This window comes from Megascapheus bottae, chromosome 26, assembly GCF_031878675.1.
Source record: "Megascapheus bottae isolate mThoBot1 chromosome 26, mThoBot2.hap1, whole genome shotgun sequence".
NCBI lineage: Eukaryota > Metazoa > Chordata > Mammalia > Rodentia > Geomyidae > Megascapheus > Megascapheus bottae.
The window spans coordinates 5,715,684-5,787,772 of NC_143534.1; positions in this window are offsets into that span (position 1 = coordinate 5,715,684).

The window sequence follows — 72,089 nt, forward strand, 5'->3', positions numbered from 1 at the left end:
AAGCCACATTGTATTCCTTAGCTGCTTGGTTGAATGGAAACCTCTTTGCACAACTAAAGATAATAAAATTATTAAAGTACAAAAATGGTGTAATCTTCACCAGAGTGACATGAACACAGTAAATTGTTACCCAGGCCAGACAGGTAACCAAAGGAAAAGAAGTGGGTGAGATCACACTTAGCTTAGAAGGAAAGGGAATCTAAGAAACCCAGCTGTGCAAATCTTCACTGTAAAGGACAGAGTGTGTTCATAGAAGAACGGAATGCCAAGAAGTACTTGAAAGACAGGCATTCTTGAGGAGGAGAGAAATATCTGGTGTCTCACCAAGATGTGGTGCGTTTGGCATGGATTGAGGATCCGGTGTCTATTGGGTACAGATGAGACCAGAGACAGCATCTTGGGCCTGGGGTTAGTTATCTCAACTTTGTCATTTGTTCATGCTGTCCAGTTCCTCTGTTCCCTGACATAACTGTATGGCACAGATAATTGATATGGCTCAATGAGTTAGCACATTAAGAACATTTGGAGAGTTAAAACATAAGGATAGACATCACAGATGATTCTAAGCTCTACTGTGCTGTAAAGGAGAGGAGAAATCCCCCGTTGTGGGATCATAACATACCATTCCAACATAGCTGAGAAAGTTACACTCAGAAAGGTAGATGAGATGAATGGAACACACTTCCCAGGGGGCCATAAGAGAGTGATGAATCCCAGACACCAGACTCAACAGCCGGGAAGAGCCCAGGGGGTGTCAGAAACAAGTAAATTTCACGAAGATTAAGTGTAGTACACAGTAAAAGGCATTGGCAGGGTCATGGTACATTTTAATGTCACTAGGTTCCAAGCAGGGAGGCCACATAGATAGGTTTAGGAAAGAACCAAACTTAGAACATTAGTGCACTGAGTTACCAGTGTGTGTGAGTTTGTATGTTTGTGTGTGTGTGTGTGTGTGTGTGTGTGTGTGTGTGTGTATACCCACACGCACACACATAGACTTGTGAGGATAACAAAGCATTAAAAGATACAAAGTTTTTAAACTGGAAATGCATACAAATGTGTTCACACAGATTTATGTTTAACCTTGACTTTTTTGAGACAACAAGATTTGTGGCTAGGCTACAGCATATGCATTTTCTCTCGGCAGGCACCCTCAAAAGGGGGATGGTAAATCCAAACACAGTCAGCTAGAAAGCTGTTGAGGGTTGTTGGTACTCGAGAAGATATTGAGGGGATGCAGCACTGATTAAAGAAAAGCCGAGATGAAAACATGCAGAAAGGTATGTGGCTGGACAGGCTCCAATATGTCTCTTCTTTGTAGGGTGGTCACAAGTCTACCAGGTATGATTACAATTTTAATTAAATATGCTTAAACATGTACTTTCACTCTTCTTTGAATACTTTGAAATCTCTGGTAAGATAATCAAATCTCGATTGCCCTGGGAATTTACTCAAAGAAATGTGATTATAAATGAATTTTTGTTAGCGAATCAAACTGGTTGTATGAATCGCTTGTCAATCAGGTCAACATTTGACTGAAAGAAGAAAACTGTCATGCATAGAGAGTCACTTTACCTCCAACCACTGTTCCTTGTATCTCAAATATGATTCGATTTTTTTCATGCAGGTTCTGAGACATGAACTCAGAGCCTGGGTGCTGTCCCTAAGCGTTGTTGTTGTTGTTGTTGTTATTGTTTTGCTCAAGGCTAGTGATCTACCATTTGAGCCATAGCTCCACTTTCAGCTGTTTTGATCATTACTTGGGATAATAGTCTCACAAACTTTCTTGCAGCAGCCGACTTCGAACCAGATCCTCAGATCTTAACTTCCTGGGTTTCTATGGTTATAGGACATGATCCACAGGCTCACTGCCAGCTAACAGGCAACAAAATTATAGGTGAAGGTTATCAGTCACTTTCCACTTGCAGAAACTATTGCACCGAGATAAAATGTTTTGTCCCAAATCACACAGCTGAGAAGCAAGAATAAAGAATAAGTGCATTGATCCAAAACCTTCAAATTCATCTGCATAATCTCTCTCTCCAACAATCCTGAAAGAAATGGGTGCTTTATTTTCCAGAGTGGAACTTTCCAAACTTAAACAGCCTACTTCTTGAAGTTTGGAAGGATTTGATGGAGCGCTAAAATCTTTAAAATATTCAAATGGACATTGGGAATATTAAACAAATTTGTTCAGTGTTTTCACTTTGTTCTAGAAATACTGGGAAATCTGACATCATCGATTGGCAATGTCTGTCCGTGAGGGTTCTGGCTTTGAAGGGGGTGTCAAGCGAAAGACACAGAGGAAACTCAATCTGTGTCCCTTTCTCTAGAAGTTTCCCCCATGTCTCCTGAAAGCTTCATGCTATGACATCATTCTATTCAGAACTGGAAGAACGCCTTGCCAAATTTAGAACATACTTGAACCTTGTGATTTCATACACTTGAAATAAATTCAAATCTTCAGAAGTCAGTTGGACTATATAATAAAAGAACATTGCTTCCCTTTTCCAAGAAAAGGGCCTCCCAACACCTCTTGGACATCACATTTCTTCCACAAAACCAGACTTCGATGAGCTAAGTGTGAGTAAATGAAAAGCATATGGACACTATCGTCTCTAGATTTAACTGTAATAAAGGAAATATTTTAATGCTTTAACAATAAATATGCCAGTCTGAGGATTTGGGTAGTCATGAAATTGGGCTAAAAATGAATCGTTTGACTCGTTTAACTTGTATCCACTCGTTCTAATGTTTATTATTCATGTTCCTAAGAACTTACACCACTTCTAAATGTAATTTAAGACAAAGCACTCCCTATGGAAGCCCTTTCAAGCAACAAAGCTACCTCAGGAAACAACAAACAAATGAGCAAAATGTTGAAGGGATGACACAGATCAAGATGTATTGGTATATAAGCTGCTTTGTTAAATGGCCAAGAAAATCAATACATAACCAAAAATTAAGAAAAGTAATGGAAAGGGGTAGGCAGAGTATGTGAAGATGTTGAAAGGGGTAATATATTCATAATGTTTTGTTGCATGACAACTACTTTGTATGACTACATAAAGATAGTAAAATATTTTATAAAAGAACAGCTCAAGCAGATTAATCTGATTTAAATATCTGAATTTATGTATTTGTACAAAAATGGGCAAAGGCCAGATAGCGGTAGGGGCTATACATAATAAAAAAATTACATCTCATTGTCAAAGCAAAACAATAAAACCACAAATATAACAGCAAAATGGTGAGAGGATAAACATTGTTTTATCCTAGAATTTCTGTCTCAGTTGATCTGAAAGTGAAGCATATAACTGGCATAATAATGACAATAATAATGATAATAATAATATATTGGAATTTGAGAAGATCTGCTCTGGAATGCAGGATATTCTGGCACTCATTATCTTCCCTCCACAGCCTCCTAAATCCTAGAGTTACTGCAGGTACCACCACACCTCGTTGGGATAATTTTTCTAATTAGGTATTTTTGCATGTGTCTTAGAGCAACTGAAATTGATTTACATTTGACAAATAGTGTGTAATATGATCCAATTACAATAAAAACCTACAGGGCTATTGTACTTACATGTCAACACCTTATCAACCTCTCAACACAACTCCCAAGGAGCTTCCAGATTGATTTATTTCCATGTTATTAGGATATGATTGGAACTGTTTTCATTTGTATTTGGGAATGCATTTGATCTCGGGGGACTGACTCTGGAATCTGAATCCTGAGAGGTTATGGAAGGACTGCGGCCCTGATTGTTTCGTTTTTATTTTAACTACAATTTGACCCATGCTCAAAAGATCTAAAAGCTAATGAAGTCTTGATGCTGATCATTTCATGCCTCGATTCCCATTCCATATGCCATTGTATCCGCATCCTCCATTGTGCCCTAACGTCTCTGACAAGCTCTGGTTCCTGTTCACCTCATCTGGCACCTATCTCTTTGGATAAGATGCAGCCAACTTGGCCTATTTCATGAAACTCTGAAGACTGGTACAATTCCAGCACAAAATGTGCTTTGGCCAGAAGCAATGGAACCTTGAGAGTATGTGGTGAATTTAAAATGAATTAAATCTCGCATTGAAGCGCCATCCACCATTTATTTTTTAAGTCTCCAAGAGATGAGATTTGAGGTTGAACTGAATCAACAACAGACAGTAAATTTCTTTTTACTATTCACTGCCTATCTCTCCCCCATCCCACTCTTTTCTTCTTCGTGTGATTACTGTTGTGTTTCTATTTGATTTGCACACCTTATCTCAATTGAGAGTAAGAAGGATGTGAGAGCTCTCTCTGGCTTGAATGAACTGTGCCCTCTTGCCTTTGTTGAGACAGGATCTCACTGCTGTGACTTTTAAATGGGGGGAGCAAGCTATTCTGAATTGTGTCGATCTCACTTGTAATCTATTTTTGAACAATGTACTATAAAGAAATTTCTGTTCATAGAGACCTAGCGATTTACCCTCTGGTGGATTCTACCCCTTCCAGCTGCTTGGCAATAAATAAAGCCAGAGCATTGAGAGAGGATAATTAAAAATTAACTGCACCCAATTGGCTCTGCACTGCTTTCATTTTTGCACGCTTGTTTGATGAGGTGCTTTTAAAGTCTTTTTAATTGCAATATAAAATAAGGTCTCGGGTGATCAAAAGCTCTGAGAAAGAGGAGGGGTTGATATCCACCTTGGCTGTCCTCTGCTCCTTACTTCCTGGCTCTTTTTTTTATTTAACTTCTCAACCTTGTTTGCAGTGTCAGTGACGCCTGTGGTGGGTTGTGTAGAAAAGCTCGGCTGCCACCACCAGACTGAGAATCCAGGGGCTGCAGACAAATCCTGCTGAATCCTAACTCCCTATGGAAATTCCTGTCTCTAGATCAGCCAAACTGGAGTTAGCTCTGAAGCGGAGAAAGTAGAAGCAGAAAGGAAGGAACAGAGAGAAATGGGACATAGAAAAGCTACCGAGCTCATGTGTCTAAAGCAGTTAGCCATAAATGTAAATGGTAGTCACGATTTCCTGGCTTTGTAGACATTTGCATATTGCTTTCCCTTGTCCTTGATAACTTCTGTCGCTACAATGTGGATCTTAAATGTTCCCCCAAACCCTTGCTGGAATGGAATGTGGTAAAGCTTTAAAAAATGGTTCTTGGGGACAGGGGAAGGGAAAGTAGGAGAAAAACATGGCAGAGGGTAACAATGTTCAACAAGAAATGTACTCACTACCTTATGTGTGTAACTGTAACCCTTCTGTACATCACCTTGACAATACACTTAAATTTTAAAAAAAAGAATGGCTCTTGAAGCCAGGTAATAATGTTCCCCTCCCACCTGTAATCCTAGCTACTCAGGTGACTGAAATCTGAGGATTACAATTTGAAGCCAGCATGGGCACAAACGTTCTTGAGATTTTTATCCCCAACTAACCACCAAAAGGCTGGAAGTAGAGTTCTGGATCTTTGGTAGAGTACTAGCATGAGCATGGGCACAGGGACATGCCAAAGAGAGCAAGCTGGAGGACCAGCACCGACAGGAAAAGCAAAACAAAGATAAAGAAGGATGACAAGGAAAGGGAGGAAGGAAAGAAGGAAGAAGAGAGAAATGTGTCTTCATGGAATGGCTTGAACCCTTTAAAGAACTGTGGGAATTCACCCCACTCTCTTCAACTCATTGTTCAGCAGCCTCCATGCCTGGTTTTTTTCTGCTGCATGCTCCCTACCTCATCTTCCTCTATCCATTCCACTGCTTACAAACAAATGCTAATAAGGACCGAAGAAATCAGAGCAACTAAGAATTCCATTATTAGCTTTGGACCAGTGGCTGTCGCTGTCACCTCATGAAACTCCCAATCTCAGCAAACGAACAAAGACATACTCCAGACAAGAATCTACAGGAGATCCTACCAGCAAGGGAACACAAATTCTCTCTACAGCTCCAATCTCAAGAAGCCTCGACAATAATGATGAGAAGGATCTGGTATGAAGCACAGATTTGTTCTGTGACTATGCATTTTGTCCTGAAATCTTGGTCTAACAGAACTGATATCTGGTCCAGCCACAGTCCATGGTTAGTTAATACAGTCACCGTTAAACTTGATCTAGGAGGAGCAGGCACAATGGTGACAAGGATATTTTGGGAAAGATTGCTTGATTGGCCCTTTCAAAGGGGGCAGAGGGTGGAAGGAAATCCATGCTTCATGTGTGTTGACCAGAAGGCATCCCCTTCAGAGATGTTCTTCCTCATGATGAGAAAAGCTGCACTCATCAGACACCCTGTGAATTGCTTCATGTCCACAGACAAAAGCTTTGCATGTTGACTCTAAGCTTTATATGGAATCCAATAAAATAGAACTCTACTCACTAAAACCCTTGTGCTATTGACCCTTCTTAGTGGATATTTGTTTAGAGACCAAGACTAAACTACCTTTACTATAACCTTTTGTGGTGATCCAGATGTTTCTGGAGCAAACTGTATCACATTGGGCTTCTTTGGTTATGAAAAATGAATGAATCCTTTTGTGTCTGCTAATATATTTCCTTTCCTTTTTGCAACACTTCTGCCAAAATCACAACTGATGGATCTTCAGAAAGTCTTGCTAGTAACTACCAACAAATGCCTCTTGTCTTAGCCAAGAAATAGAGCAAGGAGTCTCACTCAGAAGTGACTGCTAGTAATGGGTGCATTGATAGAATGAGAGGATGTGTTGTTCAAGGCTCAGTCGTAATACCAGCAGGAGAAATTCTGTGAGATTGGGTGATTGTCTTTAGGAGTTTGTTTGGAACTTCTGATCCACATCCACAGTTTGATGATGATGACACCTCAGTTAAGAACTGGGTATTATAGGACAGAGGTGACACAGCCCCTTTCATTGTTAGAAATAAAGGTTATGACAAAATGGCTGTACAGTCTTTGAGTCTTACAGGTTTGAAGGTTATAGAGAACAGAGAACAATGCTTCTCTCAGTGGACATAATTATAGTTTTAGCAAATTATATGTGAGAATGGGTCACGTGACCTATTTGGTTTCCTCATGTCCTTGGAAAGATAAACATTAATGAAATATGCACATGATGCTTTTTGTGAATATACAAAATACGTGTGCATCTGAGTTTAAATGTAAACCACATGCACATTGCATAGATGTGTATAGGCAAGTGCACATGTTAATTTTCCTTGAAAAGAAAAGGAAAGATATATTCAAATGAAATTATTTGATAAATACAAATTTTAAGAATGAAATCATGGCATTTCAAAACACATGGTCTGGTTAAGGGCTGGTGGGTCCTATCTGAAATCCCAGTTATTCTGGAGACTGAGCTCTGAGGATGGTTAGAAACTAGCCTGATCAGAATCTCTTATCTCCAATTAAACAGCAAAATGGCACGCATGAAAGCATGGCTTTCAGGTGGTAGAGAGCCAGCTTTGAGCAAACCAGTCAAGTTTCAAGTTCCAGTAGCAGCAATTGCATGTGTACGTGCACACACAAACACACACACACACCACACATTACACACTACATACTATATACCATACCGCACACACACCATACATCACGTACACATACACACAAACCATACTACACACACACACACACACACACACACACACACACACACACACACACACACCAAAAGCAAAAGTACTTTCCTCAGGTGATCTGGTGCTGGACACTGAATAATTTATTCACTTAGTGACTTGGTTTCTACAAATTGGGACAATGGCTATCCACAGTTCAAAGACTATTATAGAGCCTAAACAATATGATTTATATGCGGTCATAACTCACATGAAGTGCTTAGCACCTCTTTCCAAGGAAGTACTCAATAAAAATGATCTATTATGCTCACATATTTATAGAGATATATTTATGCACATATATGCAGATACATATCAGACATGGATGATAGATGTAGGCAGAGTGACCATTCATCATGTGTTTTTCTTTTTTCAACAATTTATTTCTATGAATATCGTGGTGGAATTGTAAACTACCCTTAATCCTTGTCAATTTAAAATTTATGGCATAAAAATGACAGTTGAAAGTAACAAATTCTTTGTATACATGAAATTTATGGCTCAAACAATGTCAAGAGAAACAAACAAATATATTGATGTTTATAGGATAACAACATTAAATCTTTCCTATATGGTTCACTGTTTTACATTCTCTTGCATTATCTGCAGAAGGATTTTTCATTCTGTCTCCAGATTCTTGCTATGAATTAGAAATGCCCCTAAAATTGTGCTTCCTAAATAGTTCCTGAGCTTCCACCATCTTTCAACCCCACTTTCCCCACTCCCTGCATTCCAGTACAGATTTCCAGTTTACACATTATATTTCAGAATCTGTTAGGAATATGTTTTGCACAACTTTTCTTACTACTGCCATGGCTTTTTCTGCAGTTGAGATGGAAATTGGTGCGGACTTGGCCTCAGTAAATCACTTGCCTTGAAACTTATCACTAGGATCTCAATCTCTCAGCCCAGGCTCTAACCCACAGCCTGCTTTGATGTGGAAATTACAAGCCTATAATTAATCCTGAAGCAAATTGAAACACCCGTGATCATTTCACGGGATGTTTTTTAACTGTATCATTCCTCCCACACTGATGCTCAATCTGTGCATTTTCCAAATGTGCTTGCCAAGGAAGAAAAACTGCTGAAAACAAGCCTGAAATAGACAAGGGGGAGGGAAAGGGAGTGAATTTAAAAGTTTAATGAGAGTCAAAGTAAGTTAATGGGATAAGGAGAAGATAGATAGATAGATAGATAGATAGATAGATAGATAGATAGATAGATATGGGAGCCACTTTTTTGCCAATAGTTGCCCAGTTGCAATTACTTAGTGTAGATATTATTTAAACAGGGAAAAAAGGAATTTTGGGTTTTACATCATTTAGGCCATAGAACACTTTGAAATATTCTAATACCTATAGGCATTAAATAGGTTAAATATTATAAAATAATCACTAAATAGAAGTACAAATATTGAAACTCAGGAATGTGATGTGATTTTCCTATTATTTCTTTCAGGCTAAATTAAGATTGAGTTTACCATCTCATAGCAGGCCAAAGAATATATTGTTTAACAGATATGTGTACTATCTTGTGATACATGCACTCCATATTTATAATGGCAATGTCAAGATGCAAAACTAAAGTAACTTCAAAATGAACTAGGGACAAGGTTTTATTTTCAGAGGCAATTAATAAATAGAAAGAATGATAATGGATTAAAGTATCCAGTGGTGAAAACTAATTCTCCCAAGAGTGATCAATAATTGTATTACAGCCTTTTGGTAAAATATTTTCTGGGAAAAGTGTGTTTGAATAGCCTCCAGGTATCTCACAAAAGAGTACTTATTCATTTCTAGTGCCTATAAAGTGAAGAAATGCAGTCCAAGGATGGAATATATCTGGTGATGTACACAACTGACAAAAGAAAATGCAGGTATGATTTCTACCAAGAAATAAACAAATACCAAGCATCTGTTGCTAGTCATGCAAATGTAATCAGAAACCACAAATCAAGGGACAATTTGCAATTGCAACTGGTGTACACTTCTCAAAAATTATTGCTGTCACACAGGCCTAGGTTGTAAAGTTCTTGCAGAGAAAGACTAAAGAAACCTAGCAGATAAATACAATGAGAGGGGAAAAAGTAAATTTGAATAGAAGATAATGAAGAAAAAGACCTTTAAGAGAGCAATAAATGGGTAGAATATGAGTACAGTTTCTAATATATAATGGTATCATCTAATTATGCTTTCTGACTTCGAGCATCTTATTCTAGACAGGTGATAGCATTGTTTTAGGAGATGATGTTATAGACATCATAAAGAAATGACACCCGAAACCAGGAGCCTGTAGTATGTGAACAAGGGAAAATGCTCTCATTTGAGAACATAACTACAGTTTTACCGAATTATATGTGAGAATAACTCAGTGACCTGTTTTTACTGTGTCAAAAAGGTAAATATTAATTGTGAATGTACACATGCCTTTTGAGATTGTATGACATATATTAAAATGTTTAGGAGATGCACACTGTATCGGTATGTATATATATGCACAATATGAGAAAGAAAGAGAATAGTTTTATTCATGCTATAAATGCCATGGGCAAATCTGTCATCTTAAAATATGGCAATGGAGTAATTGTTCCCAAGATCACCACCATCATCAGAAGAAGCCTGACACTCCAAGGAGTTTCACCTAGGAAGACACCTATTCTTAGCTTAACTTTTTGGATCATTGTGAAATAAAGGTAAAAGTCTACAATGGCTCGTGCTTTAGCATCTTCAGAAGGATGAAGAAAGGAAATGAATGTTATCAAAAATCAGAAAGGCTCTTTGCCTAGACCCACTAACCAGAAAAGAAATTAAAGCAATATTGAATAGTAAATTGTTACTGGACACCCAGTGAGAGGACCGAGGAGATGCCAAGACTGGTAATTCCCATCAAGATTTAAGCTGTTTTCATGCCCTATTGTTTCTGTCATGCTGCTATCATGGTGTGATTGACAGCACATTGTGCAGTTAATTCCTTGCTGTTGGAGTTCGTTAGGCAGAGAAATCAATGTTGTATGCGTACTGAGACTTCCAGGGTACCAAATATTTCCAAAATAGATTATGCTGACATTAGTTTTTATATTACACAAGTATTACTGTGGGAACTCTGGATAGACGTGTTTCATTCTCTTTTATGCCATTCTCTCCTGCTGTAACTATGAAGAATTACAGATTGGTCTTTACTTGCATTTGGAAGATTTATGAAGAAGACATAATCTCCCAATAAAAGAAAGCCAGTCACTTTAGTTATTTCTAGTCTGTTTCTTAGTTTTTGAAGGCCTGAATATCTCAGTTACTTTATCATTTTTAAAATTTTGAGCCAACAACCTTTTGTGATGTAAGAGAGTTTCAATATAACTCCGTGTGCTTTGAACAGATTAAACTTCTCTACTGTATTTTCCTTCTCCACTTCTTAAATGGTAATTGATAGGTTTCATTATTCTGTATTCACATCTATCTTTCTAGTTATCTATGTGTTTATCTGTCTATCACCTATTCATGTGACATTCATTGATCTTTTCTTAAGAAGTAAAAAGTAAACATATTTCTGCATTCAATAATGAATGAGTACATTGAGACATTATATTCACTACCTGTTGTATGAAATGGTTCCTCCTCTGTAACACTTCTTAATAAGAATTCTTTAAAAGAATCAATTCGGTTTAGTATGTTGATTACCTTTGGGCTTCTCAGATACAATGGCATACCCAACCAAACCATCATGACTAATTAGGATTTTCTTCAAAAACTAATTTCAAAGTAATTGTCATTTTATATATTTGTTTCATTATTTATTATCATTAAGTACTTGTACATAGGGGTTTCTGTTTGATTTTTAGTTTATGAATACAATGTATCTAAATCAATGTTACCCATTCTCTCTCAGCCCCAACCAGCCCTCAATTTTTCTAGTTCTATGTTCACAGATATACATCATCATTTTATTTTTAATTTAATGTTATTGTAAATATCACAGAGTTTTAAAAAACACTCAGTTATTTGTGCTGGTCACAAATCTATCATTTTGGTTCTCAAAGTCTCATCCTACAGTGAAATTTCTATTTGCAGTCCTAGATTATTATAATCTACAGCCATATTCATTCACTAATCACTTGGAGATAATTCATTTGCCTAAATGGATGTCCCTATACCTTAGAACAACCACCTGTGAGCTAAGCCATAGCCCCCATTCTGCTGTCCAAGAAGCGACACTGAACAGAATCTTTTTCTCCAGCAGGTTTCTGCACTGCTTCAATTTAGCCAAGACATGTGGGATTGGGCATTCTTATTTAGCAAGTCAATCAATTTTGCCTGCAGGAAGAATGTATGTGCCTTCTCTTTTGCAATAATAGATAGAGGAAGTGATTCTTAGAAGACACAATATTCTTACCCATAATGCATTCAGGTAAAAGAGACAAAATGTATTCACATTAAAGCTATTTAAATATTCCAATTTCCAGTCTAACTTCTTCCTTAATCTCATTAATATCACATCCCTATATCCTCTAGATTTACTTACGTCATTTTTTGTTGTTGTTGTTTTGGGGTTTTTTGCCAGTCCAGGGACTTGAATTCAAGGCCTGGGCACTGTCCCTCCCTGAGTTTCTTTTTCTCAAATCTAGCACTCTGCCAGTTGAACCACAGAACCAGTTGTGGCTTTTACTGTTTATGTGGTACTGAGAAATCAAACCCAAGGCTTCATGAAAGCACTCTACTACTGAACCACATTCCCAGCCCATGCCTTCTATTATGATTCACCTCTAGAAGTTGGAGGAAAGGCTCTTCTATTCTCTCTAATTGTTCATCCTCCTGTTAACATATATTATTTCAGATTCCCAGCTACCAGTCAAGCCTGTGGTGTGACTACTTTAATAGTTCTTATATAGATCAGTATGTGCCACTATCCCTCCAGGAAATATGAGTCAGACATGTTTTCTTTAAAGCTATTAAAATGTCTTTCAATTTTCAAGTTTGTTTGAGAGCATTTGGTATTAGAGATCAAGGAGGGAGTTCCAGCTTTCTACCCAAATGCCCAGAAATTATATTATGACCTATGTTTTGTCTCATTGGAAATAATAGACCAATAAAACTTCTGAACTACTAAAATTTCCTAGAAACTGAACTGACCCACACGAATGAAAGAAGTCCTTTGAGTTTCCTTCTATCTTTATTCTCTTTTTTTAGCATCACCAGTCTGAATTTATTTGTTTCCATATATTTTTATTGTAATTAATAGAAGGGTTATATTATATTCACCAGATAGAAGGTGCATTACTTCACATACATTGATACCCTTTCTCATGTCTTGGTCCCCATTTCCCTCCTCCCCACCCCCTCCCTCATCTTGTTTTCCCCCCTTCCCTATCCAATTTCAAATAACCAAATACGCATATATCCAATATATCAGATAACAAAGTGAGATATTGTAACAATATGAGATAACCAAGGGACAGCAAAAGAGATGAGAGATAACATAGTACATTAAGGACAACAATCACTCATTATATGGCTTTTGTTTCTATATCCTAGAGGTCATTTCCTTTAGTGTCATACCGTATGGCCTTATGTATCTAGGTTTTGCTCTATTGCAAATCTCTGCTGGAAGAGTCCAAGGTTTCTACTGATTATGGAAAATGAGGGAAACCATTGAGCCTATGTTCCTTTGAGTCTGGCTTACTTCACTTAATATGATTTTTTCTAAGTCTTTCCATTTCCTTACAAATGGGGCAATGTCATTCTTTCTGACAGCAGCATAGAGTTCCATTGTGTATAAATACCACATCTTGTTGATCCACTCATCAACTGAGGGGCATCTGGGTTGGTTCCATGTCTTTGCTATGGTAAATAGTGCTGCAATGAACATCGTTGTGCTAGTGGATTTAGTATGCCCTTGTTTCTGGACGATTGGGTAAATGCCAAGTAGTGGAATTGCTGGGTCATAGGGGAGCTCTATGTTTAGTCTTTTGAGGCACTGCCACACTGCTTTCCATAGTGGTTGAACAAGTTTGCACTCCCACCAGCAGTGTAGTAGTGATCCCTCCTGGCCACATCCCCGCCAGCATCTGTTGTTATTAGTTTTCTTGATCCTGGCCATTCTAACTGGAGTGAGGTGGAATCTTAGAGTTGTTTTGATTTGCATTTCTTTTATGACCAGAGATGTCAATCATTTCTCTGTCTTTATTCTCTTGAGAATCATTCTAGTTCCCAAAGAAAGACCTAATTTTTGCATGAGTTGGCCTACCGGCAATTCTTAGCATGTTGCATATTGAAAATTTTCACCCTCTAATCTTCAATTCATGTGAGAACTTGTTATTGTTTCATTTTTCATTTTATAATTGAGTCCATATTGAGTCTAGCTGAAGAAAAATGGACTTCTATTCATCAGCTAATGTCACAATAGTGTAAAGAAACCTTGCAGACTTGAATTTCTATAGTAAGTGTACATTAATGTATTTGCCAGCTGAAGACCAGCCACTGATCTAGCTTGTACTTCCCTGAGAAGATCTGCTCTAAAATATGAATCCTGGCTCCAAATTATGGATTTAATTCTTATCTGTTTTACAAGTTCATTGTATGCCATGGCTACAGATGCATCGGGAACACAGATATGGTTTTTCCATCAAAGACCAATAGAAAGCACAAAAGCCAATGGAGACCCTATAGATCCATGTAAAACTTTTACTTCAGTGCCTTACCTAACATTGCATTGGCCAATGTATAGAGTACATGGTCAGATTCATTAATAATTTGGAGAAATATACAATGTTCCTAACAGGAGGAAAATCACATCATCTTTTACTGCCTGTAGGTCAAAATTGTCAGAGAGGAAGGTTAGGTTACAAAAAAGTAAGGAACACTAAGTTGTTGAGAAGAAGAAAGTATTGGCCTGCCTTAATCTCCGAAAGAGTTAAGAACTTGTTCACACTAAGTACTGGCAATGTAATTTTTCCTTTCTTTTTCCCTTTCAGGTATTGTAAGACCCAAAGGGAAAATTCCCTGCAGAATGGATGAAAGAGAGAGACAGAGACAGAGAGAGAATAAGGAACAGGAAGATTCTTAGTTTCAAGTAGTGATTGACATGGATAAATATATTCTTTTATTACTGATTAGGAGAAGGTGATGGAAATCTTAAATTATATTCACATTTTAAAATGTCATTACACTTCAGTCAGGATTGTCAGGTTCCTCTTATTAAAGTGGACAAAAAATTAAGGCTTACATACATTCCCAAAAGAGATTGTTTCAACTGTTTAAATTCCCAATATTCCTCATCTTCCTGCCAACTGATATTTGCATTCATATTTTGTATCTAAATTATCTTTTTTATAAATATGAAAGAATGATGTACTCATTACAGAAGTGTTAGAAAACAGGGAAATGAAAAGAATAAACATTTCATTATCTTATTAATGATTTGCAACTTACAATATTACTTTTTCTATGAACAGATACCATTTTTTGCCAGTCCTGGGACTTGAACTCAGGGCCTGAGCACTGTCCTTGGGCTTTCTCAAGGCTAGAGCTCTACCACTTGAGCCAAAGCACCATTTCTGGCTTTTTCTGTGTATGTGGTATGGAGGAATTGAACCCAGGTCTTCATGCATGCGAGGCAAGCACTCTACAACTAGGCCAAACTCCTGACCAACAGACACAATTTGGAAGACTTCTTGGCCCACAATTGGCTATTTCATCTTTATAGATTATCTCTATTCAATTCTAGAAAATTCTAGATAGGTAGATGATAGATAGATAGATAGATAGATAGATAGATAGATAGATAGATAGATAGATAGATAGATAGATGATAGATAGATAGACAGACAGATAGACAGGATAGATAGATAGATAGATAGATAGATAGATAGATAGATAGATAGATAGATAGATAGATAGATAGATTAAAAGTGAGATTGAAGATGCATTGACGGATGATAGATGAATGAATTGATGGATAGAATCGATGTATGGATTATGGATGAAGGAATGGAAAATTAATGGATGAATGATGGGTGGATAAATGGATGGATCTTCAACTACCATTACCTTCACATTCTGTGTATGCTCTTAGCTGGATTTACTAAAAGATACCGACTAACTCTTACATTTCCATATTTCTTTCCATTTTTTTCTGTTTCGTATGCTAAAATTTCACTTTATTTCACTAAATTTGTATTTTCATAGTGGGTAATTTTTCATGATTTTCAATTCATATTCTTGTATATATCGTTGGGGTTTTATTCATGGTTTGTTTTACTCCTGTACATCTTTATTATGTTTAACTTAAGGTCATTTACACATTTCTCTATTATTTCTCTTCTTGTCCACATATATAATCTTTGTACTAAGATATTTGGTATGTTTTACTGCGTGGCATATAATAATTCCAAAATGCCTCTTAACTTGTTGTATATTATTCTTTTTTTGAAAAAAATAATCTTTAATTGTACAAAAGAGATGCCATTTAACAAAGCAGTTTTGTGTGCATTGTACTTAATGAAATACAGGAATTATATCATTCATTGCCAATTGGCATGCTAATCATATTTAAAATAATAACATTTTAGTGTATCTGAAAGCCATCCTTTTTGATGGCTGGATAGAAACAGTTCAGTGAAAGGTTAAGCAGACATAATTTTCCCTCTTTCTAATGGAACATCTCCTTGTTTAGTATGAGTAATAATCTAGGCAAGAAAACAAGTATGGAAATAGGAGGAATGATTCAAGCTAAACCCTCTATCCACTTATTTTATTTGCTAATTATGAAAAGCTGAATGGTGAAAATAATCACTTTAAATACTCTAATAAAGCTAACAAATACAACCAACAAAATTTCTTTAGTTATATCATTAAATCCTGTTCACTTGTTGTGGTAGAGCCTACCTTAATTCTCATTATAAATATTACATTTATATGCAGTATAAATATAAATATTACATATATAAATATGTATATAATATTACGTTTACTCAAATGCCCACACAAGAAACAAGAATTCAAAGAAAAATGAGATCATCAAGTGATATAGTAATGAGTGTTTTACATATGACAAATCAACTAAAGATTTTCAGTCAAACCTGGCTTCTACTCAGAGATATACCTTCATTTACACAATGTCTTAATTTATTACTTCAATTTATTTTCTGGTCTATTTTACTTGTAGGCTTTGTCTAATTTTAACGCTGTCAAGAATAATTCAAGAGTATTGGGTAAGTCTGCTTAGAAGAGGAAACCTACGTTAATCTTTTCTGACATTAATAGAATTAGACCTTATTAATTCTGACATGATTTATTTCATATTGTGTAAATACTAAAAGCAAGCATCATGTTATCATTGAAACAAGCATTTTACATGCTTCATATGCTGCAATTTAAACACGAATTGAGAGTGAGCCTTGGAAACAATTTGGAATTATCTAAATCTTGTCAAACCCAAAAAGATTATTACTGCCAAATGGGAAACACTAAATGCTAACAAACTTTGTTCTGTGAAAGTCTCTGGGACATTGTGGAAATAGAAAGCCAATGACTATAGAGTTTCTCCAGTACTATTCAATCAGTTATACTCCTTAAGAAAATACTTCTCAAAAGGACAAGTGGAATGATGTCAAATTAATACTTTGATTCCTGTCTTTGTTCAGTCAGTTTGGGTCATGCTTGGAATGTTTGTTTATTTTTTTTCTTTCTCTGTATGTGTGTGTGTGTGTGTGTGTGCGTGAGTGCACATACACACACACACATACATACTGAATGCTGGGCTTGGTCTCAGGGATCATGCACTATCTCCTAGCTATTTTGCTCAAGACAGATGATCTATCACTTGAGCCACAGTTCCACACAGACACAGACACACAGACACACACACACACACACACACACACACACACACACACACACACACACATGCATTTGCTTTTGCTCCAGTTTTCCTTTCCCATCCTTGACCAGAAGGTACATAGGTCATCTTCCATATAGTATACAGTACATAGCATGAATGCATTTGTTCACCCTTCCTCCTGACATACTTTTATAAAACTAAAACTATCTTGTAAGTGGGACACTGGTGGCTCATGCCTGGAATCCTAGCTATTCAGGAGGCTGAGTTCTGAGGATCAAGTTCAAAGTCAGCCTGGGTAAGAAAATCCTGGAGACTCTTATCTCCAATTAAGTCACCAGAAAACCAGAAGTGAAGCTGTGACTCAAAGTTGTCGTGCACTAGCCTGAATGAGAAAGGTCAGGGAGAGTTTCCTGGCTCGAGTTCAAGCACCAAGACTGACTAAATCAAAAAACATAAAATAAGATGAAATAACTATGGTTTAGATTGTTTGTCTACAGTCTTGATTGAAGAAGAGCTTTGAAAGAGGACTTGTGGTATTCATTTATTTTTATCTCTAGGATACTGGAGTTTGAATTCTGGGCCTCTTGCATGTATGTGAGGCACGCTCTCCACCACTGTAACCACTTTCCCTGCCTTTTTGCTCGTGTTTTTTTTTCATCCTGTTGACTGGAAACTCAACACCCTTCTCGCTCTAACTTCAGAGTAGCTGGGACTATAAGCACACATTATCACACCCCACTAGTCTTACTGCTTTTTAAGGAAATTATTGAGAAGTGTCTGGGGACAGTGCCATCCCTAATTTACTGAGCAGAAAATATCAAGTTCTCTTTTCACTCATTTGGACTGGTGTCCTTGACTGGTTAGCAAGGATTTAGGAGGCACAGCTGTTCTACAAGCCTGTGGATGATATTAAAAGCAGGAGAATGTTAGAGTTACATCTGAAGAGGAAGGGGAGATTTGACATCTAAGTTGCAAATGTGTGGAAATCATTTGAACTGCTTTATAAGTGCTATAAGATGAAAAGGAAATATTAATATTGGCTTCCTTCACATGTAAGTGACTTGATCCACGATGCAAAGGATCTTTTTTCAGAAGTAAAAAGGATACTGGGTCTTTGTTCTTCTGAAACATAGTAAAGATAGCATTTCTTTTAAGCCTCAATTATTTATGTGCTAGAAACATATGGGGAGAATTATTAGACAAAGACTTCATACTTTAGAACAGTTTATTTTGTAGCTGTCAGTTGGAGTGTGAATTATCCCACTTAATATAGTGCATGGATGGCTGAAAGTAAGGGAAGAAATTTGCTACATTTGTACATTTTTATATAATAACCATTATTAACTCATTCTAAAACACCTTGTCCAAACACTTAAAACAAAAGACAATTTATTTTTTTCTTACTTTGTGCAAATTACTTGACTACTTTATAAAAACTTGATGTACTTAAGATTACCTTTCCTATAATAGTAGGGATCAGTCTAATGACAAATATAGTGGATCTTTCAGGAATAATTTCCTCCAAAAGCAATGTTTTACAAAAACATTCACCAGAAAAACCAATGCTTTAAACACAGAAGAATTTCCTATGTGCGAGGAATCTCATGGTCACTTGAAGGCCACCGAGGTTTAGCAATTGTCACAGGAATCTGAAGATTTCCCTTATCTCATTTGGCAAGCTCATTCTTAATCTAGCAGGAAATGTATTTATAATTTGAAATCTAGATACATTTCCCAGTAAGTACATCTGAAGACTAATCTTAACTATTTTAGGACTAATCAGTGGAGCAAATCAAATGTTGTGTTTTTTTTTTTATCACACAGGCTAATGTGTAAACTCGAAAGGATAAACTTATGATTTGTTGAAAATAAGTCAACACTTTACTAAATGCCTTGTAACAAGGCCAAAAGGAGGGGACAAAACAAGAAACTAGCAAATTAGACCTAAATTTAAGGGGGAAAATGACTGTGAAGATTTGAATATTAATTCCCTCAACTTTGCTTCAGGTTAAAAATTATCCAATATCATTTTTTAATGAGGAGGTAGGTTTTGAATACTTCAAAAACAAAAATAAGTGTATACAAGGTCATAAATGCATATGTCTATGTAGACATACATATATATGTTTATATATATACACATTCTTCTCATAGAAATTATTAATGGCTTTGGCGTTATGGAAGTATAGTCATCCCTCCACCAAGTGTCATTTTCCCCTTCCCTACCTTCTCAAACAGCATTTAGTGATATTCACTAGCCACCCTGAGATCTTGAGGTGTAACATTCCATCTTCTGTGCACGTCAGTGTTCCCTCTTTTCCCTGTCCTTAGTCCAGAGGCCTCTTCCTGAACAGTCGCCATTGTGGATTCGTGAGCCATTACCACCACTACCTTCCTCAGTTTGGGTCGGCAGTCTTCACTCTTGCCTCCCTTGTGACAAATGCTGACAGAAGAAAATGAATTTAGTGACCATTGCTGCACAAATAGGAAATAATTTGAGCAGTCATTTAGTACTTGTCTCAAAGAGTCACCTTTTGTTTCTCAGTGTTCTTTAGTGTCTTCTGCCTTTTGAATATTTTAACTTCGAAGTAAAACCTATGTAAAACTGATCACATTTGAAATCTATAAATTAATTTTAGTAAATCCACATACTTGCTGGGGTGACTGCGATCATAGATTATTATTTTGGAAGTGCTGCGGTGCCGGGAGCCAGAATGGAATCAAACTCTGCGGTTTGGATAAATCAAAGTGAAGTTTTTGCCAAACACTGAATATTCACATGGAGTTGTTCACCAAAGGCTTGTGAAAGGGGTATTGTCTTGAAGAAAAAAAATCAAACAACCCAAAACGAATATTTAAAAGGACATCTTTTTCCTATGAACAGAATTAGATCTCTGGGACACAAGAAAGAAGGAGTGAAGCCAAGATTGGCTTTGAGGATATTCTTTTTATTATCTCTACCTTGCTCTTTCTCCTTGAAAAGTGACTTCACTTTCATTACATCCCCAAAACTCTAGGAAGATGTCTTCCAAATTCAAGAATGTGTGGCTTATTCAAGGTTATTTGACCAATATGGGAAAACCAAAAGCAGGAAACACTAAATCTTACAACAACTGGTGTTTTGTTCTCTCTGTAATGGATCAGAGGATTTGAGGGACATGAATCTCAGGATAGAGAATCCATAGTAACTAGAGAATGCAGAATGTTCAGGTTGTAAATGCATTTCCCTGTGAAAACATGAGATTGCATGCTCCTTAGAGACTAGATTCGGTGGGGCTTCCCTAAAACGTAGACCCTCACAGGAAGATTTACACATTGATGGTATCTATGAATGGAAGAGGGAGGTACAGAGAGCATCATGGTCATTAGATACTTGATTATGTGCTCCCTCAGGATCATTGTATGGTTTGGTGTCTTCGTTAGGACCACACCTCATCACTCTTCAGATCTTCTCAGCCTGCACACAAATATTCTCAATGCATGTGCCCATTTTAAATAATATTTGGTGGAATATTAATACGTGCAATGAAATGCTGATTGCTGGGCCCCTGGCTCAGACATACTGAATCCGAATTTTAATAAGTTCTTAAGCTGTTTCATCGGGTGATTCTGATGAATGTTTAAATCTGAGGAATGGTCAAGGAACCAAAAATCTGTATGAAAAATAGACTGGAAGACAGAATTATCTTTAAAAATAGACACTGGAATAACTTCTTGGCTAAGAATTATGGATATGAATTCTCTTTATAAGAGCTTTGGACATATATGATAACACTGTAGAGAGTTCGCCTTGATGCTAAGATATAATGCATAGTATAAAACTTACAAAATCTGTCAATGTGTAAAGACCGTACCTAAAAAAACAGCTTTTCAAATGTTGCTGACCATATACTCCAATCAGAAGTATTTATTAAACAAGGGTTCCAGACTTGAAGTTTACATTCCCTTGGCCTGAGATAATCTTTAACATTCTGGCTTTTAGGTTGCTTTGTTGTCATTTGTTTTAAACTAAGTCGCTGACTCAATCGTAGGTGACACTCATTGCTCTTTTTTCAAACACACATTGTGACTGCAAGATAGTAGCACTACGATAGTAGTCTTACAATCCACAAACAAGTTTTCCATGCTAGATCTATGGAATTGAAGTCAAAATCTTCATTTTAACAAGTTCCTCGACTGTCCTGCATATTAAAGTTCTAGAATCACCATCATAGACAATTCCTGGGATCTAAGATAGAACTTGGGCCAAATGGGAAACATAACAATTTTGCAAGAACTTATTTTCATTGCTATCCCTAGTATTCTCTTAAATCATACTCTTAATTTCTGGTTACTTTTTTCCTTCACCACTGCAATTGCAGAAAACACTGGTAGGCAGTGGGATCTTAATAATATACATATTATATACATATATAGAGAGAGAAAGAGTTGGAGTTAAATCTCGCTGGGAAATATACATTACAGATAAAACTGATATAATCAAAATAATTTATTCAGAATCCTTTATGTTTTAAGGTATCAAAATTAATTACTTGATTGCATGAAGTTAATAATTAATTTGAAGTCTTTATGGTAAGATATTGACCCAATGATGTGTTCTCTTTCCTTTCTAGAGTTTAATATTTATATAATTTAGATGACAGTTACAAAAAGAGGGAGAATTTTATACTCCTATAATTAAATCTATTTCTATTAATTTATAGTCAAGAGAGATACATTTATTTAAGATAGAATAATACTATTTGCATTCCATTCACATTTTACTAAAAGAAAATATTTGCACTTGTTAGCATAAAGGATCTTATTAGATCTTTAAGACATGGCTTTTAATGGCTTTTTATATAAACATATTGTATTCAATCATGATCATTTGAATATCTGGCTATTTTTCTTATTATGCTCTCATCTTAATTGTTTTTCTTTGACTTTATTTGTCTTTGCTTTTTATAATTTTCATAAGTTGCTCAGTTTTCTATAAATACACCTTTTTTAACAGATTGGTATCTTTTAATGGTCTGTGCATGTCTCTCTGTATGTCTGCATACCAGGTTTTCTGAATACGGCAGGCTATTTATGGATTTTACTGCCTAGACTGGCTTTGAACTGTGAGCCTCCGATCTCAGCCTCCTGAGTAGCTAGGATTAGAGATGTGAGCCACCAGCACCCGACTCAGACTGTTTAACCTAGACAGACACACTGATTTCCCCTGGGCCTTGGCAGGACCACAAATCCTTACAAAGCCATTTCAATAAATATTTGTGGCCCATTTGTAGAAGTGAAAGGAAGATGGACGACTAATCTAAAACTTATAAATCACACTCTAGCATTGAATCATTATGAGACACTTCTGAAGACTGAATCTTGGCTATCCTGAACACTGTTGGAGGGACTAGAGCTTAAGAGCTTTGAGGAGATCCGTCCAGGTGGGGGATGGCTCTGAATCCTCAGGACAGCCTGCTTTTATAACAGAGGGATTTTCTTTCACCACCTTCTGTTTACGCAGTGGATCAGATGTCTGAAGTTCAATTGTTTGGACACTTGAAATACAGGCGGGGGAGTAGGGAGCTTTTAATTTATACAAGAACGTTAGTCACACTGGTATCTATGGGGTAGGAGTGTCACCCTTTTCTGATGGATTGGTGTACTGAGTTTGAGACAGGTCCAAAAGTGATGTCCAATTGAAATAGTTAATTTAGTAAGACACACCAAGACTATTACTTTTCAGGATGACCTAATCCAAACTTGAAATAGAAGCTGTTCCGATTTCTTAAAAAGCGAGATACTACAGATGTTACTTTCTTTCCCATTCTTGTGTAGAAATTACCAAAAAAAGAATTCACAGCACTATTTACCATAGCAAAGATATGGAACCAACCCAGATGTCCCTCAGTTGATGAGTGGATCAACAAGATGTGGTATTTATACACAATGGAATTCTATGCTGCTGTCAGAAAGAATGACATCGCCCCATTTGTAAGGAAATGGAAAGACTTAGAAAAAATCATATTAACTGAAATAAGCCAGACTCAAAGGAACATAGGCCCAATAGTCTCCCTCATTTGTCATAATCAGTAGAAACCTTGGGCTCTACTAGCAGAGATCTACATTAGAACAAAATCTAGAGACATTAGGCCAAATAGTATGACAATAAATGTAAAAACTTCCAGGATAAGGAAACAAAAGCCATATAATGAGTGACTGTTGTCCTTAATGTACTATGTTATCTCTCATCTCTTTTGCTGTCCCTTGGTTATCTCCTATTGTTAACAATATTTCACATTGTTATCTGATATATTTTATATGTGCTTAATTAGTTATTTGAAAATGGATAGGGAAGGGGGAAAATCAAGATGAGCAGAGGGAGGGTGGGAGGGAAATGGGGACCATGTCAGGAGAAAGGGTATCAATGTTTGTGAAGTTATGCACCTTCTATCTGGTGAATATAATGCAATCCTTCTATTAATCACAATAAAAATAATCAAAACAAGAATTACATGATCTTTGGAACAATCTATTTAAGAGCAACAGATGATATTCAAAAAGTTTGAATCTTGATGGCATATTTTTTTAAGGGAACATGGATAGAGAGTCTGGAGGAATGTTGATCAAATGAGATGAAGCCTCAGCGAGAAAGGAGGAGCAAATTCAACAACTGTTTTACAACATAGTGGCTTTAATTAAGGACTCCATATCGGCAATTGCTGAGAGTGGACTTTAAGTGTTCTCCCTACACAAAAATGGTACGTATGGATCGGGAGTTTGGCCTAGTGGTAAAGAGCTTGCCTAGCATGCATGAAGACCCAGGTTTGATTCCTCTGTACCACATACATAGAAAAAAGCCAGAAATGGTGCTGAGGCTCAAGTAGTAGAGCTCTAACCTTGAGAAAGTCCAAGGACAGTGCTCAGGCCCTGAGCTCAAGCCCATGACTGGCAAAAAAAAAAAATGGTATGTGTATATGCAGTATAGGTTGTACAATGCACACGTGCATTTCAGCACATTGTACAATATGTCACAAATAAATATTTTACTTACCATAATAAAATATCAAGTTTAGTTATATATATATATTTATATATATACATATATAAATCAAATATATTATATACATATACATTATGTGGTTTACATATATTATGTATACTAATTTTATACTCATGTCGAAGAATGTTCTGAGATCGGAGGAATCGCAGTTCAAACCAAGTGAATCTATTAGATTCACCTCCAGTTAGGCACCAGAAAGCCAGAAGTGGTAGTGGAATATATTAAATATTACCATATTACAAAGGCTTCTTGGATTTTAGATATGTAGGGGAGATACATACATATCCATATATTACACATTCATGATTCTCTCATGAAAACGAGGAACATTGTTTGTGTTCTTACAATGGAAGGATTATAGAGTACTGGTAGGTACTTAATAAAATTTGACTTGGAAATGGGACCTAGAAACTGAGAAAGCATTTCTCAGTACAGTCTACAGAGATGAGACATTTTTTCTATTTCTCCTGATCTTTCTCTCACAGCGTCCCAGCATCTCAGATTGCCTGCTGCAGGTATATGTGTTGCAGCAAGTTGAGCCTACCTGATTATTTCCCAGGGTGTTCAGTTCTCTTCACTTACCTTCCTGCTGCTAAAGTCTGAAACAGCTTTCTCCGATGCATTAGCCAGTGGGCTATGATCTACTGCTGAGCCATTCTCTTCTAAAACCAATCAGCAGTTCCATTTCAACGGTGAGCCCAAGACAGGTTACTATAGAGCATTTTCACTCTATAGCAATTTATGAAAGGCTTTTTTCCTTTATTTTGTTATCTTATTGACTCAGACTGTTAAAATAATCCAGGTACTTCTTTATCCTGGCTTTTCTGCATGGGCTCACCACTGCCACATGAAGGGTCTTGTGCAGTTAATCTTTTATAATGTGAGGGTGTGCTTGATATGATACACCTGATATGAAATCACAGTATGTAAAATCTCTGTAACGGTCTCTGCTGCTTTGGCATTCAGAAACAAGAGCATTCACCTCAAAGTACAGAAATAAAGTCGAAAGCAAGAAACAAAACGCCATTCAGATTCTTGCAGAGTTGAATTTAGCAGTTGATTTTGAACTCACTGTCTTTACAATTTATTATTTGCATTTATTCACTCCAGTTTGTTTGCTTCTTTTGCTGATACTGGGGATGAATCTTAGAGCCTCTGCACAGTTGATGGGAAAGCACCCACACACTTGAACAGCACCTCCATTCCCTCGGCTTTTAGTTTGCTTTTGATGCACAGGCCTGTGCTTTCCCCCACTGGGCCTGCAAATATGATCCTCTTACCTCTGCTTCCCAATTAGCTGGAAGGAAAGGCATCATGGTAACCCAAATTTCAAATGTTTATACAACTAAAGTGGGACAAACTGCTGGATCGTAGACCATGTCATGGATCACATTTATTTCATCTAATACAATGTCAGCTTATATTTTTATTATTAGAATAGGTGATACGTTTCATCGGATAAAAAGGAACTCTAGCGTTTCTAACCTGAAGTTGAATAGCATTTAGCATCTTTAAAGAAATTTCCTTAAAAAGTTAAGTAAGGTGATCCTTTAAAATTTGGTGTTTGAGTAAAGCTGCTTACTTTTCAGTTCAACAATTAGTTTGTGAAATCTCTGTCCTGAAATCTACAGAAGCTGGACACTGGGAACCTTAGGTACTCAGGATTTGGAGATCTGGGCGTTATGGTTCAAGATCATCCCAAGAAGGGAAGTCTATGACACTCTTATCTCTAACCACAAAGCCAGAAGTGGAGCTAAAGCTCAGTAGCTCGCTAGCCATGACCAGGAAAATTCAGGAACTGCATCCAGGCCTGTTTTTGTGCCTCAGGACTGGCATGAATGCATGCACACACATGCACGCATGTGTATACACACACACACACACACACACACACACACACACATCCTTCAGAGGATATGACAAAACGGGATCCGATAAAGGGTCAAAATAATTTAATTGTATTTCCTAGACTCTTTAAAAGCAAGTCCTTTACCATTTAAATTAAGCAAAGGAATTTGAACATAGACTTCAATTCCTTTTGCTTATTTAGGACAGAAATAGTTTAGAATGCTCGATTCACTACGTTATTCTTGCCTTGATATTGCCTTACATACACATGAGAATTCTTCCTACTTATGCAAATATCCTAATAATGAAAAGAATATGGTTTCCTTCAAAACATTGTGTTTCATAGTTTGTTTTTGCTTTTAAAAGATTAGGGAAATCCAAAAGTTTTCTAAGTTGGAACAACCAAAGGAGATGCTTTAGTTTGTATTCTTTCTCTTTGTGCCCTTTCATTGTTCAATTTTGTGTTCATCCTCAACTGCTCAATATATTATGAAAGGTCACAAAGGCACACAGTTTCACAGCTTGCAAAGATCTAAAGCCTTTATACTGTAACAAGTAAAAAAGAACCCCCACTGTATATTTCATAGTTGTCTTCGAATGTACATGGCACACAGTAATCACAAAGATGTGAAGACAATGTGAACCTACTTAGAAATGCAGTGACTGGCCCTTTAGGGTAAAAAAAAACACAAGACCATGCTTATAACTGGGAGATAGAATTAGAGTCAAGGAGAAGAGAGAGAACTGAAATAGAAGGACTGGATAGGGTGTGTAAGAACAAGACAAAATGGAGACATTTCATGAGAAATGAACCTTCAGACTTCGAGCTTATTCATTGTACAGCAATTTGGTTGTTTTAAACAGACTTTATTACTAAAGACAGGATGATTTTCTCATAGCTGAGGGGGGAAGTTCAATTACTGTACCAATGGAATAGTCTGTTTTAAATCATTTTTTGTGGGAAGATTGAGTTGGACTGAATGGATTTGTCACATGCCGAATGAAACTTGTGCAAATGAAATTTCTGTTAAGGGGCATTAACTTTACTGTTTTCTCATTTGCTATAAAACTATCATAAGTACCAAGATTTGGGATGGACAGTTACATTATGGACCCAGTAGAGAAAGGAAAGTTTCTTGATGAATTTAAAAGTCAGTAGGGTTTGTTTTTCCTTTTCTCCTATTTTTAATGGCTTAGAGAATTTAGGAAAATACTATCTTCCAGTCCCCTTTCAGTGTTTCAGGGTTAATTAGACACCATTGCCTTGTAATTTCTATATCCCATAATCCAATATATTTTAATGAGCTACTTTATGTTAACCCCATTTCCCTAGTCATTAACCAACCATCCACGTGTTTGTCAAACAATTATCTTGTCATTCATTTAATAACACAATCTGAAAAGCCCATAGATCTTTTTCTCCAGAAGTAAGAGAATACAATGTCATTCAGACCATAAATGGAGTTAGGAACCTGCAAAACAAAATAGGAACATATCATGTTATGTCATAAAAGGAGTATTCAAAAATTATTGGCACTTTAGGAAAATTGGGCTGTGTTGTTTTCATAGCTTTGAGAAATTTTAATAAAGTGATCTGTAAGCAATTTGAAGTGAAGTGACTTCATAATTGGCCCATAGAATCCCATAGATTGTGATTGATGAAATTACCATTTTCATGGGTCAGTGAGATGATTCCACATTATTTGAGGCATAAATAACATGTTGTTTGAAAGAGGTGATGTCCTCTGTTCAGGATGTTGCAAATGATACTGCAAGAATCAAGTTGTAGCAATTAAGAGACTGGACTTTCCAATATACAATGTCTTTGCTAAATCTTAACCACCATGAAGAAAGCATTCCCATTGGGACTGCAACTACTCTGACATGGAGAAATTTCTGCTTCATGAGAAGCAGTGTCTTTTATTTATTGATTGATTTATTTACTTATTTTTGCTTTCTTCAAATAGGCTTTTCTTCATATGAAAGACCAGGGCACTGCGTCCATTGTCCAGCCACACTCATATTATAAACATGTTTTTTCTACTACCCATTCCCAGAAACTGAATGTACGGAAATGGCCTATTACACTGCATCAGCTTCACTACTTCCTGAAATGTTGATATGTTTTGGGGCTTCACAGACAATGCTAACTATAGTGTTGCCATCAGTTCTCTGAAATTCACTTCACAGTCTCTTTCTTCATCTGATTTTCCCTCGTTCCTCTGTCTTAACTCTTTTCTTCTCATGGTTTTGTATATCCCCTGCGGGCAGCCTAATCCAATCTCTGTTTCCTGCCAGGCTTAGCCCTAAACAGTAGATAGTTATTCAAATACCAGTATCCCTTTCCATGTATATTTTTATCCTAAACATCTCGAGCATATTCATGATTTTAACCTCACCGAAACTCCGTCCTTTTTTTTAGATCTCCAATTTCATGTTAAAAAATCATTCACTACATGTTCAGAAATATTTCTCATTTATTTCTTCACAACTAAAACAAATGCCAAGGGGAAAATTGTATCTGATATCCAATAATAGGTAACAGAGACCTGTTCTTCTACTGCCTGTGAGTTTTATCCTAAAGGATTCAAGATGGAACTGTATGTTCTGGTACCATGAAGGTGACCTAGGTAGAATGAGAACTTTATGCAAAGCTTGTACACTACAAACAATCTTCCTGTTTGATACACTATTGGAAAAGATTAAACAAATGGGAACTGGACCTTTCTCTTGGTTAACCTCCTATCTCAGTGAGGGTTAGAAGTGTGGACATCATATGAATTTTGTTTTGTTGCCTTAAAAAGCTATTCCCAAACCTTTGCAATCTAGCATCCTTGAATGAACTTTAGCAAAGATCTTACGAGAGCCATTTAGCTATTTCTTAACTTCACACTGTAAGTCAAACTATCAAAACTATTCCTGAACTAGCAACTAAAAAAAATGGAAATTCTCAACAAAGAAACTTTAGATAATAAATGAGAATTTGAGATACCATTGCTTTTATAAATATGAAAATATTGTCAAATAATTTAGCAGTAAATATAGTTAATTAGGAGTGAATGGGCACTTAAATGCTTTATGGGAAACATTTCATCAATAAGAATAAAATGCCAAAGTTTGCCAGTCTTTTGAATCTGATTTCCAATTTCTTTTTTTCTTTCATATTGGAAACAGAGGTAGAAGGGATTTCTGTTGCTAACAACAACTACAACGAAAATGCACAGCTCTAATAAGGAAATGCTCAATGTCTTCCCTTGGTCATAATATCACTGATCATTGATCCCTGGTTATTGTTGAGGAAATGCTGATTTTTGTATCTTCAATTTTTGAAGGTCATAATATCAAAAGTAGTGTATTATCCTGTTAGTAGCATGAATCAGTTGAACACATCAGAGAGTCTGCTGTTATACTTATATAAATGCACAGAATGAACTCCAATGAAAGCCTTCCCTTTATGTTATTCTTTCTTAATCCTCTCTCTAATGCCCTCCTCTTCTTTAGAGTTTCACTAGCTTCATTATGCTCTTCCTGTGTATTGGTAATATAGTTCCATAGTATTCATTCTCCCTCTTTATCTATAGTTTTCCCAATAATGTCACCTCTTCAATTTGATGAAATTCTTTTGTCTGTGACATCAAAAGATACAAGCACAGCTATAAAAAAAAAGTGGATGCTTAAAACTCCATAAGGATTCCATTATGTATAAATACCACAACTTGTTGATCCACTCATCAACTGAGGGACATCTGGGTTGGTTCCATATCTTTGCTATGGTAAATAGTGCTGCAATGAACATTGTTGTGCTAGTGGATTTAGTATGTCCTTGCTTCTGGATGGTTGGGTAAATGCCAAGTAGTGGAATTGCTGGGTCATAGGGGAGCTCTATATTTAGCCTTTTGAGGCACTGTCATACTGCTTTCCATAGTGGTTGAACGAGTTTGCACTCCCACCAACAGTGTAGTAGTGATCCCTCCTGGCCACATCCCCTCCAGCATCTGTTATTATTCGTTTTCCTGATCCTGGCCATTCTAACTGGAGTGAGGTGGAATCTTAGAGTTGTTTTGATTTGCATTTTTTTGGCCAGAGATGTCAAGCATTTCTTCATGTGTCTATAGGCCATTCTTATTTCTTCTTCAGAGAAGACTCTCTTTAAGTCTCTGGCCCACCTTTTAATGGGATGGTTGTTTCTTTGGAGATTAGTTTTGGAGTGATTCAATTTTTTGAGCTGTTAATATATTTTAGATATGAGGCCTTTATCTGTTGAATGGTTAGTGAAGATCTTCTCCCACTCGTAGGGTTTCTAGTAAATTTGCTAGCTATATCCTTTGCCATACAGAAGCTCTGCAGTTTAATAGTTCCACTTATCAAGACTCTCTTTGATTTGTTGTGTTTCTGGGTCCTTATTAAGAAAGTTTTGACCTGTGCCAAGGAGACCTGGTGTATCTTCTATTACTTCTTCTAAAGTTTTCCGTGTATCTGCTTTTACCTCCAGGTCTTTGATCCATTTGAAGTTAATCCTATGCTTCTGTCAGAAAGAATGATATCACCCCATTTGTAAGGAAATGGAAAGACTTAGAAAAAATTATATTAAGTGAAGTAAGCCAGACTCAAAGGAACATAGGCTCAATAGTTTCCCTCATTTGTCAAAATCAGTAGAAACCTTGGGCTCTCCTAGCAGAGATTTACAATAGAGCAAAACCTATATACATAAGGCCATATAGTATGACACTAAATGAAAGGACCTCTAGGATGTAGAAACAAAAGCCATATAATGAGAGATTGTTGTCTTTAATGTACTATGCAATCTCTCATCTCTTTTGCTGTCCCTCGGTTATCTCATATAGTCACAGTATCTCACTTAGTTATCTGATATATTGGATATATTGGTATTTGGTTATTTGAAATCTGATAAGGAAGAGGGGAAAGCAAAATGAGGGGGGTGGGGGGGAGGGAAATGGGGACCAAGACATGAGAAAGGGTATCAATGTATGTGAAGTAATGCACCTTCTATCTGATGAATATAATGTAACCCTTTTATTAATTTAAATTAAAAATATATGAAAAAAAGTCCATAAGGAGGCACACAGAAAGCTGTTGAGGAATAGGGAGTGGAGGAAACAGGAAAAGACAGCTATGCAAGGGGTTTGGGGAATGGGAGCTAATCCAACTAATACCAATGTGTTCTAAATTCCCATAATAACCTCCCAACTTGTGCAATTATATTCTAAATAACAAGTAACAAAAAAGTAAAACAGGTTCTTATGGTAATGGTACCAGTTGGAGAAGGGGAAAGCAAATGGAGAGTGGATAAAGGCATACACAGTATACCTAGACTCTCTTGTACATCGGATACATGCTAATAAAAATACAAAAAGGATGACTATCACACAATTACATGCACAGTATATGTATTATTCATCATAGTAATGTCTTTAGAGTCAATTCTCACAAAAGTCGATGCTTAAATGCCAGCTGTCTTAATCTCAAACTGTGTTTAAAACAACGTAGAGTTCAGAGTTTCTGTTTTCAATTTTCCCTAGTTATGAGTCCTTTACAAAGACTAGCACAATTTTTATCTTGTTATCCTTGCTACGAAAAGTGTCTAAATCTTACTAAAGTAAATCCTTTCCTAAGTATTTATGGGTTCTTTTCTTACCATTTATTGGTATTAATTTTACCCTTTATCCCTCTCTAATTACTTTTATAGGATATTTTCCCTTGGTAATTTGACTGAAAGGACATAGCAGAGTCAGCACAGAGAGAATAAGTTTGCATCTAACCAATGGTCTATAGAAACAGAGCTGATATGATAGAGCTGATATTACAGGGCTGATATGATAGCGCCGATATTACAGGAAACTCTGGTACATGAGACTTCCCCACGCTTGCGTCTTTTCTGTATTATCTTACTCTCTTATTTTTTTAATAAGCACTTGCTGAAAAAGACAAACAGTAATGAAACCTATGTAGTATCACCGGTTGGGCTGTGGAAAGCTTAGCAGATAAGCCCCCTGTGTGGCTTGCAGACATACTAAGCTATATGTCAAAGCATGTCTTCCTAGGAGCACCCTGGAGGACAAATCTACTTAACCTGGGGACCTCTAGGTGTTGGGTTGATCCTGAGCATCTGGTTTCCTTTAAACCTCATCTCCTTAATGCAGAGCTTCTAGTTTGCCTTATGTGCCCAGAAGTTGAGAAAGGATCTATGGTTCAACAAAAGCAGTGGCACTCAAGCTTAGCCTGTGAATTAGAAAAGATTTGGCAATTCCTTTTCTTTTTTTTTTTTTGCCAGTCTTAGGGCTTGAACTCAAGGGCTGAGTACTGGCCATGGGCTTTCTCAAGGCTAGAACTCGACCACTTACGCCACAGCACCAATTCTGGCTTTTCATATGTGTATGGTACCAAGGAATCGAATCCAGGTCTTTGTGCATGCTAGGCAAATACTCTACCACTAGGCCAAACTCCCAGCCCATGGAGATGAAAATTCTCAAAACTCTAAGATAATAAGGACCTCACCTAATGTGGCCACATAAATAAAATTTTTATGAGGGGAGAGTCTGGTTATTTGTACTTATAAACTATATCAGTCATTTTAATCAGAAGGACAATAAACTAGGTTTTTTACTATCAAGGATCCCTCTTAACTCATGTCTACTATGTATCTTTATTTTCCCTTCAATATGTTACAATGTTGTAGCTTATGTAGATTTTTATATGTTTTCCTTGTATGTTCATGGACAAATAAATAGTACTATGAGATTGATTATATTCCAGAAGAAATGTGGTTCTGAATCCTAACCTAAGAATACAGAATATTCTACATTATTATTTATAAACAGATTAATTTAAAAGATAAATAATTATATATTTACTTAAATTTGCATACCGATTCTTTATTATAAGTAATATTCATTAAATGCTAAAATGTGAATAATAAATGTTAAAGAATACTTTTGAATAACAATTGCATTTAAATAATTTAACAAAACATTATTAACTATGATACAATTAACTTGCATCTAATTTACATAAATTAGTCAATAAAGCTCAGGGAAAAAATAGTAATTTTGATCATTTATAGTTTCTCAATAATAGTATTTGATATTTTATTCAGTCATAGGTAAACATATGGATTATAATTCTAAATCAATAGTGCTAGAATGCAATAAAACATAAAATTTATGAATAAAGACCATTTACCCCTAAACCTAAAAGACATAGTAGGTACTCATAACTGTTTGTTAAAAGTATGAATGCATAGCATCAATGTATGAATAAATATAAACACCATCAGCGATGCTTTTTTTATCTACATACATATGCATACATAAGTACTCATGACTATATGTTTTTCCTGTTTAGATGCACATAAATCCAAAGAATAAATAACATTTAGACAAATTGGAAAGAAATAAAATATTTGTCAGTATAACAAAGAAAGGGGAAATTTGTTTACATTTCTTTAAAGTTTTTATAATTTCTTGTTATTTGGGCTTTAAAAAATAGTATGAAATCCAGTAAGAAAGAGGATAACTCCTCTTACCCAATGAATAATTGTACCATAAAAGTCTACATACTAGCCAAGGTAATATAGTTTAAGAATTATGTCCATCCATTGATAATGATTTTAAGCAATATTTGTGTGAGAGGAAGATATAGAAATATTGAGTTTCTATTTCAGGCCAAAAAGCCTATTTTATATTCCACTGCTGCTTCATAAAGGATTCTTGCTTCAGGAAAGCAGAAAACATTTGGAGTTGGTTACAATTCTCTCCTAATGGATGTGGATACCAAGTATCCTGTATGTTCCAGTTGGGTGGTTTCCAAAGAAGTGATTGAAGCCAGCTTCACTTCAAATGGCACTAGCCCTGCTTTACTCAAACGTTCAGCAAAAGTTAAGGACTAAAACTGTAAAAGGACAGAAAGAAAGAGAGTAAGAAAAAGACAAAAGACCAAAATAAGACAGTCTGAGTTCTTTTATTTTTATAGTTTTTATTTGATGGGCTCCTTTTATGGAGAATTTTGACACTTAGCCTGTTACTCTATTTATATTTTATGGAGATGCCCAGAACAGGAAATTTAAAAGCATAAGAAAAAATAAATTTACTTTCTAGTGATACCTAGAACCCTTATGCTGTGGTAAGTAGCCCTGCCCCAAGAGGAGACAAAGAGAAACAAAGCAGTGTCTAATCCTCTACTGAGAGCTTGAGTTTATCTCCTTAATCTAGGCAAAAGGAAGCAATAACCTGATATGGGAGAGAATCAAACTCTAATTAGAATTTATTTTTCTACAAGAACATTTTCTCTATTCTAAACTTAGTATAACACCATATCCTTAAAACAATAGATAAAAGATAAGGAAAGAAAGAGATTTTAGACTAGATCCTATTCGTAATACATAATTTGTTTATTTTATGGTTTGGAATGGAAAGACTCAGTTAGAGTGAATAGATAGAATAGTCCTAAATTAGTTTCGGCACTCAAACTCTGACAATTAAATAAATGTTCCCCTGCCTCTCTATTGGAATATGTCTCAGCACGACACCACCCCCCTTCCAGTAGAGAAAAACCAATACATTAACTAGAACTTTCTCTTTTGTTGATATGATATCTCTGGAAAAGCTTTTGATAGATATGGAAGAAATTATAAAACTCATCTCCTAAAGACAGATCCTATGTTTAGTATGTAGAAAGATGTGACATCAGCAACAAAGCAGAAACAAGGATGCAGACTGTTGAATCACACATCAGAAAGCTTTTGCTCACACAGCATCCCATTCAACGAAGGCTATCACAACAGGTTTCCTGCAGAGCTCATATTTGTCTAATGCTCAGTCATAAAGACAGCAGTTATGAAAGTTACAATTTGAAATGCCAGGATTTACCCACTCATTTAAATGACAATAGGAAAAATGGGCCAAAGATCAGGAACATTTACCAATCCCAGTTCATTAGCTATAGTCATACGTATTTCATAGGCAGAGGGAGAGTGATCAGTCATGCTTACTGAAAAATATGTAAACAAAACCGATAGGTCAGAGTGTGGGGCTGCATCAGCTAATCTAGCTGAATTGCCACTTTAAAAACACAACACAAGGCAGTGTTTTGGTGTAAACACTTGCAGTCCAGGCAATGCCTCAGTGATGAAAGGAATAAGTTTTCATCCCATTATGGTCAGGAGAAAATTGCTTTGTACATCTTTCATAAGCGTGACCTGATCACAATGCATCCCACTCACAATTCACACGTTGAATTGAAACTGCCTTTGTACAACTATTTAAACGGAATATTTTCAAAGCAAACTTTAAATAATAACATTAAAGGACCGGGAGTTTGGCTTAGTGGTAGAGTGCTTGCTTAGCATGCACGTGGACCTGAGTTTGGTACCACAGACATAGAAAAAGAAAAAGGGCAGAAGTGGTGCTGAGGCCCAAGTGGTAGAGCTCTAGCCTTGAGAAAGTCCAAGGACAGTGCTCAGGCCCTGAGCTCAAGCCCAGGACTGGCAAAAAAAAAAAAAAAAAAAAAAAAAAAGATGAACAAAAAGAGGAAATGCATCCTGGGCCAAGCAGGGTAGCATGACACATCTTTGTTGGAAGTGTTAAGAATGACGCCTGAGCAGCTGGCATGCTCGCTGACATTAGCTAGCCACAGGAAGAGGGAAGGGAGGACTCTTGGAAGGTGACTGATGCCTTGGGACACAAAGACGGCAGGCATGCCGGTGAAGTAACTGGTGAACTACTCCCTGAATCGTGATGTTCACGTGGAAAACGTTGACTTCCTGGACCTCTTTAATAAACCGTAAAGGAGCAAGTAACATTTCAGTGGAAGGGTTGGCATTTGGTGGGATGTTTCCCCAGTGGCAGAGGACTGCATCAACCATTACATCCTGCATGGACTTGAACTCTGGACGAGAGCTACAGCCTAAGGGTCAGAGGCCTCCCCCCTCCCCTCCCTCCCTCCCTCCCTCCCTCCCTCCCTCCCTCTCTCTCCCTCTCTCTCTCCCCCTCCCTCCGTCCCTCCCCCTCTGCCTCTTTCCCTCTCCCTCCCTCTCCCTCCTCCTCCCCTTTCCACTCCCCCCTCTTTCTCTCTCTTTTCTCCCTTCCTCCATCCCTCCTCCCTATCTGTTGTTGCTGCCCTAATTTGTGAGTCACTTTGATTTATAAATGTTAAATAGTTTTACATTTCCAAAATTAGAACCATTTGGCTTTTATTAAAATGTAAGTGTTGCTGGATTTCACGTGTCAATACCCTAAGAATTTTTTTTCCTGTTTCATTTTGCTTTACTTTAGCTTCATGTATTATCTCTATTTAAGTATGTTTCATATTTTTGTTCCACTTGGCCTGAGCTATGTATGATCCCTTCTACCTAAGCCTTCTAATATACTTGAGATTCCCTGCATTGTTGTGTGTAAGTCAGCTTTCTCACCTTCATGATTTTGGAGATGGGAGTGGCCAAATAATTATTTGCATGGGCTGACCTCAAACCAAAATTAAGATTACAGCCGTGTGCCATCATACTAGGACAAGCTCTTAGCACTTATCATTATAAAATATATGCCTATGATTCTAGCTACTCAGGAGGCTGAGATCTGAGGATCATGGTTCAAAGCCAACCAGGGTCCAGATAGTCCATGAGACTCTCCAGTTAACCACCAGAAAACCAGAAGTGATGCTGTGGCTCAAATGGTAGAGGACTAGTCTTGAGCGGAAGAGTTCAAACCCCACAGCCTACAAAATTATATATACATATATTATGTATATATATATGTATATATATACATATATTCTTTGGGCTTCAATAATATTACTAGAACAAGGTTTACTTTAACAAAGTTTACTTTATAATACATTTGCATATACTTTTGCTGTCATTACTGCTTACTTTCAAATTAGCTATATTAGAATAAGATCACTGTTGATCTACCAAAAGTAATATCATACAGTTTAAATTATCACATCTATTTTAGGTTCTGTTGTACTAAAAAATTCTTCATTGACAGAAGAAGATAATCTCCTGGATTCTAAAAATCTGAAGTAGGTATAACTGTGGTTAGTAAGTTTGCAGTAGTGTGTTAGTTAATAAGGGTCAGTTTCTTTGCCTGTAAAGCAGAAATACAAAGCCTGATTCAGAAAGCAAAACTCTTGGCACATTGCCTTGCATATCCTATTTTCTCAAAGATTGTTCCCTGCTATTAACATTGTTATTTGGCCAGATGAGATGATTGAAAATGAACTCAATATTCACTTTCCTAGTGTACTTCAATTTATTTTCATACCAGAGAATCTTCAAGTATTTTCTACCAGATATATGCAAATGGACTTCATTTCTTCCCTGTTTTCTGGTCTTTTACATATACAGTTTATCCTCAAGTTACTGCTCACAACCAGTATAAGGATTCATATAAAACAACTCCATAGTGTATATAAAATATAGAAACAATATCCTTCCTATATTTAAACCCCATATAAGTCAATGAGAAAAACGTTATCATTACAATAAAAGATGGGCAAACAATACCTATAAAAAAACAAATGACAAATATACACATAAAAATTCTACTGCTTTTGCAATAAAAGATTCAAATTACAACAGCAATAAAACATAATATTCACTGTCAAACCAATGTGATTAAAAAGTCTAATGCCACATATTTGTATGAATACAGATAAATGGAAATATAGACTGATAGTAAAACTGTAAATTAGTGTCAACCTTACCTATGTCAGTGAACAATGAAGCTATAAACATTCAAACATTTTGACTCAGAAATGCAACTTCTAGGAATACACCATGAGGAAATCATTAGAAATGACTAAAAGATTCTATTGAAAAGTGTTTGTCTTACATTTTAAGGTATGAGTAAAAAATAAATAATTTCTGAAGAAAATCAGTCCCATAAATTATAATAAAGTCAGAAAAATGGAGTGTGTGGATTACTTCACAACATGTAGTTTGTGGAAAGCATATTTAAGTTGTAACAATATAATATAGAATGCAATTCATTCTTTAAAGTATGTGTAGATTTATTTACAGAGCTGAGAATTGAATTATGTGTTCATTTGATCAGGGATGTACTAGAAATTTTTAGTTTATTTCTTCTTTCCTCAGACTGTTGGGCATTTACTAATAAAGACATTATTTTGATAAATGATAACCTCATAAATAGTTATTTGGTGATGGAGATTAACAAAATACTAGAGACTCAGGGCCAGGAGTTTAGCCTACTGGTAGAGTGCTTGCCTAGCATGCATGAAGACCTGGGTTCAATTCCTCAGTACCACATACATAGAAAAAAGCCGGAAATTGTGCTGTGACTCAAGTAGTAGAGCTCTAGCCTTGAGAAAGTCCTAGGCCAGTTCGTAGGTCCTGAGTTCAAGGCCCAAGACAGGCAAAAATAAAATAAAATAAAATACTAGAGACTCAAGAAATCTTTTGTAAGTGCAACAACTCCTTTAACAAAATTGTAACATAATTTATAACATTTTCATGATATCAAGGCATAAGAATTCTAGAGATAATATTTTTAAAGTTTAAAATGTATATCTGACAAAGATGGCAAAATGTCTGATTCTGTTCTGATTATAGTGAAATATAATGTATATGTGTATTGCTTTACTTGCCAAAAGGAATGATTATTACCCAGGTCATATTATTAAAAATGCCAACAGAGCTGGGCATGGTGGCTCACGCCTGTGATCCTAGCTACTCAGGAGGCTGAGATCTGGGGATCAAGGTTCAAAGCCAGCCTGGGCACAAAAGGACCTAAGGCTCTCATCTCCAATTAACCTCTAGAAAATGGGAAGTGGGGCTTGGCTCAAGGGCAGGGAGATAGTCCTGAGCTGAAGAGCTCAGGAACAGTGCCCAGGCCAAGTTCAAGCCCCATAACCCACAAAAAAATGCCAACAGAACTGTACTGGAGAATCTGAGTGTCAGAAGAGAGAAAAATCAGCATTAGAAGAAATGACTTAAACCAAATATAAATCATTTTCATAGAGTAGCTATTTAATCTGGTCTTCCAAAAACTCTTTTTAGAGGCAGCAAAATTCATTCCTCATGTTGGGTAGACATTAAAGATAAATCTCCATCTACCTGCTTTGTTCAGTGTTTGGGTTGATTTGCTTTCAAACAGTCTAAGTTTTAGGGATCATCACTACATAGCACAAAGACTGGTAATAAGAAACACATGCCATTGGCCTGCATACAGCCCAGCCTAACAAGGGAACAAACAGGAAATCCAATGTACACCAACTGCTCTTCTCTTCTTCCTACGTACAGTTATTGTTTTTTATTATATGCCTAGATTTGGCTCTTAGATGTAAATGCCTAAGAGAAATGGAGGGGAGGGGAAAATTATTCATACAACGTTTTTAACTTTGTCATGTTTAAGTAATCATGCAATTAAAGGAAATAATGAGGTATCAGATGTGGCAAGCATGTATAGCAGTAAGTTTAAATTTGGGATCCGCGTTTTCTTTCCTGGGGAATGAATTCATGAAAGGCCGACTACTCTACTTGAGAGACCTGCTGTTACAAAAGGGCACTGCTCAGAACATGGTCCTCTGGATTACACAGTGTTCCATAAAAAAGATACAGTTCAAAACTAACTAGCAAAATGTCTCACCTCATTTCTTGAATAGGTAATTTCCCTTCATAGACATTATGGTAACACACAAGGGTTATTTAAAGGCAAACTACCAATGGCGTATGTTGCTTGCAATCTTGATCAAGAACTTTCCTTAAGACTCCACAAATTAATGTCCAAATCCTCCCTCCATCTCTTCTACTCAGTGAACAGTTGATGGAGAACCATTGGTGACATTATTGTCTGCCTACATGTGGTAGAATGTAAGCAGCAGGAAAAGGTGTGGCTGGGCCAGTGTGTGTATCCCAGAAAGCTTCCTAAAGAGAAATTCCCTGCGCCAATCCCCCCAACCTTTTCTGTCCTACACTATATTTGTACAACAGATCAGTTATTCAAGAATCAGAGTTCTAGGGGAAAAATGCATCGTTCAATTTAATAATAAGGCATGAAATATGGTAATGGCTTAGAGAAATTTATGGTGCATTTTTATTATTACTATTTTCACAGCCTACCAGCGCTCCCTGATTCATGAGGCAATTGCAAAAGCAATGATGGGAGTTACCATTGTTTCCAGTCACAGTGATTCGTATTATAGCAACAATTAAGTAGTAGAATCAGCTGTCATAATAAAAGGCAATAGCTATTATTAGTTCCCCAAATGTCTTTGTGTATATTTTTCCATTATGAACAAATAAGCTGAGATAAGTACAATTTTAACACAAAGCTATTTGCAAGTAGCTCAAGACTACATCTTTAAAACCAACGTGGCTTAATGCACTGACTTACATATTATACATGCTAATTTTATTATTTGAGCAAAATATTCCTGGTTTAGTTGGGCTGATTCTATTTTGACAGAAGAGTATTTCCTAAGTAAATAGTTTTATAACAACTTCCAAATGTTATTTATTTTAGGGCAAAGCGAATTGTGTTAAGTGCAGTACTATACTTCTCAAATTATGTCTAGGAATATAGTGATTTGTGAATTCTTTGTGAGAAAAATATGAAATCCAACTGAGTGCACTATTTTTTTCATATATTTTTATTGTAATTAATAGAAGGGTTACATGATAATTGCCAGATAGAAGGTGCATTAATTCACATGCATTGATACCCTTTCACATGTCTGAGTGCACTATTTTTTACTCTGCCATATCAAAACAAATTTAGAATTTCTTTTGCTTTTGATAATCCAGGTCAAGTCAGTTACAGAGCCTCTCTTAATCTCTTTTAGTCTTTACCATTTCTTCTTGAAGCATCAATATCATGAACCTAGGTGATTTGGAGAATATTTCTTTAAAATAATCGGAATACAAAACAACTTCTTAGAAATAAATTTATACATAACTGTACATATACAGTTTTATGGGGGAAATCTATGTGTATATGTGTGTGAGACATACAGAAAGAGACCGAGAGGAAAGGAGAGACGTAAACAGGAGAGATAGAGACAGAGAAAGGAAAAAAATGCTAAATCACTTCTTGATAAATGGTCTTAATCTTGAAAATGTCTTGAACTTGATGCACATTCAACTCATATATTCACTGACACATTCTTTTCTTTAAAAAAAAGGAAACACCTTAAATTTCATTACAGCAGAATAGCCTTTGGCTTGACATTCAATCTTCTCTCCTGCCTGAACCTTCATTCTTTTTATCCTTGATTTTTATGAGTGATCATTAAACAATTGACTAGAACACAAAAACAAAATAGCCTTGCTAGCTAAAGCCACGAGAAAAGAGGAATCATAAAATAAAACTGCATCCTCTTCCTTTTTCCTTTTGTGCTTGCTTTGCTTAAGATGATGGGCGTTAGCAAAGCAAGTCTTACACTGAATCACCATAATGGTATTATATTGTATAAATTTTCTCTCCCCAGAGTGAAACAGGCTCAACATTATTTAACCTGCTTCTATGTAACCACACCAGAGAATACTTCAGAAGACCTACACAGTTACTTTATTGATGTCTTTTTATTTCTCTCAGTCTGTTTATATGGAAGAGCCTTCTTTTTAACATCCAATGACAAATAGGATATTATAATCCCATCTAAAATAAATGCATTTAGGCATCCATATTCTCTTTGTCTCACTATACACACACATATATATATACATGTGTATATATACACTTATTGTCAGGTAGAATATGAATCATGTATCATTGCCAATCTAGATAAGGCAGTAGAGTGTTCTTGTTTTGTTTTAAGTACAGGCATAGTTGAAGGCCTATCTGAGTGAAAGGTTGGGTGAAATTCTATCTCAATAACCAAGCCAAATGTGGTTTGGATTTGTAATTCCCTGCTCCCTGGGGAAGAGAAGTAAGAGAGTCCCCTTGAAGCTAAATGTGAGCAAAAAGTATTCTTTCTGAAAAACAAGCAAAAGACAAGCTAGGTGCAAGTGGCAAACTGCAGAGTTCATGGGGCCTGAGTTTATACCCAAATCCTCCACACACAAAAAATGAAAATGACCTGAACATAACTCTCCAAGTCCATCCTTTCCTCAATTTCACATTTGCTCTGAAGATCTAACTTTACACAGTAAAAGCTCATGAAGTGTTTCTGGCTTGCTGAAAATCCCTGACTGTGCATAGACGCTGGGCCACATTTGTCTTCTTCCTTGTGAATGTTGCAATGCTCACTTAAGTAACAGCACTGCACTGATAGGTCACAGGACATTCTTAGCTACTGAGTAACCATGAGGTAACGCTTTTTATTTTGAAAGTTTGTAAGATTGAGATATACATTCCAGTTGTAATATTTAAACAGGAAATAACATTAGGAAACATTTTCAAAAGTAGCGACCTGAGGGAAACTGGGAGAAAAACACAGGAAGAGGTAACAATGTTCAAGAAGTCATGCACCCACTACCTGATGAATGCAACTGTGACCCCTCTGTATGTCACCTCAACAAGAAAATAAAATTTAAAAAAGTAGCAACCTGAAAGAATTTTTTTAAAAAAGAGAAATTAGAGAAGAATGCAGAGTCCCTTTCCACAGGTGGAGAGCCTTACCTCTACCCATGGGCCTTAACCAGGGGAGCCCATCCAGACCATGGTAGCCTCACAGTAAAGCCTGTCAGTCCCTGCCAGTGCCCTTCTCATTCTATTTCTGCCTCCTGATGTAGGTGTGGTTGACGGCTGTATCCATAATACATTGCTTTTCTCCCCACTGACAGAAGATGAACTTCCCCAAGCAGAAAGAAAACGGTCTTTTTTTCAAATCCATCTATATGTAAGACACAGTGAGTGTTCGATAAATATTCATAGAGAAAGCAAAGGCATGATTGTTACTGTGACAGAAGAGCAGAACCATGAAGATTTCCCCACAATGGAGGAAGCCTATGAACGTCTTTTGCATCCTTCTCCATTCTAAGCTTAAAGGCCCAGTATCTCCTTTGACCCACTTTATTTGACCTTAGACTTTATTGTTTAGTTTAAGACTGAAAAGTCACTGGGGGAACCATAACAGCCTCCAGGCTCTACTTGGTTAGAGGTGAAGATCGTGGTGGCAGTTATACATCCTCTTGTCTGCACTGGAGTCATAGAAAGCTGGAAGAGATAAACAAGACATGTGAAGAGCACAAAAGGGACAAACGGTCTGCGGCATCTTTCTTTGGTGCATTTTCTCCAAGCCCTCATGCTTAGTGCGATCCTCATAAGATGAAGAACCAAGAAATTCAGAGAATGAAGGCCCTCCACAATCTTGGTATTCGTTAAACAATTAGATCTGAAAATTCTGCACATATTACATTATAAATATTCTTTACTTGCATATGATCTTCCTTCCTACAGTTTCAAAAGCTGAATAGACTCCTGACCTCGACCTTTGCACCAGTTCCTCCCATTTGCCTTTGAGCAATAGTCTACAAGGATTGTCTAGACTAGAGTGCCTGACAGGAAATAGCCACAGAGTGATGCCACCAGTGTGGGCAGAGACCACAGAGAAGCGCCCTTCTCTTTAAGGATGGATATCTCCTAAGGAAATTCATTAAAAAAAATCCTTTCACCCCTGCAGCCAGAAATCTCCTATTCATTTACTTACTTCTCTAGACCACAATTCATATTCATCTCTTATTCAAAGTAACCACTCATCTTGACTGGTTTACTACATGTTTTGCCATAAGCCACATGAAGAAAGGTGTCAGAGCCATGACAGGAGTTTGCCATGAGGCATATTTTCTCAGTCACTTTGGACTTTGTATTAGAGTTGCTTTGTGAACACCATTTCCATGCAAAACTTTCTTCTTTAGTAGATCATCAAATTCCAAAGGAAAAATAATCAATACAGACGCCTACTAGAAATAGAACTTGGGTTATGGGATTTGGCAGTGCTGTGAGAAATGAGTTATGATTGTTTTTCTGTAAGGACTATGAAGATTCTAACCTAGTCATTTTCTCCATCCATTGTATTATGGATATTTGCAGCTCATAAGTATTAGATTTGTAAGAGAGAATGCTGAGTATTAAATATGGAGTCTTATTTTTCATTCCCAAATCAATACCCATAAAGCATTGAGATAGTTTTCTCATCTTACCACCCTTGAATGGACAATGTTGTTCACAACTCTGTGAAAACATGGCACTTTTTGACATTTGTAGAAATAGCAATTACCCATAGTAAGAAACATGAAAAGGCTCCAGTCAGCCTGTCTCACTATAACTGTATCCAATGACATGATCAAAATTGCTTTAGAAACACAGTTACTCATGTGAATAACTATTGAAGTAATAAAACCAGGGAGAAAAAAACATCTTTAATGAATCACCTAGCAGCTAAACACCATGCCAACAATATTGCAAATAAGGAGAACATGAATTTACCATAAACAAAACAAGTCTCCAGCATTTTATCTTGCATTTTTTCAATGCCGTTTCTTGAGCTACCATGTATTTTAAAGAATGTGGCTAAAGGCATAAGCAAATAAATGCATGGGACATGTCTTTAATTGCACCAAAATCTGCCAACATCTTTATAGAAGATTTTACTTTTAATTGATGTGGATGCATAAAGCCAAGCAGTGTTGGCGAATGTAATGTAACCCTTCTATTAATTACAATAAAAATACATGAAAAAAAGCAAGTGGTGTATAAGCTGAGTACTAAAATTGCACATCCAGTTCTACAGTTCCAGTTCTATTAGAATTTCTGTTGCACTTTCCAGGCAATTACTACCGTATTGCTTACTTTCTCTCTGATTCCTTCGTTGGGAAACACGTGTCAACATATTTTTTCCAATTTATTCTTTAAATCATAAGAATGGATTGGAATGTTTCTCAAATTTCCAAGGATGTTGTAAATAATATGTTTGTATTTCAATGTATGTATATGCATATGTATGTTAATAAAAGACAGAAGGAATAAAGATATTTTAAGAGCTGTAGAATACACTCTCCATGGGCATTCTGCAAAATAATAACCAGGAGCCACATCAAGCAAATACATTATGGTAAAATATCTAATCTAAATTTCCAAAGCCAGCCTTTCATTATGGTTTAATGAGACTTGGAGAATGTGAGAGGTTTAATCAATAGCCATGATGTCAATAAATTTTTTGCAAGTTGACAATGGGAAAGTCAATGAAATTTTGAGAAACAGAAGGAAGCTTGCCACAAGCCTTCCACGAACTGGGAGAAGCACCATGAGTGACTGATTTCCTCTGTCCTCTTTTTGTCCTTTCCTTCCACTTGGCCTGCCACATGTGTGCAATGATTAAGAAAACTACGATAATGTGTCTTTCCTGTAAATGTTTCTCCACAGAGTGCATGTCTCTTGAATGCTAACTTAGATTCTAACACATTGTTTGGCATTGTCTTGAGCCACGTTTCACACACTGAATAAGAAAAATACAAATTATAAAAAAAAAATCAGAGTGGCAGGAAAGGACATGAGTTCAGGTCCATATTGCTCCATCGTCAATTACACAAAATATGCAACTTTCCAACAGATTTATGGACTCACAGTCGAGGCAGAGCTTGGTTGGTCCTTTTGTTTAGGATTTCACAAGGCATTAGAGGAAAAACTGGAAACTAGATTGCTGTCTTGTCTGCAGCATGAAGAGTCGGCTTCTAGGCTCACTTGGGCAGTTGACAGAATGCCTTCCTTACGGTTGCAGCATGAAGGACGAGGCTTCCTGAAATATCTTGACTGAAAGCTGACCTCCACGTGGTCCAGCCTGACAATCTGAAACTAGGCCATCCTGGCACATTTCAGGAAGAGCTCCTGTGGCCTGGTGGAGGCCTTCTTTGCATCCCCCAGATTGATGACTCAAAAAAAAATTTTCACAATGTGTTGGCAGGGACAAATCTGAGCTTCGTGCTCATTTCTCTAGGGACAAAGGCAATTTGTTCACCTCACCTGAAAGGCTGAATTTTGAACTGAGTCACTATTACTTTAGTAAAGAACAATAGGTGAATGGATAAGCAATTGTGTCTGACATTTTTCTATAATGTGTTCACCTTTCTCCTTAGCATGGTTAAGCCCTACAGAATAAATCATAACCTTAAATCTGTTTAGTGAAAAATGTAGCCACCATTCTGTTGCCAGAATTGCTACAATCACAGGAGAAAACTTCTCAAAGTTTTCCTGTAGCTGCTGTTGTAAGTCATAATTAAACATGGACATTAAAAACTGGAAATATCCCATCTTGGACACTTGGTAATGACAAAGGTACAATGTCCAGGTGGTTTTTCAAGTTACTAGAGTAGGGTCATTTAAATACATTTTACAATTCTATAAGTAGTATATGATATTTATTAAGATAGCCACCAGTCACAGGGGCTATCAAATATTACTACTGTTACCTGGTGATCTAGGATGCATGAAGAGGTCTGAGCTACACATTAAAATCTAAAAAATTAGTACAAAATTTTTAAGGCAAAATATGTGAATATTTTTCATTTAGAAGTTATTGAAATACTTCATTTTGGACCATGCTAAATCAATTTAGTCATGAAAATTAATTGTTCTCCCTTCACATGACTAACAGAATATTTAAAATTACATGTGCAACTGTCATTTTCAACTTGCAGGGTTTTTTTTCCTATTGGAAGATGTTCTAACTATGCCAAGCTATACATCAGTCTCATGTTTAATGAAAGAAAGTATGGTTGGGCGCTGTGACTCAGGCATGTAATCCTAGCTACTCAGGAGGCTGAGATCTGAGGATAAAGGTTTAAAGGCAGGCTGGGCATAAAGACACCTGAGATTCTTATCTCCAATTAACCTCTAAAAAATGGTAAGTGGGGCTTGGCTCAAGGGTAGGGTGGTAGCCTTGAGCTAAAGAGCTCAGGGATAGAGCCCAGGCTGAGTTCAAGCCCCATGACCAAAGGGAAAAAAAGAAAACATGAAACTGGGGAATTAGCCTACATTGAAAAAAAATGATACATGTTGTATTCATTTCTGGCTTAAATTTCAGGTGACAAAACACTGGAGCAATTAATTTGCTCTCAATTCAATTTTAAAAGTTTCCTTTTATCTCAACTAGAAAAATAAAGCATCTTTCTAATTAGTTACCAATATTACCATTTTTAGGATAATGTGACAATATATTCAAGGGTAGGCTCCCCTTTGATTGAAACAAATTTAAAGAATAACACCAAAAAAACCTCAAAAATTTTACATTGGACAAAACCCCAAATGTTCTACTTTTCCCGTTTTTAAATAAATATCTACAGACAGAACAAAGGACAAAATAGTCACATATGTTTCAAGTGACAATTGCTGAGCTAATGAAAGCAGGTACAGAAATTATGTCTTATTATATCCTCTTCATATAGGATGATAGAGTCATATAGAAAGAAAATGAAGCAAAATAAACACAAATGCAAAAATGAAACAATTGGGATATTTAGCTCTTGCCCTATTGTATTTAAAGTTTTAAATGTCAGTTCAGAGTACCCCCAAATAAAATTTCCTGTCATCTCCTAAATCACTAGCATTCTGAGGGCCAAGTTAAAAAAACATTACTTACTTTAATTATAGCTAGAATTGTCAAAGAAGAATACTCCTTTACTACGGAAGTCTAACAAAGCTGATTTAATTTAGCTCTCCTAATTGCTCCATATTATGAATTTCAATATGCCATATATAACTTCCTAGTGATTTTTCTTCTAAAAGTCATGGTTGTCATTCTACTTGAGGTATTTTCTCTTCATATTTTTACAATTAAAGGTACTGGTTTTATGTTCACTTGAAATTACATGATTAATGAGAGTGTTCACTGCTAATAAAGTTTGAAAAGAATTAAGCACAAACCATTTAAATAAAAAGACTTTTTGCCTAGAACAGTAACATATTAAAGTGATGATCTGTCCACTTTACAAATCATCCATTATTTCCATTTGCCTTAAAATACTTAGACTTCTATCAAAGAAATTAAACATATCTGCACACATACACATTTTCTTTTTATGAGAATTTATATCTTACCTCTTGCTTAAACTTTGACCATAATATGGATTCAGGGTGTCTTATCTCTGCTAAGTCAGAGCTTCTACTCAAAGTTAAAATTCATTTCTGATGGCAAATTATGAAACATATTTCAATCTTATCTCTTAAATAGTAAACATATGTTCCAATTATAACAAAAGACCTTTTAAAGAAAATATTCTCCCTACATTGCTACATCATAGGTTTAAAAAATGATTCTAAAAGCATGCTTTTATGGTATTTTCCTGTGCATTTTTCTTCCTTCTGTAGAGTTTTTTTAATCCTATATGGTGAGAAGAAAAATGAAAATCTTATTTTTTACTCATTTATACTTTAAGTACCCAAATATGTTTTTATGAGAGCTATGTGATGTTTAGAAAAGCTTGTGCACTTCTTAAACATAATTGTCTTTGAAGAATTCTGGTGTCTTTTGCCAGCGACGAACAAACTTCAAACTGCAGTGACTTTAATCTTCGGTTTGAAACGTAACTCCTCCCAGAAAAAAAAATATTTTCCTTCTTGAGATGATAGCTGTAGCAAGATATTTGACAATTTGTTTTCAAATGAAAAATAAGTCATTTACATGTTTTTCTGATGAATCAGACAAGATAAAGACAAAGGTGGCATAGGAACGTTCTTCAGACATGAAGAAACAATCTTTGATTCATTATGCAAAATATCCACTTCTGCTTGTTTCTTTGTATTTTCATTATCTGTAAGGAGTGGTGTCTAGGAGTCATCATTCAACAAACCCATTTATGACTGCAGTGGACCTTGATCTATGCCACCTTTTCACTACACTCGCCCAGCTCTCCCTCCCCAAACCCTCCCCTCAGTTTTCTTAGTTTTATATAAGGATGTGCATTGAATATGATGTCTGCATTCTCCATGCTTCTGCTCTTCTTATTCTGCCCACCTCCCTTTCCCCTTACTCCCCCCCCCCCCCCGCACACATGTTTCAAGTACCAGTTTCTTGGTATTTATTTTGTTGGACTGAGTTTGTTTTTCTAAGGAACTAACATCATTAGAATTCCCCCCTGAAAATACCATAATTTGGTTGATACATTTTTGTACACTAAAAAACAAACATCGATTTATCTTCACCCCTCTCCCTCTCTTACTGTCATGTTCCTCCCTCTCTCCCTCTCCCTCTCATGTTTAGCACCAGCCACTTTCAAATCTAGAAATGCTAAATCAGGTGGAAAAAAAGGAAGGGATTGAGGGAAATCTCCTTTAGGTTCCAATCTTAGTTTCATTTTACATGATCAACCGAAAAATGTGTAAGACCAAATGGTCCAGGTATTCTAATATTCATTTGCTGCTGTGTTTGAGACAGGGTCTTACTGTGTAATCCAGGCTATGTAACCCAGGCTATGTAACCCATTTTGCTATGAAACCCATTTCTTCTGTAGCCCACTCTGATTCCAAACTCATCTTTGGTCTTCAGCCTCTCAGGTGATGGGATTGCATGTGTGCGACACCATGCCATATGTGTGTATGTGTGTATGTATGTATACATACATACATACACACATACACACATATATAATTAGTATTATTATTATTTGTTGATCCTGAGGCTTGAACTCAGGGCAGGGGCATTTTCCCTATATCTCTTTGTGTTCAAGACTCACACTCTACCACTTGAGCCACCACATCATTTCTGGCTTTTTTAATTTATTAGAGGTAAGAGTCTCATAGACTTTCTAATCCAGGCTGGCTACAAGCCATGATCCTCAGATCTCAGCCACCTGAGTAGCTAGAATTACAGGTGTGACCCATAGGTGCCCAGCTCTTAATTAATCAGCCAGTTGTTCAGGTTTCCATATATGATATGAAATTCAAATAATAGAACATATCCGAATCTAACTTGTCAGCTGAAATAAAACAAGCAAGGCTGATTGGATGTATATGAATTGTGGAGTGCAGGCTTAGTACATGCCAAACCCACTATTTCAATTCCAACATCACAAACAAAAGAAAAGAAAAACACAAAAACTTCATCTCTATGTGGTATGAGTTACAAATCATTTGACCAATAAACTGCTCATAAGACACATTAATACTAAGAAAGGGCATACATATATTTTTTGCCAGTCCTGGGCTTGAGTTCAGGGCCTGAGCACTGTCCTTGGATTTTTCTCAAGCCTAGAGCTCTACCACTTGAGCCTCAGCACACTTATGGCTTTTTTTTTTCTGTGTATGTGGTGCCAAGGAATCAAACCCAGGTCTTTATGCATGCTAGGCACGCACTCTACCACTAGGCCAAACTCCCAGCCCCAAGGCATACATATTTTTATAAAGTAGTATTTCAAGATTTTCATGCATTGTAATAATTTTAGAATTTTATAAATACATTGGTTTCTGTATTTTGTCCGTGTGTTTTCTAAGCAATTTAATATTTTGGAAGCTTCCTCCTGTCTTTTCAAATTCTGCTTCTATCAGTGTGTAAAACTGTATTTTTCATATTTGTTATCTACCAAAGAGTATAAATTTTCATTCCTCCCTAACTCTTATTTTTACAAAGGCACATGCTTTGGCGGAAGTACTTTCTTGGCAACACAGTGAGTAATTTCAGTGCCATCACTCACTCAGGATAAACCAATAAAAAATTCAGCCCATTTTCCATAATGAGCACAATTCATGAAGACCATAAAAACGTTATGTGTCAAGAAATTAGCTTTGTGTCATTGACACCCATGTGAAATGGTATATAACTAATGAAAGGCGTGACAAGAAACTAATGAAATATCAAGGAAAATTAATACGATGCCCTTCCCATTTCTAAAAGCATTTAGGAGAAAGGCCCAAACTCTAATGGATCATACTTGAGGATTCTCTTCAGCTTGTAATTTTAAAACAATCATTGGTCATATATAAGAAATTTTCTATAAGCTAGACCTTTATCCAAGATAGAAACTTCACTGCATTGAAATATGTGCGATGTCAGCTGCCAGTAATGGTATTATCAGACAACGGAAACCAGCCAATGTGAACTACTAACCTGCTTTTCAGAGCTAGCTCCACAATGCATTCCAGCACGGATTATTCACAGCCCTCATGTTGATTTCTAATCTGTGGAGTATTTACACTCAATCTCTTTCCCTGTCTCTGTTTCTGCCTCTGTGCCTGTCTCTCTCTTTCTCTCTCCCTCCCTGTCTCCCTCTCTTCCCCAAATGAATGCATTAATGCTTCTTTTTCCACAATGAATGTGTTAACCTCTCTCTTTCTATAATCAATGTATTAACTTCACAAAACTGATCAATATTCCTTTCTACTTGTTTCAAAATTCATAACATTGATAGTTGAGTTTGCAATCTGAAAATGGGTAGAACACCCATTTGTACATGTAGAATATCCTATGAGAATCTGGACACACCGACGAATGCAACTGTAAAGCCCTCTATACATTATCCCAATACTAAAAAAAATAAAATGAATTAAGGAGGTATTCTTTTGATTAACATTTGAAGATGAAATGGTTTTCTTTTTCTTTCTTTTTTTTAAAATTCTTCTGTGCCAGTTCTAGGGCTTCAGTATTCTGTGCCTTCAGCTTTTGTATTTCCCTGCTTACTCATTCATGGCTGGCATGTTGCCATTGGAACTGAATCTCCATTTCCAGCTTCTAGTTAATCGAAAATAAGCCAAAGACTTAAAGAGAGTCTTCTCTGAAGAAAAAACAAAAATGGCCTATACACACATGAAGAAATGCTCAACATCTCTGGTCATAAAAGAAATGCAAATCAAAACAACTCTAAGATTCCACCTCACTCCAGTTAGAATGGCCAGGATCAAGAAAACTAATAACAACAGATGCTGGTGGGGATGTGGCCAGGAGGGATCACTACTACACTGTTGGTGGGAGTGCAAACTCGTTCAACCACTATGGAAAGCAGTATGGCAGTTCCTCAAAAGACTAAACATAGAGCTCCCCTATGACCCAGCAATTCCACTACTAGGAATTTACCCAACCATCCAGAAACAAGGACAAACTAAATCTACTAGCACAATGATGTTCATTGCAGCACTATTTACCATAGCAAAGATATGGAACCAACCTAGATGTCCCTCAGTTGATGAGTGGATCAACAAGATGTGGTATTTGTACACAATGGAATTCTATGCTGCTGTCAGAAAGAATGACATTGCCCCATTTGTTAGGAAATGGAAAGACTTAGAAAAAATCATATTAAATGAAGTAAGCCAGACTCAAAGGAACTTAGGCTCAATGGTTTCCCTCATTTGTCATAATCAGTAGAAACCTTAGGCTCTCCTAGCAGAGACTTGCAATAGAGCAAAACCTTGATACAAAAGGCCATATAGTAGGACGCTGAATGAAAGAATCTCTAGGATATAGAAACATAAGTCATATAATGAATGATTGTTGTTCTTAAGGTACTTTGTTGTCTCTCATCTCTTTTGCTGTCCCTTGGTTATCTCATATTGTTACAGTATCTCACTTTGTTACCTGATATATCTGTATATATTTGTATTTGGTTATTTGAAATTGGATAGGGAAGGGGGAAAACAAGATGAGGGGTGGGGGTGGGGGGAGGGAAATGGGGACCAAGACAGGTGGAAGGGTATCAATGTATGTGAATTAACGCACCTTCTATCTGGCAAATATTATGTAACCATTCTATTAATTACAATAAAAATATATGAAAAAAAGAGTCTCATTGCTACGGCTCTCTAAACCATGATCTTCACACCTTAGTCTCCCGAGTAGTTAAGATCATAGACGTGAGGGCCAGAAGGTTGGCCTAGAATGCACAAAGCCCTGGGTTCAATTTCTCACTACCACATACACAGAAAAAGGTGGAAGTGCTACTGTGGCTCAAGTGGTAGAGTGCTAGCCTTGAGAAAGCACAAGAACAGTGCCCAGTTACTGAGTTCAAGCCCAGGACCAAAATAAATAAATAAATAAATATAATAGGTGTGGAACACTAGCTCCTAATTCTTCCATAGTTTTAACAAATATTCTAACGTCATTCCTAAAATCATGATGGATGGCTTTTGTATTGAAATATATTCATCCTTAAGTTAAAAAAGATTTGTGTCTACCACTTATTTATCATTGTAATCTTGTTTCTTTGTTTATATTACAACTTTTGTATTATATTTAAGTTTGTATAAAAGTATCTATATTCATGCTTTTATCATTGACGTTTATGATTATTTTGCCAGGTACAAATTGGATTTTAGTCCTCTTATCAGTTTTAAGCAATACTGATTTTCAATACTCGTAAATCAAGAAAGATTTCAATAGAACATAAGTAATAGAAATTAGGAAAATATTAACAATCTTGCATTTACACAAAAACTCGTACTGCTATTACAAATTTCCTGCAACTACACCATGAAGAGTCCTAGGTTGATTTATTTCTAATGCTATTAAGCTTTACCTAGAGAGGGTTGAGAATTTGCCTAATAGTAGAACTTTTGACAGAAGGATTAAAAAAAAATCTGACATACTTGTTTAACGGATTTAATTTCTTGCAGAATAAACAATCTTGTATTAAGCTTGTTAAAATTGCTACATGGTTGGGAGGGAGAGTCAATATTCCAGGAGAACAATATCAGTAAAACTTGAATTATCAGAGGGCAGCAAAGATTGCCAAATACAAAGAATTATCACAAGATTCAGAGTTAAATATACACCAATGTTAAACCATCTTCTACTCCCTCTCTCTCTACTCCTCTCATTAATTATTGGTAGGTTAACAATGCCAGGAGAGTTCAAATGGTTGTTAATATCACTCCTTGGTTAAGACTGCCTTTAGTAAAAGTCAGGATGCTTGAGAGGGCTTGTGTATTGGTGGCTCACACCTGCAATGCTAGCTAATCAGGAGGCTGCGATCTGAGGATCATGGTACAAAAGCCAGCTCTGGCAGGGAAAGCTGTTAACCCTTATAAAAAGCAAAAGGGCACCTATGGTTCCAAGTGGTAGAATGTTAGGCTTGAGCAAATGAACTCAGGGACAGCGGCCCAGGCCCTGAGTTCAAGCACCATGAATGACGAAAACAGAAAAAAGGAAGAAAAGATTCCCCGATGTAGTGATGATGAGTTAGGTTCAGATATCTGTAGCCACTAACATACACAGTAAAGTTTCTGGACATTTCATCAATAGACCCATGTGGAACCAAAAGAATGCCTTTTCTGTGTCACACATTCTAAATACAATGTGCCTAAAAAGAAAAAGATATAGTGTATCCACTTATTTTAGATCTTCCTCAGACTGTGAATCAGAGGGTAGCATAGTCTTTCTCAATCCAAACTCTTCCAAAAATACCCTTCATACTTGGCTCATTCTCCCCCATATTTCACACTTCTTCATGAAACTTAATAACAGCTGTTGAAATTACCTCCTCCTCCCTTCTGATCTCTTTGCTAAAACTGATCCTACATCTTTCTTCTTGCCCTACCTTAGTTCCTCCACCCAACCCAACAGCTCTGCTCTAAAACTTAAGCCTGTGTGTATTTTACTAGGTCTGGGAAACATCTACTTCTGTTCAGGATTTTTTTAATTTTTTTAAAATTTTTGTTTTTGCCAGTCATGGGGCTTGAACTCAGGGCCTGAGCACTGTCCTTGGACTTTTTCTCAAGGCTAGAACTCTACCACTTGAGCCACAACTGTCCTTGGACTTTTTCTCAAGGCTAGAGCTCTACCACCTGAGCCACAACACCACTTCCAGCTTTTTGCTATGTATGTGGTACCGAGGAATCGAACCCAGGTCTTCATGCATGGTAGGCAAGTGCTCTACCACTAGGCCAAATTCCACACCCCCAGGATTTTTTTAATAACATAGATATGGAAATTTATGAAATATACCCTGCATTGTATCAGCTTTCCCCTAAAAAAGCTGTCTATTGTGAAATCGTCAGCAATTGGGTAAAAAAGAAGACACCTTTTTTGTTCACTTACTTCCAGTTAATATCTCATCTCTCCAATGCATCTTCAGTGAGGGAAGTGTGAACGTGCCCCTGGATCCCCTACTTTTTGGGGGGTGAGTCTGGAAGCTGCTACAGTTCTACAGCTGCTAGGGATTCTCTGTCCACACTTTTTATCTGCTTTTCCTTAGCACTCCTTAAAACTGCCACAATAATCTGTTGGCCTTATGGTTGTTGTATTTGGGCTTTTATGTAAATCAGTTTTCTTCTACTCCTTCTCACAAACAGATGGCACAAGGGCCAGGAACCAAAAGCCAGAGCGGATCAAAGTCTGGAGTGAGCCAGTGTTCCGGGTACCCATTTCCCTTCCATGACCAAGTAGAATTGTAATTGCTAAATGTCAGAATGACCAGGACATTTGCATTAAATACAACTCTCCAGACTGTGACTTCATGAAGTTACTTGTTACTGTGTTCACTGCAAAGAGTTACACCATGCCATAATTTCATCTAGACACGATGAATCAGATACCTGAATACACATTCCTATCCAATGGACAATTAATTGCAACTTCATGGCATTGTGCAGAATTCCTTTTCCATTTTGGATTTTGTTCCAAGATCACTTTTAATATTGGTAAGTTACTGATGCCAATTGATCTTCTTATATAATCGTCGACAAATACCTTATTCTGCTGATGTGAGTTTTACATAAAATGAGGGCTGTTCATTTGGAATATAATCCCTAAAAATAATTAAGATTTATTAAACCATACTGTTGCACAGTAAACTTAATATGTTTCTGGAATTTATAAGAGACTTTGATTAAATATTCTGCTAGGAAATACATCCAGGAGATCAAATGGAGGAAAGTTCTTTGCTCATCAAAGCAGAGTAGAAACATGGATCAGACAATTTGCTAGTGTTCAGTTTAGGTTTCAAATGGCAGATCCCCCTTTGAAAAAAAGAATCATTAGTGTTTTGTAAAAATTTTTAGTTAATTGATGTAAATTGGTCTATCTATAATGTACTGTGTCAGTTTTCATTATCTTCTCCTTAAATATGATGATATAATAGAATTCTTCACCATCCTTAGCTCATGATTAATACAGTTATGTTCTCTTCCCCAATGATGTCTTTGAAGAAGACATTTTATTGACTTTTACTGATGTGTTTTGTTATTCAAAAGTGGCAAAAAGTGACATTTAAATTTTGGAGTTCATGGTCCTCCTCAGATGAGCTTTCATTCAAAATTTGTAAAAATCAATTTAGAAAATGATATACTTTTAAAAGGATAGAAGTAGTTGCAATGAAAACAGCAGCACACTCTAAATAAGCCTGTATTTCTCAATGATTCTCTTAATTCCATGTTTTGCAGAGTAAAATTATACAGATTGTAATTTGAATTTGCTTCTTGGCAAATTAGCCAAAGATAGGTCATTCATTTGTTCTCAAGCCCTCTCCTCATTTCCTTTTTCTCTGTTACCTGTCTGCAACCTTCACTAGAAAAACTAGAAAGAAAGAGTAATACACTCATGAGACTGCATAATTGATTTTTATTTCACCTTGAAGCTTAGCACACAATCTTTACCATTGGTACATTTTCCAAAGCTGTAGTAACAACAGGGTTGTTTCTTAAAACAACTCTTTACCTTTTTCCTTTCCAATCTCTATTTTTACTTTAAATAGTTGTTGTATAAATGATATGCAGAGGGGTTGCAGTTAAATAAGCCAGCTAATGAGTACATATCTTTCTTAATATTGCCACCCCTTCGTTCTCCTTCCAGTTATTTCCTTCTACTTCCCCCCAGTTGTGTAGCTTATTTTCAACTTAGTGTTTAGTGAGTATCACTGCTACATTTATTTCCCTTTTGTCTCTCCATTTTTCCTCCTTATGCTCCTCCAAGCAAATAAACTTACATTAAACTTATATGCAGGACAAAAGGTACAAAAGGCAAAATAGTAAGGAGAAAAAAGTTATTGTTTCTATTTCTTAGAGTTAATTCCTTTCCTAAGAATATCCTCCTTTGGTCTTTCTAAGTTAAAGTCTAGAGACCTGTATATTATATCACGTTCAAGTGTGTGGATGGATATGTGCACAAAGGACTTCTACACTTCATCAAAAAGAATGATATTGTGCCACTCATAAGGAAATGGAAAGATTTGTAAAAAAAATTATATTATGAGAAGTAAGCCAGACCCAAAGAGGCATAGATTGCACTGTTTCCCTCATTTGTCATAACTAGAATGTGCCTATAAATCCACAAGTGAACACACTGGATAGTAAAAGACAAAATGTTACACTTTATGTCTGATAAACAAAAATATTCTAGAATAATTATAATTCTAGTAACTAACTGTTGTAAAGTTAAAATGTGGTAGCAGAGCTTAGCAGATGACTGGCACTTAATGACAAGTCAGTATTGCAGAGATTGGTGAAATTGCTATTAAAGGGCGGTGCCAGTGAGGTGACATCCATGTCACTGCATCCCCCTTAATGCCTCCATACCATACTCAGCTTCTTGCCCCTCAGATTCACGAACACAACATTTCCTTGGGATCTAGAATATGGGCCAGCAAACCAAAAGCTCTCCAGTAGTAAATGACTTGCCAAATGCTATCATAATTCCACTGTCTGTATGAGCCTTACATAGCACATGCTATAACATAGTTAGAGAGTTAGGTTAGGCACATCCTATTATAGAAAAATGGAATTTTTCCTGGTTTTGATGGATTTTTCACACCAATTTAGAGTCTTACAGTGGCTTCATGGTGCGAAGGTAAGGGATCGTTGACTGCATGAGAAAGACATTGGGGAAATTGCACTTTTAAAACAAATAACTTGGATGGAACTTACATTGCTAAGGCTAGCACAACACCAAGGGAGATGAAAGAAGAGCCAGTGGAAAGACAATGAGAAGATGATGGCTCAGGTAAGGTTACTATGTTTGTATTCTTGGGTAACATACGAGTGTTGGAAAAAGAAGTTGTAGATTTCTGGCAATCTGTTGAATCTCACATTGGTCAGCTTTGTGTTACTGCAATAAAATACCCTCGGTGAGGAACTGATAAAAAGAAAAAAGCTGGCTCACAGAAGTCCAAGACAAATACCAAGTGAACCCCTTGGCTTGGCAGGTGGTGCTCACAAACTTGAGCTGGAGCTGAAAGTGAGAAGAGGTCATGGAGGCTTCTAGAACAGCCTTGGAGAGCTTGACCCAAGAAGCTAAGGATTTCTCACAAGGCTACATCTTGCCAAGAAACAAAAGTATGGACATGTCAGTTGTCAGGCCATAGCACATCCACTCTTAGAGGCTCTGGTTGACGATGGAGAGGGAGCCTGGTGGGCAGAAGAGTTCATACATCAGGATGAGAGCAAAGCAGAGACACAGAGCACATGTGAGGAACTAACACAGCACTTCACGTGTGCCCTGCCAAGTCTAGTCTGTGAACTTGAAGAGGCGACTGCTCATTTCCAAAAGTACAAGTGGTAAAACTTGAGTGAGACACCCAAATCAACCAACTTTTGGAAGACTTTGGAAAATTGTCCTAAATATTACCCCCAGCGGCAGTTTAATAACAACTTTCCAGAAGATTCTAAGAAGATATGTCTTCATTTTGAGAAACTTGCCACACAAGGAAACAGAACATCAGGTAAAATGTGTTTTCTTGGGAAACCAAATTAACTGAGACCAAAAACAAGGGCAAAGAAGCACTTGAAAATGAAACAAAGAAAACTCAAGATCAAATAGACAAATTAAAAATGAAAGCACCAAAAGAAAACACTCTTCAGAAGTTTATTAAAGCAATAATATGCCAACTAGACACACTCTATTAGAAGGATTATTGATTTAATATTTTAACTGACATGACTCATTTCTAATATTAATATGAAGAAAAAACCCTATATTGGCTGCGTTACAGTTGCCAAAGCCTCTGAAAACATCTAGCCTCCATTCTTGGGGAATGCAGATTAAATTATGTGCCATCACTGAATCAACATCTCTGGGAAGATTTGGGGCAGACATTTCGCACAAGAACTTTCTGCATAAGGAAGGTCATTGTGGGGTGTGTAAGCATAGACTTCTGACAGGATCTTTCCAGATAGCTTTGGTTGTGAGAAAAATGTTTTATTACTTTCAAACCTCCCACCTTCATTTATTTAGCTGGCTAGGTTTCTATCCAGTTCATTTGTTAAGTTTAACAAAAGGCAATGCTTTTAATTCTCATTATTTTTTTGATTTAATAAGTCATTTTAGAAAACCTGACTATAAAAAATATAGAAAATAATACATATGCACCTATATGTTCATACTGGGAACAATGGTATTATTCTAGGTGATATTTTTTAAATTTTTCAGTTATCTACGTTTTTCATTTATATCATGACTCTACAGCTCAGACATTATTGCAGGACTCAATTGGGAAAATATTCAGATCCTCCTCAGATAGCCAGCAGTTCAAAAAGAGGAGAGAATCATCCACCAAGATAAAGACAAATAAATACGAACTATATTTGTGATTAAATGCTGAAGGAAACAATCTCAAAGAGCATAGAACAAACCTGCAAAGGTGAGATCCAGGCACAGCGACAATGGTGACAGACAGAACTGCAGAAGCAAAAGCACCAGGCCTTAAAGATTCCATCTCTGTTCTCTAGGTCTCCAGACTCAGAAAGATTAAGAAAAGAAAAAAAGAAAGAGGAGGAGGAAGAGGAGGAAAAGGAGGTGGAAGAGGAGGAGGAGGAGGAGGAGGAGAAAGAGAAGCAGAGAAAACATGAGTCGAAAGCAGGTATGATATTTGAAACAAAGAAGTATGTGTGAGGGAAAAGAAAGAACAAAGAAGATATAGACACCTAAGCTGCCCTGTTTCCTGATGAATAGTATTAAACCTCACTCAGGCAGGGGAGCCTGAACTTCTCCCTGACTCAGGACCAGATCTCAACACAGATGCACAGCCTCTTAAACACGGGCCTTCTGCACACACTCTTTCCAAGGCTCCAGTCAGTCACCTTGTAAAGTTATTTAGTACACCAACTGAATTAATGATTGCAAAACAAACAAAGCCAGGAAGAGCAAACTAATGATACCCAAAGAAAAAAGCACCTAGCATTTTCATCAACACATTTCTGTGCCTAGAACAGAAGTTTTATCTTCACTGACGCTATAACAGACAAAAGGAAGGAAGGAAGGAAGGAAGGAAGGAAGGAAGGAAGGAAGGAAGGAAGGAAGGAAGGAAGGAAGGAAGGAAGGAGAAAAAGGAAGGCCAGTGACGCTAAACAACCTTCTTTGGATGTAATGAATACTTAATTATGTTATTAACCGAACCAAGAATGTATAGATAATAATCTTCAGCCTAAGAGACAAGGAGACAAATTACCTCTGAGGAGGGAAAGATGCTTCTCTCTGAGAAGGATCATCAAAACTTCCTCCATCATCCACCCTGTACTTAGCCCTGAAGGTTGGGCAGACAGGAGGCTTGAACTGGTCTTTTGATGTTATTGAACCCAACATTCCAGGCTCCATGTTCCGCAGATCTAAATAATTGATCCACTGGCGATTATCAACAATAATTTTTTCTTTATTGGACTTTGTGTGATTTTATTTAGTATTTTTTGAGCTAGTAACATTTGACCTCTACCTCCAAGACAACTTCTTGCCAGTTATTTTGGAGACAGAATCTCAAAGACTTTTCTGCCCTGGTTGGCTTTGAACCATTATTCTGTGGTTATCAGCCTCCTAAGTAGTTAGGATTTATAGCTATGAGCCCAAGGTAGTTGGCAAATTTTGCTATTTTTATGTGCTTTTTTATATCTTACAATGTCTGTTTTTATATAGAACATTTCATACTCTTTTTTTAACTAATTCCAATATAGTCAATAATGTATTTCCTTTTATTCCTCTGTTTTCAGAAAGTCACTTACATAACCATTTTCCAGATGTCTAGCTTAGTTGTTAAGAAGCCTTATCTTTCAATGTTTTACCACCACAAGCCAGCTAATATTCAGCAACTACTCAAGTCAGAATTATATCTTACATAATTCTATTATAATTATGCACACGATGTTTGTAAAGAAGACAAAACGCTTCTGTTAGAAAATAATCATAAATGTTTTGTATTCGTATTAGCAATACCTGCTGCTGGATGTGTGGATGAATTCCTCACTTTGCCCATGTTATTTCAACACGACCAGACAGATGCAGAAATTTCGCTTGCCTGCCTTTTATGCTCAGGCAGATACTCAGTGATTGCAGCTAGATCTAAACTCACACATACCCAAATTAAATTACCTTTCCTTTCCTGGTTGTGAACATAGGAATATTTCTATTTTAATACAGAATGTTTGGAGCATTCATTTTGAAGGTGTTTTCACAATGGTTTATGTAAATAATAATGGAAGGATGGATGGGCACAATTCATAGGATTTATTAGATGAATGTCTCAATTGTTTAAATCTCTGATAAACTGAGTGTTTAATTTTTATTCAGTTCCCCTTTTGTGATTCCATGATTCTAGAAAATAGAAGATACTCTTTGGAGATCTCCAATATATGCTAATTAGACATGATCTGGAGAGAGAACTGTCACAAATTTTTGCATATCATATGTTACTCTGTTTAACCTTCAGTAGGAAAACGAACGTGAGTAGACCAAAGAAACAGAAAGGACAGCTACTTAAAAATCCTCTCACATTTCACTTTCTCACCTATTTCACAGACTCAGTGAGCCAATCTCTAAACAAACTACATCAGAGAAGAATAAATCTGTGGAAAGACTCTAATTTGTAAGTAAATGAAATTTGAGATATTAATTATTGTAGAGTGCCCCTACAAATTATCCACTGATGTTCAACATACTTAGATGTTACATTCATGATATGTGGGTCTTCATAAATATATTTTGAAGCTTCCTATAATTGTACTTGAATACTGCAACATTTATTGTCACAGTCATCATTTTCCTTCTTTTTCAACTGTTTTAAATGATTTTTAAGTGACTCTCCAAAGGTATGCCATATAACAAGTATCTTGACCAGTGTCACACATTCATACTCATCCCACTTCAGGACACCCTTTCCATTACTTTTCTTAATTTTGTGGTATGGATAATGGATTCTACACTGCATTGCCCTCCATTCCCTCCTTCATTCCTTTATCCCTGTCTCCTTGGTCCCACCCATCTTGTTTTCCTTCTTCCTCTCCACAGTGCCCCCAGACTTACTTGGAATTACATTTGCCCTGGTCACAAATGGCTTTCATTTATTTATTTATTTATCCTTAGTATCTTTAGGTAGTTGTACAGAGGGGTTTCCGTCAATACGCCAATCTTTGGGCACAATGCATCTTGAACAATGTCATCCTTTCCATCATTCTCCCTGTCTCTCTAGACCCACCTCTCCCTCACTTTATTTAGCTGTATCTTCGCATGCCTGCATCACGTGTTGTAATTGTACTACCGCACCACTCCTCTCAATTCGTCTGCCTCATCTGCCCTCTCCCATTAACATCCGTCCCCGCCACCCCCAGACAAAGTGTGTTACATTCCTGAAGTTCAATTTGTCCAACTGTCAGTTCATTGTTCAGAGGAGTTACACCATGGAATCAGTCCTGCTTATGCCACCTTCAGTCTGACCATGCTTTCACATACCTCTATACACTATCTAACGTCCACAAATGTGAAAAAAAAGTGTGCATTTTGACTCTCTGACTTACTTCACTTAACATGTCCAATTACATTTCAAGTGAAATTAGATCAAGGGAAAGGGGGAAGAATTATTTTATAAACTGACTTGTTGAATTGAAACCTCTTTGTACAACTGCTTCAGAGAGTACAATAGCTGAAAAGCTATGTGCATATGGCCTTATTGAATGAGGCTAAACATAATGAACTCCAGTGAAACAAGAGCTATGTTCTTGTGGTTGTTGTTTTTAATACACTATGTGAAGTTACTCTTTTATTTCTCCCTTATGTTTTATCCCCTGTTGTGGCTGTATCTGACTTTGGTACCTGATGCATTGTATATACATTTATTTGTTTATTTGAATCAGGGAAGAGAAGGAAGGAAAAATGATGATGAGACAAACCAGTGTAACAGCAAGATTCACAAGACAATATGTTCGAAATGAACTTTACAACTTGAGAGGGGGTGGAGAGAAGGAAGGGGAGAAAAACATGAGAAGTGGTAACAATGCTCAAGAAGTAATGCATTCACCACCTTACAAATGTAACTGTAATGCCTCTATACATCACACTGATAATAAAATAACGAATAGTTATTAAATTGAAATTAAAGAACATGGAAGTGGTGCTGTGGCTCAAGTGGTAGAGAGCTAGCTTTAGCACCAAAAAGCTCAGGGATAATGCCCAGGCCCTGAGTTCAAGCCCCACAACCAACCAAAATATTAAATCAATTAAAATTATATTTTCAAGAAGGTAAATATTTCCATGCTCAAATATAAACAATTTCATAAAGTTATTTAGATTAATAAATAGTCTGGTATTATAATTTGCTATTTGAAAATTTACCCCATGACTGGGAGAAAATTCACCAGGGGAATTTCATTTCTTCATAATACCACTCTGTATCTACAAAAAACTAAGAGGCCCACTTATGCTAAAGAAATTCATCTTCAGTGCTTTTTATATGTGCAAAAATAGTTCTGGCTTCCTAAAAACAGGAGTTAATTTTCCTTCAAGTCTCTCCTGATCATCTGAAGATAAAAGAAAGAGAGGCTAGTATACTAATCTGGCCAATGATGATGCTTTATTTCCCTAAAAGGCACTCTTAAGTTATATTTATGGACATACTTAACAACTCAATATGGATCTAAGCCCAAGCACAGCAAAGGAAGGGAACTTCACAAATTGGTTTCATAAATCAGGTCAAAACAGTACTCTAAAAACCTCACAAAAATTATACTAAGAAAACTTCACATTAATCTCACTTCTGAATATTAATACAAAAGTCCTAAATGAACTCTTTGCACCTAGAATCCAACAGTGCATCCATTGTGATTGCAAACTAGGTTTGTTTTGCATGAAAAAAATGTACATTTGTATCTACTATTCCAGAAAACACTTGCCAAAAATAGTAGATACAATTTAAATGATTTGTGAGACTTTTGATATTTAATTTTTCAACAAAGATGTCTATCTGCAATTTAATACCATATATAGTCATATAGACTTTTATTGAATATATAACCACAATGACAGTTTAATTCATTACCTGCAGTTACTCATAAAATGTAAGGCAATTGTTTTCATGTGAAAGGTGCTCATATCTAGAAATTGGCTTACTCAACAGCATCCCCATCTATCATCAAATACTAAAAAAAAAAAAAAAAAAGCCAGATTGTGTTAATTACTGAGGACTGTAATCTTCTACTACCCAAAAGGCTGAGATCAGAAGATAAGGATTTGAAGCCATTCAAGGCAGACATATCCAAGAGGCTCTTCTCTCCAATTAATCGACAACAATAAAAGAAAATCCATACATAGAGATGTGGCTCCATTGGTACAAGACAGGGCTAACTCAGAGCGAATGTAAGGTCCTAAGTTTAAGCCCCAGAATGAGCACAATTGCATATGCACGCATACACATGTATTATTATCTCGGAATGTATAATGAACCTTTTCATGAAAAACCTTCTCCCCATCTAGTTACTGCCTGTCTCTGGCTGCACTCTGAGGAGGAAACCACTCTCCAATATCCCTGACATATCCCTCATTGTTTTTACACCATATTTCTATACTGTGTTTACTCCCTTCACCAATTTTGCATATTAACCTTGTCTTCTATTATGAAATATTAGAATTTAATTCTTGCATAGCCCAACTCAGCACTGCCACTAATCATTCTTTCACTATTGCTAGATAAAAAAATCTTTAATGTTCTTGCTTATGAGTCGACAGTATAACCATTGCTTCCCACTGAGCCACAACTGCACTGTGTATGATTTTATTGTTGGGTAACTGCTGCTCTTTCCCTATCTTCCTTTAATCGAGGAATTAATATCTCCACCCAGGTCAGCATCCATTGCCACACTTGGGTGTTCTATTATGATTTTGTATTCCTTGTAGTCTCAGGAAAGTCGGTTCTTTAATATGAACAAAATCTCATAAACCGAATTAGTCAGAAAGAGAGTCACACACGATAAACAGTTGGAAGGATAATTGTGTGTGAACTTTTTAATATCACGCAGAACATCCCTGACCATCCAATCCTCTATGGATGTAAAACTTTGACAAACAATTTGACCAAGGATGAAATAGTTTACAGTCCTATAAAGTTATAATTCAAGGGAAAAAAATCTCATTAGAGAACTGATTATGGCGCAATGATTTTTTAGCTTTCCTTTTCTTCTTGCAAAATCCGCCCATTTAGTAGAGAGGCATATTAAACATAAATCAAAGAGTCATTTCAGCATCTAACTGCTATTTCTCCATCTTTTTTCAACAAGTCTCTTTAAAATAAATACATACATTTAGTATTTCCGAATCTTCTTTTTTCTTTCTTACTTGAACTTAGCACCCTGACTGCTTTGAACAAGTTTACCAAATCCAGTGATAACTTTTATGTTCTTTTTTCCCTAAGCTAAAAACAGTATCTACAACTATTGGGCCCTGGTCCTTTATTAAGTTGTATTTGGTTTCAAACACCACACAATGCTGGTTCCCCTTGGATCTCTTATAAGTACTTCCTTTTCATTTTATTTTTTTTACCCTTTTGCTGGTTCTTTTCATCTTTCCACCCAGACCTCTTCATTAAGCTACCTGTAATTCCTTCCATCCTGAGCTCAGACAGATTGAAACCCTTTAAGTATGGTTTTTAACTACTAATATATAAATATTTTTTATCTTTTTTAAAGAATTTATTAACTACATGATTACAAGGTTCAACAACTTGCACCCAAACTAGATGACCAGAACCTATTGATATTTCAGCACACTCATGTTTTCATGGAGTGTCATATAGACAAATCAAAAATCCAAAGTCTACCTTTCTGTAATTGGTGGCAGAGAAGGTTTAAGGGGAAGTTTAAATGTTTTTCACACTTCTAATATTCTGTATTACTAAAGGACACCCAGGGAAACCATCATATTCTATACATATATTGATGTTTAAATACCTTCAAATGCACCACCATCGGCACGTGGCTTCCGCATTTCTTGGGTTGTAGCTTGAATTTTGGATTGTGTACCTGATACACCTGCAGACATAGTTGACACCCATCACTCTGCCCCAAACACACTCCTCAGCCCTAGCCCTTAAATACTGCAAGACGAAAGTTCCAATGTCTGTCTGTGGGAAATCCACTTCTCCCGCCACTCCATTCTTCATATTCGATCACATCTAATGTCAAGTCCTTTCAGGCCTGCCCTCACTTATGTGCACAGCCAGACTCACAGAGAAACCGTGCCAACCTTTCACCAATGACCTCACTACACACGCTGACTGTTTCTGTCTTGGCTCCTAGATTTCTCTTTCTAAGCAGGGCTGGGAGTGTGAATCTGTTCATGGATCTCAGCTGAGCTGTTTACCAAACCTCATGAGAGCTGACGTCAGCCTTCCCATGGCAGTAGACTGATTGGTACCTGCCGGTCTGTTTCTTTCTGACCAGTTGTTCTGCACATACTGTTACCACCCATCCCCTCTGCCCCGGCCTTTTGCCGAGACTTCATAAATATTTGTTGGAGAGAAAAACTTAAATGTAGAAAGAATGAATGAATGGCCTTGATTTTCTAAGCATCGATCTCTAATTCCTTTCGAACTCTTCAATATAAATGCAAAACATTGCTTAATAAGGTCAAACACATTAGGCAATCTATCAAATTCATTTCTCTTTCTTTCTCAGGACAAAATGAAGATAAATTGAAATGTAAAAACTCTTTAAGTTCCTTCCCAAGTCCCACTTCTTTGCAGAATTCCAACTTCAATAGATGTCATTATTTTTTTAGAAAAGACAGGAAAAATAAATGAGTGATTGCAGATAAAAACAGCATTTGAAATGCTTTTTTTACACTTTATATAATTCAGTTATAGAACATTCACTGCAAAAAGTATCTTGAGCACAAAATAATATATTATATTTTACTTAAAATGTCAACCCCCATGTACACATCATAAAATGAATAAAGTAGTTCCAAAAAATGCAGACATACCATATTCTGTATGGTATGAGTTTTGTTTATGTGTTTGTTTGTTTTGGGTTATTGTAGTTTGATTACATACTTCCTTAATATACATGAATGGGCAATTTACTTACCTTTTTCTTGTAACTGACTCTGTGAAATACATAAGATCTGATTTATTCAAGGACATTGTACTTGATCTTTCCATTATTGTGCCCCAAAAGTATATGTCTATTTGGAAATAGAAGTACAATGTGTGTGTGTGTGTGTGTGTGTGTATGTGTCTGTGTGTGTGTCTGTGTGTGTGTGTCTGTGTGTCTGTGTGTGTCAAATTCCTATTATTCTCTTTAAACTCTGGTAGGTCCTGAGTTTTTAATTCACTTGAACTTCTGAGCTGGTTATACTGAATTCCTAAGGTGCCAGGTGTATGACCCTGTGCAAACAGAGCTCACAAAAAGAAAAACAAAAAAGAGGAAACCAAACCCAACGGTTCGATATACTTACAATACTTCAGGGTAGATGTCACCTTTCAGGGTTCTTCAATAGAATTTCTTTGTCCCAGTAGGAAATTCTATTTTATGCCTTTTTATCATTTCACAGACAATAATCCTGTGGAGATCAATGTACTATCCACACAGGAAATTATAGAGAGGAACTTTGGATTACAAGTTCACCATATGACAAAAAGTGAATTTTCTTTCACTCTTTGTAAAGTCTATTTCTAGATATTGCTTCCAATTGTTGTTGAAATGGCTTGGAAAGTTGGTAAGGCAGTGAAACTCAACTTTATCTACATTCTACATGATTTTCCTCTATTATTATTTCCTGTGATCAAATTTAACTCTGTTTCTTAAAAGTCATAAAAAATAGATTTTGGTTGCATTTTGAAAATTCAAAATGTGCCTCAATTTCTCTAGTAAACTACATATAATTTGGTTTTGATCCAAACAAGTTGGAGAATAAACTAATCTGGCCAGAGCAGTGTATCTCCAAATGCAGTTAATTAAAGTCATCATATGATATTAAGAATGCACTGTGTAATGAAATACAGACACACACACAAAAAAAAATGCACCTCAGTTTGTAAATTGAGTCCCTAGTTGACTTGGACAGAATTTACAAATCTAGGTTTCACTGAAGTAAGATAAATTATTTTGTTATTATGACATAAGTTAAATTTAAGTAAGAAAAGCAGAGGGCCAGGACTTTGGCCTAGTGGTAGAATGCTTGCCTAGCATGCGCAAAGACCTGTGTTTATTTCCAAGGTACCACATACATAGAAAAGCCAGAAGTTGTGCTGTGGCTCAAGTGGTAAAGCACTAGCCTGAGAAAGCCCAAAGACAGTGCTTAGGCCATGAGCTGAAGCCCCAGTAGTGGCAAAAAAGAAAAAGGAAAAGAGAAAAAAAAGGAAAATGGTATGGATGTGTACACATAATTATACACACTGAGAAATTTTATGACTGTGCTTTCAATTTAATAAACCCTGGCTTAGAAATAGAAAGGAAAGTGTGGGACAAAGGGAAAACAGTTCAGCAGGGAAAGCCTCTAGACTCCGTGTTGGAAATGAACTATACAACTTATAGGATAGGAAAGCCAGGAAGAGGAAACCTGACAAAGAGACGGGGGGGGACACTGTTCAAAAAGAGATGTTCTCTGTACATCACCTTATCAACAAGATACTTTAAACAAGAAGAGGTGGAGGAAGAGAGGGAAGAGGAGGAGGAGGAGAGAAATAGTAGAATCATTGGTATAGCAAGAATGCTAAGTACTGGATATTTAGTGGTAAATCATACTCATTTCCCATCTGAGATCAAGCCCCAGGACTGGCAAAAAAAAAGAATCCATTTCTAAATTCATTTGAGATTGTCAGAGAACCCATCTATCTTTCCATCCCTGTAAAACTGAGCTCCCCCCTTGTGGACTATTGACTCAGCTCAGCTCTAGAGCCCAGATTTCTTGTAATGTATTTCGTCCTTCCAATAATGGCACCTCAAATTGGATGGAATTTTTTCCCATGCTTGGAATCCCTCAAAATAGAATTCTTCAACTAAGGATACATTGTAGGCTGGGTTGCAAGAGCTCGTGTGGTTAGTCTACACCATCTGGGCAAATTTTCACCCATAAAATCAGTGATAGAACCATCAATTGCATTTTTAAATCCCTCTTGCCTCATGAGTCACATGTCAGGCCAAAGATAGTGGAACTGTCTTAGAATTCTGTCCACCACAAAACTCCTCATGGACACATTACCACATTCCATTGTGAATCCTCATTTCTCCTTTCCCACCCAACCACATCCGTGGAAACGTGGAAACCCCTTTCACACCAACACCCTGGATCCTCCTTCTCCAGTTCAGACCAGCCTGGCAAAGCTGTAAACTGGTATTGATTTTATACCTCCACACACCTGACGTCTCCTCTGTATTGGAGCAGTTGAATGTGCATATCACATTGCTTTAAAAAAAAAAAAAGCATCCAAGTAAAACGAATGAACTAATGGTCGCGTCTTCACTTTGAAATCATAAAGCCTGTCTAAACACACTGTGCTGCAGTGATGCCACTGCCTTTCTTTTTTTAAAATATTTTTATTGTAATTAATAAAAGGGTTACATGATATTTGCCAGATAGAAGGTGCATTAGTTCACATACATTGATACCCTTTCACATGTCTTGGTACCCATTACCCTCCCTCCACCCCCCCCATCTTGGTTTTCCCCCCCTTCCCTATCCAATTTCAAATAACCAAATACAAATATATTCAATATATAGATAAAAAAGTGAGATACTGTGACGTTTCCTCTTTAAGCACAGGATTTCCAAGCTTGCCCTTTCTCCAGATACTTTTTGTATTCTTTCCCTTTGCTGTGGTCCTACAAGATTGTCCATGTCAGTCCTTAGAAAACCATTTGCTCAACCGTAGATACGACAGGGAGACACCTCCCAAGGCTTCCTGTATTTTGCTACAAGAGACACATTCTTTCAATGTCTCGATCCATAAGACCTACCTTTTTAGTTCATTTCCAACCTTTGTCCTGTACTAACAAAAATAAATTTACTACACTGTATAATTATCTGCACTATTCAAATAGTTTAAACACCAGTCTTATTGGCTATCTTCATTGTTGTTCCTCTGTAATTTAACATAGCCTAATGTTTCTTTACTAATATGGTATCTTTCTAAATCTCTGTCTGATCATGTTTCAAGTGGTGTGGTCTGTTACTTCATCCCTGCATTTAATTTTAACTTCTTTTCTCAGATATGACTTAAAGTCTTCTTCAGCTTCTCTGAAGCATGCTTCCATCTTGCCTGGCGCCTTTATTCAATAGAGTAGCGCTGGAGATGTCATGTAAACTCTCTTCTCATTGATTTACCCAACTTCTACATTTGCTTTGTTCTGAGGAGGGTGCTTTTCCTTTGCATCCTAGTCACTGATATTTTGGGTTGTTATTAAAGTCTGGCTGGCTCTGTCCACTACTGTTGCGAAATGCACCACTGTTCAGTCACAGGGTGCCTTATGAGAAATCTGGTTGCTCTGGAGACAGGGGGAGGCTTTGCTCAAATTATATCAAGCCTTCATTTTGATATTCAGTAGAAGTTGTGCAATAATAGGAGGAGTCTGTGTTTGAGTTTGAAGAGAATGGAGATGAAGACACCAAATGACCTCCCATTATAAGAAAATGGCATCTCCATTAAACACTTGAGGACAAAAGGGGATGTTTTGAAGATGCATAATCTGGCCAGGGAGAAGGCAAATGAGCAATACATTCTTGATTCTTTTATTATGTTTTATTTTGAATCAGACAACCAGCAGAGACCAATCGCCCTTGATGTTTGCACTTTGGGCCAAGTGGGTAGACTAAACGCTAACCCCACAGAGCTAAGAGAATTCAGTGTTACTTGATAAAAAGTGGCTTTGTTGGTACTATTCTTTTCAAACAGCAGGATTACTGAAAATAACAGGCTCCAGCACTTTTCTTTCTTCAAGACACCAAAAATAGTTCCTTTGTCATCAGTCTTAATGCAGCTAAAGACTCGGTGACATAGAAATTAAAAGCAAGCCCGAAGCTTGTCTGGATTCTATGCAATGATGCAGCTAAGGACAGATGTGTCATTCCCTTACTGTTGATCATCTGTTATGCAAAAGAAAAGGGAGGAGTAATTCAGAAAAAAAATCAATTTCTAAGCAAAGGGGGAAAAGGGAAGAGCAAGGAAAAAGGAAGCAATTAGAATAAAATAATAAAAGATACAACCACTCCCTCCACTCTTTCTTCATTCGTAAACATAACAAGCAGACTATTTTTTTCCTCCATTTTTTTTCCTTCAAAGTGGCCTATGTAGTAGAGGTAAAAGTAGACCCAACATAGACAATTTCTTCTAGCAGAGGATCAATTTTTAAAGGTTAATGTATTCTATCCCTGGCAATGGAAAGGCATGCTAGTCCTGAATTTTGTTTCTATCCTTAACTTGAATATACCAAAAGATGAGCAATCTATCTAATATACACCTTACCTTGTATGTAGACTTAAAATATGAAAAGAAAATCTTCTTGTGATGAAGAAATACCAGTTTCCTCAATGAATTTTAATTCTCATTATATTTTTTTCCTAGAAAAATATAGCTATTTGAGAGAATAAGTAAAAAGGTATGGATGGACACATGATAGCAACAGATTCGGATGTAGTTTTTTGTACTCTGGCTATATTTTTTTATTTTCACATATCTCAGATATTTCTAAGTATTTCCTTTATAAGCCTAA